This window comes from Lampetra fluviatilis, chromosome 17 (assembly GCF_964198595.1).
Source record: "Lampetra fluviatilis chromosome 17, kcLamFluv1.1, whole genome shotgun sequence".
NCBI lineage: Eukaryota > Metazoa > Chordata > Hyperoartia > Petromyzontiformes > Petromyzontidae > Lampetra > Lampetra fluviatilis.
In genome coordinates this window covers 54022-126110 of record NC_136291.1, presented here as the reverse complement: position 1 = coordinate 126110, position 72089 = coordinate 54022, and the positions used below count along the sequence as shown (strand labels likewise).

Sequence of the window (72089 nt, the reverse complement as noted above, 5' to 3'; positions counted from 1 at the left end):
ATTACAGAATTTTTAAAAATGTAATTTATGTTTGTGCAGTAGTTTTTATGTCTTCTGTAATGCGTTTTGTATTTATTATTGCTCTGATTTATATTTGTTTCATTGTGACACTCTATGTTATATTGCTTTTGACATATTGGTACCCCAGGCCACTCTTGCAAATGAGGCTTCCCTTCTCTTGCATTCTCCCCTGGTGAAAAAAAACATTTAAAATGTGAACTAATTGGCTTTGCTATTTGCTTCGTAATAAGCAAAGGTAGTTATGATGATAGTGTGGTGTCCTGGCACCGTAGTGCAGGTGCAGGTGAATGAGTGATTGACACTCACTACCAGTGGTGCAGGTGAATGAGTGATTGCTACTCACTCACCAGTGGTGCAGGTGAATGAGTGATTGACACTCACTCACCAGTGGTGCAGGTGAATGAGTGATTGACACTCACTCACCAGTGGTGCAGGTGAATGAGTGATTGACACTCACTCACCAGTGGTGCAGGTGAATGAGTGATTGACACTCACTCACCAGTGGTGCAGGTGAATGAGTGATTGACACTCACTCACCAGTGGTGCAGGTGAATGAGTGATTGACACTCACTCACCAGTAGTGCAGGTGAATGAGTGATTGCCACTCACCAGTAGTGCAGGTGAATGAGTGATTGACACTCACTCACCAGTGGTGCAGGTGAATGAGTGATTGACACTCACTCACCAGTGGTGCAGGTGAATGAGTGATTGACACTCACTCACCAGTGGTGCAGGTGAATGAGTGATTGACACTCACTACCAGTAGTGCAGGTGAATGAGTGATTGCCACTCACCAGTAGTGCAGGTGAATGAGTGATTGACACTCACTCACCAGTAGTGCAGGTGAATGAGTGATTGCCACTCACCAGTAGTGCAGGTGAATGAGTGATTGCCACTCACCAGTAGTGCAGGTGAATGAGTGATTGACACTCGCTCACCAGTAGTGCAGGTGAATGAGTGATTGACACTCGCTCACCAGTGGTGCAGGTGAATGAGTGATTGCTACTCACTCACCAGTAGTGCAGGTGAATGAGTGATTGACACTCACTCACCAGTGGTGCAGGTGAATGAGTGATTGACACTCGCTCACCAGTAGTGCAGGTGAATGAGTGATTGACACTCACTCACCAGTGGTGCAGGTGAATGAGTGATTGACACTCACTCACCAGTGGTGCAGGTGAATGAGTGATTGACACTCACTCACCAGTGGTGCAGGTGAATGAGTGATTGACACTCACTCACCAGTGGTGCAGGTGAATGAGTGATTGACACTCACTCACCAGTGGTGCAGGTGAATGAGTGATTGACACTCACTCACCAGTAGTGCAGGTGAATGAGTGATTGCTACTCACCAGTAGTGCAGGTGAATGAGTGATTGACACTCACTAACCAGTGGTGCAGGTGAATGAGTGATTGACACTCGCTCACCAGTGGTGCAGGTGAATGAGTGATTGACACTCACTCACCAGTAGTGCAGGTGAATGAGTGATTGCCACTCGCTCACCAGTAGTGCAGGTGAATGAGTGATTGACACTCACTCACCAGTAGTGCAGGTGAATGAGTGATTGACACTCACTACCAGTAGTGCAGGTGAATGAGTGATTGCCACTCACTCACCAGTAGTGCAGGTGAATGAGTGATTGCCACTCACCAGTAGTGCAGGTGAATGAGTGATTGCCACTCACCAGTAGTGCAGGTGAATGAGTGATTGACACTCACTCACCAGTAGTGCAGGTGAATGAGTGATTGACACTCACTCACCAGTAGTGCAGGTGAATGAGTGATTGACACTCACTCACCAGTAGTGCAGGCGCTTGGTGCCGGACGCGTCGAGGTAGCCCGAGTAGTGGCGGAAGGCCGGCTGCTTGGCCAGGCCGGGCAGGTAGGAGATCTCATCCTCCACAGGCGCCGCCAGCACCAGCACGCCCGCACTGGCCCCCAGCAGCAGCAGCAGCATCATCGTCATCGCCTCGCCAGCCGAGTCCCAGTGTCACCCTGCGGGCAGTTTCACAGTTTGGCGAGCACGCTTACAGCACCAGCAGCTATAGCCCTTCTCGCGCAGTTCCTGTACAAATATCGTAGCGCCTTTGATAGACGTTTTAAGGCGTGGGCTGTTCGCGAGCATCTTTAAGGGCCGACACGGCACGGGGGGGGGGGTAGCAAACTCCACATCCAGCCTCCTTTGTCTCCCCAGTGCTGATGTGAACACGCTGCACTAAGTAGTCCTCATTTAAGGCTGAGTCGACCTCGAGGAGGGCTGGGTCTGGTTCAGATATTGATCAGCAATTTTGGCTGTGAGCGGGAATGAAACTCGGACGACCAGGTTTGTAGCACAGTGACCACCGCGCCACCGATCCACATTTGCGTGACTCCACGCACAGAATGGGAACCTTGTCACAGACCCGGCCCGCGTCCACTGCCCGATGCATCTGTCGGGGTTCGCACGGAGCTGCACTCTGTACCAGGCGCACGATGAGGGTGACACGCAGCGCGAGAAGACGACGAGGGTGGGTGGACGAGTGGAGCAGCAAGAGAGGCGAAAGGCGACAGAGCGAGTGGGGAGAGGGGACACGGCGGCGGTGGGACACGCGGCGCAGATGCAGGAAGCTGCGCCGCAAACCGCACGGGACTTTCCGAAGCATCGCGACTTCCTCTTCGTGTGTGCAACATATCAAGGGCGACTTTCACCCCACCATACAACACTGCAACACACACCACCACCATACAACACTGCAACACACCACCACCACCATACAACACTGCAACAACACACACCACCACCATACAACACTGCAACAACACACACCACCACCATACAACACTGCAACAACACACACCACCACCATACAACACTGCAACAACACACACCACCACCATACAACACTGCAACAACACACACCACCACCATACAACACTGCAACAACACACACCACCACCATACAACACTGCAACACACACCACCACCATACAACACGGCAACAACACACACCACCACCATACAACACGGCAACAACACACACCACCACCATACAACACTGCAACAACACACACCACCACCATACAACACTGCAACAACACACACCACCACCATACAACACTGCAACACACCACCACCACCATACAACACTGCAACAACACACACCACCACACAACACTGCAACAACACACACCACCACCATACAACACTGCAACAACACACACCACCACCATACAACACTGCAACAACACACACCACCACCATACAACACTGCAACAACACACACCACCACCATACAACACTGCAACAACACACACAACCACCACCATACAACACTGCAACAACACACCACCACCATACAATACTGCAACAACCACACTACGAGACCCCCCCCCCACACACGTGACACACACCGCGACAAAGCTCCCCCCTATAGCCACAACATGCTGCTGGGCTAAGTGCTGCTAGCCAGCATCTATGAAGGCCGTCCGGCTGCCACCACGCCCGGCGTAGACAGCCGCAGGAGGAGGAGACACCGGCCAGTCTCCCCGAGTCGCCGGTACAACACGAGTCGCGGCCGCCTGCCTCACAGCGGAGCCAACCTCCGAGTGGGGGGCTCCTAGTAGGGGGCTCCTCCTACCCAGCGGCTTGAACCTTCAGCGGCTCCCTGCTGATGGGTCACCACCACGTGCCGCTGCCACCGTCGCTTCCTGTTCTCGTCACGTGCACATCGAGTCACGCGCTCGGCGCGCGCCACGTGATTTCAAGGTCACCACCAGCTGCGACGTGAAACACGTGTCAATAACACAGCTGCAGTCCCTTTCAACGTTTAGAATAGGCGACGTTTCGGGCAATGACCCTTCTCCACAGCACATGGAGGCCAGAGATGTAGAGTAAACTGTTAAGGTTACTGTTATTGACAGTTCTGATATTCAGGTGCAAACGGAGACACGTGGACAACACGTGGGGTTGATGGAAATATCAAAGGCCATGCTCGCCCCAAGCCACGTGCGACTTGCATGGCACTATTACAGTTCGGAATAAGGGGCCGTCCATTTAGTACGGACGCATGGAGGGGGTTAACCCAAATGCGTGGCTTGCGTATGGGGGTCTACTGACAACGTACGCATAGGAAACGGGGGGGAGGGGGGGGTGAAGCTTCGATAACAATTAGTCGACATTGGCCTTCAATTGAGTTAGTCCGGCGGTGAACTATCCGTTTGCTTAAACACGTCAATATTATTCATCCTTGATCGTTTCTGCGTCAATAAAATATCGGCCGTTCTATAGGATTCGGGGGTGGGGGGGTCAAGCGTACGTACGCAGGTGGGGGGGGGGGGGTGTAAAAAATACAGGGAGGGGGGAGGGGTCAAGTTTTGACAGATTTTTGCGTACCTACTAAATGGATGGCCCCTAATAGGCGCTTCCTAACAGCACTCGCCCCAACAGTTTGTATGGGCGCTATGGGGGATCTTTGGTTCTATAAATGCTCGCTTGTTAGTCATCATTACACGCGCCTTTGTCCAGCTTACGGTTCAGCAATCGTGAAAGCCATCAAAGGGGTGACAGGCGTGCGGTAATAATGAATGCCTTTAACCCGCCATTCAAGTGGCCGGCAAAGGCCGACAGTAAAATCATCTGGTTTCTTTTTTTCTCAAAGGCAGACGGAGACGCAATCGCGTGAGCTTGGAGGTGCCGAGAGAATGGGTTGACAGACCACGTTTTAGATGACAAACCACGCATACATAACAGAAACAAATAATTAGCTTCGTTGTGGAGAATATAAATATCAACATAAATAAGCTGACAATATGCCTACTTCGCAAAGGTCATTCTACATTAAAAAATAACTCGTCCCATCGGCCGCAAGGTCCTCTGTTAATGCATCATTTCCGCAGTATGGGTTCAACACCAACCTACGGGCCGCTTTTGACATGTAGGGTCTCATCAGCAGGGCCAGGCTTGCGTGAACCAATGCAGGTGAACTGCCAGAGGACCGGGAACTAAACAGACATGGTCCTTTGCCCATGGTCCACTGATTGGAGAGAACGTACGCTGGTTAAAGACATCTGTAACTGTCAAGAAACGCAAGTGAACTTGATCAGTACACGTCCCTGGAAGGGATGACGACTGACGGTCAACAATAATGACAGTGGCAGCCAAGGGATGGAACGCATCCTAGAGAGAGAGGGATAATGCCCACGAAGAAGATGGAGCAATTCAATTGTGTGCAAGGGGCTCTGTGGATTGGTGCATCGCAGGATCGTGAGGGATGGTGACATTTTGGGGAGGCCTTTTGTCCAGCAGTGGATTAAACATCACTGACGACAACGACGATGATGATGACAAATGTGAAGATTTATTTAAAATAATGTACGTTGAAAATGGAGCCATATTAGCAGCAGTTGCGTTGATGTGAAGACAGAAACAGCCATTGCTTGCAGATCAGCAATCAACCAGGCCTGCAAGCATAGCACAGTACAACATTTTCCAAGCGTAGTATGCGTTAATATTAGTGTGGAGTAGAGATGTACGCAGTGCGCGCAGTTGAGGACGAGCAGGTGTGCACGCTGGGGCAGGAGGTTGGCGCCAGAGATGGGGGCGATGATTCGGGATTCATGAGTGCGAGAGGCGCCGTGGAGGCGACAGCTGGAGTGGGGAGCACGGGAGCACTCGGAATGAGGAGGAGGGGTATCGAAGCGGCAGTGTGCGCGAGCTAAGGGAGTTGTCCGGGGACCAAGGGAGAAGACTTCTCGCCACTGCCGCTCGAGCCGTCAAGGGGACCTCGCCCCTCACGCCGTCGCCGGGCGGATGTTGGCTGAACCCCCCGCCCGGGACAGCCGGGCGAGTGGGTACGGGGCAGCGTAGGAGAGGGCAGCGGCGAGCTGGGAGAGAGTCGGTGAGGTGCAGAGTGGGTGAGGTGTGGAGTAGGTGAGGTGTGGAGTAGGTGAGAGCGGGTAGCAGAGTGTGTGGTGGCAGTGGAAGGCAGTCATAGGAGTGCCTACAACGGGTGCGAGAGTAGGATAATAAAGTGTACCCATCCTCTCGGTTGAAGCATGGTCTGCTGCTGTGTCTCTCTGGGCAATCATTGGAAGGACGTTATTAACCAGGTAGTCTTAACTGACTGTGATGTTTCCATCCTACCTGCCTATGTCAGCTGTTATTTCCGTCTCTCTCTCTCTATGCCTCTCTCTTAGATCTCTCATGCTCACATGTTCTTGGCATTGCACTCTCATGCCTTTTTGGATTGCACTCTCATGCTCACATGTCCTTTGGATTGCACTCTCATACTTACAGGCCCTTTGGATTGCACCCGTTGGGTTGAACTCCCTTGTCGAGGAGGCCACTCTCCTCCTATCTTACGGTTACATGCTAATTTCTCACATTAACATCATGCTAATCTCTCGCATTAACATGGCCACTTCCGTGCCCTAGTCGAGGAGACCGCTCTATCTTACAGTTACATGCTAATTTCTCACATTAACATCACTAGCCCCGGCCACTTCTTTATGACCCTTGGGCTACACCCATTTCAAACCTTTTACAACAGTCTGCCTCAGCAGCAGACCATGCTTTCCCACCTGACGGACGCTTGTGTTGCGCCCAAAACGTCGTGATTTATTTTATTTTGTACCTACGTGACTTTACCGAAAGAACCAAAGAGTATGGATTCCTGCAGTCACGAAAGCTTCAAATCATAAATATATATTCTGCTGTTTTCCACTTGTGTCCTGTCAACAAAGAAGTTAGTCAACCGATGTATGAAATGTTAATACGGAAAACAAATACATCTATCAGTAAATGAGGCTTCAATCGTTATTATATTCCAAAAGGGAGACATGCTTTTAAGAATTATAGACACATTAGCCTCATATCACAAGTGTATAATTGTCAAGGTTATATTTAAAGTACACTTCGATATGAATGTAGTTTGTAGACAACATAAGCTGGCAGGTCCTCACAAAAACAACACAGGATTATAATTGGTGCACGTGGACCTAGAAGTAAGATGTACACGGTGGGATGGTAATCCACAACTTGTCCAAAGTTGAAATTTTATTGACCATTGCTCAACACACAAGTGCACGTGAAAAATACCATCTGACAGAAAACACCTGCAGTACGTACAGACTTAAACAAAAATAGTGCTGCAGTAGTGACTCAGATCTGTTTGAACATAATTACAGGAGCCTAGTAAAATATAAGAAATGACTCTGACATTTAAAAAAATGCATTATGGTTATTATGCATAAGGCTCGGTTAAAGTTGAAACTTATTATGACAGATTCAAGATTGATCAAGATTAAGGAAGTAATTGGACAAGCTTTCGAACATCAAGGCCCAAATGCAGCAACATGTTCCAGCTTGGAAAATCTAGCAGCATGCGGCCGGTGCTGGCCTTTGACTGGAATCAGAAGGGCTGCTTCTGAATGAAGTGTGAGAACATCGTGTAGGCTGCACGGGGGTTGTCCGTGGGCACCATGTGGCCTGCACCCTGGGGTAGAGACATTCGCACACGCGCCGAGCGTTAATCTGCACAGTGACATGGATGTACGGTACTCCAATGCAGGGTAGCTCAGTGAGTGTGCACCGTCAGTGACGCAATGGTACGAGACAACCACGCACTCGAGATACGCAAGCTGCACCTATTGTCACAACATTAACTTTCCTTGTACAAGTGTAAATACTCCCTCACATATAAAGTAGATGGGTTTCAGATGAGGCCATATGTCATCATATTTCACCATAACGGTTTCCAATTATATTGACATAAGACAGGTCACAGTCTGACAAAGTACGGTGTTTTGCACATCCCTTCAGTTTTTTAACATTCACTTTACAAGACACCTTGCACCAAGGCCGCCGCTAGCATCTACGAGTTCATGACTGGAACCCTGAGGCTCCAAATGATGCTTACATTGTCATCACAATGCACGCCGAGGGTAAATCACGGTAACCAATTAAAAAATGCACCCATGTCCTGTGCTTTGAGGGTTCTTTGTTATTTTATGCTCGTCTTTCAGAGCCAGGTGACAGCGACTTAATGAGCAGTGTGGAGGGCCCTGAGAGCACCAATGAGTTTTGTCAGGGGGCACTTGTCAACAATATGCTACTTGGTCTATCGCCAACTACATCCACAGAGTGGGTTGTCGTCATGTTGGCCCCAGATGTGGAGATTGGCTGCACATGCCCAGTATGGAACCTCTTGAGCAGGGCCCATGCCTGGAGTGGCAGGTCAAATCCAGGAAGATGAACGTTGGGGTCAGCGACGAGGCAGTGGTTCTTAATGTCTTGCATGGACCAATCCTCAAGCCACCTTGGTACCACTGACAAGACCCGGTACGGCACGTTGGTCCACACGTGGTGCCTCAATGACAAGCGGGCTCGTCGATGGTTGAAAATGTTCAGGTGTAGCTGGAGACTTGTATCTGCACGAATCTTCTCCAACATTGGCCACTGCCACTTCATGACAAATGCGAGGGGAAGCCGATGTTGCTCAGCACCGGCAGCCAAGGCAGTGGGGTGGGCTGTAGTGTCCTTGTGGTTAAATGCGGTTGGATGTCAACCATCTTTGTGAGTGACGACTAACACCAGACTGGTGCACAAGACTCGGCGGTAGCAGAGCAAAGGGCGACAGCAGTTGTGTGAAGCGTCTGTGTGCCTGCACCCCAGGTTAAGCTGGCCAGTTTGCCGAAGGGGTTCTTACTTATTGTCACATTGGCTTCCGTCTTCTTCAGGTGGTCTTGGAATGTGAGAGACCTGTCTAATGTCATGCCGAGGTATACTGGAAGAGTCTCATGTTTCAGGCACTGCCTATTTAGGAGAATATTTAATTCACAGCTTCGCTAGCATTGTGAAAATGAAACACGCTTGACACCGTTTTGCATCACCCTCGGTTAAGGGTGCAATCTGCTTCAGCATTTGGCCAGTTTGACCATGTCGGTCTTCAAGACATTCTCAAGTTCTGAGCATGTGTATGCCCGTGTGCCATGGCAGATGTCGTTGCCATAGATCAACTTTCATGATTACGTGGGTGGAAAGTCATTGGTGGAGAGGTTCAACAGAGACTAAGCATGTAGCCCTGTGGTAGGCTGTTGACTTGCCATTTCCACGTTATTACTCTGTTCCCCATATGTATCCTGAACCGCTTGTCTTGAAGTAGCAGATCAATGGTGTCCACTGCCCACCATGGCAAGACTCTGCATATTTTAACCAGGCCAGTGTGCCAGACCATGGAGGTAGCTGTCGGGTCGATAAATACAGCTCCTGTTTTCAGGTTTTTTTTCTGGAAGCCGTGATCGATGACTGTTGTCAGTGTCTGGGACTAGGTCGCAAGGACTACGTCCTCCTTGAAATCAGCCTGCTCCACATGGAAAATATTTTCCACTTCTGGGGATATGCACTGAAGTACAAAATGCCCCAGAATCTTGAGGCACACAGCCAGCAATGACATTTGGCGATATATTGCCCAATTGTGTAGGGCTTTTCCTAGTTTTTGACATCCGCTAGATCCTTTGTAGCCTCCTTTCGTTGGGCACCCATGTGATCCAATTGACCAACGACTTCCATTGAAATGTTATCATAGCCTGTGGTTGTGCCAGATTTTAGAATGCACAGTACCTTGTCTAGTTCCGTGATTGTGAAAGGTTCCAGATGGATCTGATTGGGGCTTCTCCAGTTGTAGTGTTGTTATTTATTGTGAGGCTGCTGTTTAACAAGCTTCTCCATTGAGGCCCTTGCGACACCTAGCAAGTAGTAGGCAACTTTGTTTCGAATTACCAAGCTAATGGCTTGGAGCTGGTGGTTGCTGAGCTGCGCCAATACACCAACTCAGGTTCCAGTACCCAGAATGAGTGCTTTGAGGGTAATGTTTTTAAACTCTTCTATGGGATGTGGCACACACTACACATAGCCACTTACGACTGTGACATTTATGAGGGATGCCTCTGCATTACACATTGTTTAGAGGTGACACTTTGCACCCTGTAACTTCCTAGTACAACATCTCTGTACATGTGCAAACAATGCAAAAACACCACACTGCATAGACCGCAAGTTTCCCACATGAAAGGGCTTTTGATAGGGCAGTCACACGATGGGGTGGCTGGGAGAGTACCTTGACGGTGAGGAAGGCAAGGTTGGAGAACTCCTTGACAAAACCGGCGATTTGGCTGCTGCCATCCTCAAAGAGCCACGGCCGCCTCTCCACTGTCACCTGCACACACCGACGCAGCCCGGGGTTCAGTGGAGCCGCACACCGCTCCGGAGACACAGCTCCACACCTCACACAAACGGTTCTTGCACCATCATCCACATTGCAAGGATTCGCTTGAATGAATGAGCACTTCAGAATACTTCTTTACGAGAATGTACTCTAGCCGTAACAGTTGCAGGTGTTGTAAAAATTACTCTTAATTAAAGATTTTAGAAGGTTGAGACTGGGGGCATATTTTAGCGTCTGAAAAAACCATTCCATGTTACAGCAGCTCTGTGTCTTCAGGTTTTTCTTGAAGGGACAGTTAGAGTGCTATAATTTTTGGACTGAAGAGCATACTTCACATGAATCACTGTATTTGTTTGCACTGGAATCTAATAGGTGCCTCCCATTTGATACAAACTCAAAGCAAGAGGTACTTTACTTTTACCCACGTTCTTAGTTTCGCGAGCTATGCCACACCCAGATGCCAGCTGAAGGTATCCGAGATTTGCTTCCCACCCCTGACCACAAACAAGATGGCATCACCGCCTCTGTATAGCCCTTTCCTTGCTCTTTTGTCATGGAAGACGGTTTTTAGTGGCTTTTCATGCAAACTAGTCGTCTGGCATCATGGCCCCCGAATACCCCTCAAAGTACATTACTTTCATATAGCCACCGTATCGGCAGTGATGAGCATTGCCTTGGCATGCGGCAACACAGGGCCACGTGTTTATGGCCTACGGCACTGGGCCTCCTGCTTTATGTGACATAATCAGAGACCAAACGAGGGAATTACAACCACAAACATACGAATGTCAAATACGCAGTCACAATGTGAACAAAGCTGTCAACACCCACAGGAATGTTACAATAACACAGTATCGTGTTAAAAAAAAGTCGTGCGTATGTATACAATGTACAGCATTACAATGTGTACTTCAACACATATCATCATCATCCCACTATACATTCCACATGCCAAACTTGAAGAAGTAATCTGCCCTTCACAGTATGAAAGAGAGGAAGCTTCTAGACCAAATGGAATACCTGTGGAAATCATGAAAAGAGTGAGACCAGCTTTAGATCAAAATTATTGGACATATTTACTCAATGTTTAAACAGAGACGAAATTACATTAACTGTGGAATGATGCTTTTATCAATATTTTGTCAAAAATAAAAAAATACCGATTTTAAGAATGACCTTTTGGCCTCATTCCACATACGTAAATTGTTTTGACAATTTAGAGGTCAACCAATCACATCCAGAAAAGCTGCATTACCACTGATTACAACCATATTCTAGAAAACACAAATTAATATCAAACGCTATAATACCTGGCTTCTGCAGACAATGAAACAGCAACTGATTCAATGGTAACTGATGCAGTCATCCCGGGCCTCACAAACCAAGGCCTGAATACACAAACATAGAAAATATCAAACTATTTGTAAAGATGGAACAGCTACACTGCACTTGTCTGCAGAAAGAAAATGAGTAAAGAGTGAGACAAAGCCATATGCTCTCAAGACAACTTTTCTCGGTGCCATTTGAAGAAACTATGAAAATTATATTAAAGAAATCAAGTCTTAGGCAATGGAGAAAAGTTTGAAACATCTCAGATTTGCTGATGACATAGTCACTGTTACAACAACAATACCAAATGAAAATAAACTAGAGGAAATTAATGAATAACTTCACAAAAGGCTGCAAAGTTAAATCTAAACGTGAGAAAAACAAAAGTAACGCAAAACAAGTTCTGTCAAATGAGAATCATTTGTGGAGGTACACAACTATTTTATAAACATTGCGATTATTGAAGGCAGACCCGGATCAACATGAAGAAGTAACGAGGACAGGAAAAGTCGGTTGGAGTGCTTCTGGAAAACGTAAGTGAATAATGCAAAGCAATATACCAATGTGCCGAAATAAGTATAGCGTTAAACAGTGCATGTTGCCTGGCACGATTTGTGGATTGAAACATGGACACTGAGAAAGACGGTGGAACAAAAACTGAATGTGCACAAAGGGTGGAGAGATGCACGTTGGGATTGCACTTGAAGACAGAAAGAGGAACATGAATCGGAGACGACGTGAAACATCATGTTGCCTTTAGAGAAAGGTAATCTGGTTTGACTAGAAGACAGCGCTACGAGGCATGAGGGCTGATGGACACGGCTGGTGGCAGCATGGAAACTAGAAGGAGGAAACAAGCCCCACAGTATGGCCACCATGGAGATGTAGCGATAAGACCTAGATGGGGTGTGGCATTGAAAGGCCATTAGGGATGGTGCTGATGTGGGGATGCCTTCATCCAGCCGTGGATTGACCATGGCCATTGATGATACATTTTAGTGTAGTAAAGTTAGCCACTTGTTATTAAATTGTACTTAAAAAACCCCACTCCTGCACTTTCACTCACTCATGTATTGAAATGACAACGTGCAGTCAGAAGACATGGTGGAAGAGTGCACAGCAGAGAGCGATAGGCAGCATTACACGGTGCATGCTGGGATTAAGCATTGCTGCAAGAGCCTCTTACGACTGTCCATCATGAGCTGTGATGTCCTGCAGAAGCAGATCATTAGTGCGTCTGTCCCCGTGAAATCCACACACTCGTGAGCTCGCTTACAGACACTAATCCCACTGCGCACGGCTTCGCTCACTCCACAGCGCCAGCCCTGACTGACAGCCAGCGTCTCTTGTTACGGGTTCACAAGCGACACGACGCGGCGCAGAGACCACGGACTGGGAGCGTGCGGCGGAGCGACCGCCCTGGTGCTGCACGTCTCCCAACTCCTGACTGCCCCCCCCGAAATCCATTTCAACAAACACAGCTGTGTAAAGCCCTGTCATCGGTGTGAGTATTGAAAGTAAAAGGTCATCACGAGGTCAAATCACCATCTCTTGAACCACTAAAGTGGCTCTGACCACTCTGACCCTCTGGCCGCTGAGGCCGTAACGACACAGTCTAGACGGTGGATTAAGCCAAGAGGCTGCCGCCATTATGCGCTTTAGGTACAAGGGCATCTGAAAGCGGGGCTGCGATCGAACAGGTGGGAGGGTGTGTGGGTGGCCACAAGGCAGCCAGCGGCCAGGAGCAAACTCATTAGTGAATGGCTTTGACTTGGTGACCTGACCTCAACAGGCTGGGTGTTTTGGAAATGAAGGCAATGTAATTTATGACAGATAAATCTGTTTCACACAAGGCATGAGAACAACCCCTTCCCCCTGCACAATTTATTTAGAGGATGAAGAACTTCAGTCCTGAGTGGTGCACAAAAGGGAACCATTATTACAAACACCACGACATAGTCACGTGTGTATGTGACTCTTAGTATATATATGTGCATATGTGTGCGTGTGTATTTTACGTGAGTGGTGGAGTAGTCAGCGCATGATGCTTGTCACGGAAACCTTTGGTCGATTTCCCTGCCAGTCACAACATCGGTGGCAAGTGAAATCCGAACTTGTTCCTGGACCTTCCCTAGGTTGACTTAGCCATAAATTGAGCAGAGTGTAACCATCAGATCTGCTGTTCAAACCACTATCTTGCGTGCTGTACCTAGTTTAATAGGTGCTCGCTAACAGTTTTTGCCCAAAAACTAAGAGGCTATATTGAATATTTATCATTAAAATAGTCAATTAATTAATAAAAATGCGTGAGGTATGGTTGAGAATTGAGATCCTGGTTGGAAGTTAATAAAACCCATCATCCCTCCCGGGATGATAACATGAGGAATGTTGCTGGCCGGCTTTGAGTAGGATTTACAAGATTCGGCACAACAGGTGTCCCTCGATTCATGAAAGGGATGTATTCGTCAAAAACCACGCGTAAAACGAAATTTCGTGAATCGGAACGGCTTTTCCCATAAATTTAATACAAAAAATTAGGGATATATTTCAGACACCCATTGCTATATCACTTTTCACAAAAAAAATAAAGAACAGAAATATTAAAACGATTGAATAATAATGAATAAACCTTACATAATTAACCTTCTCAGGGAACTCACCAAAAGATCAGCATGTTTGAATAAGTAGAAAGGTGATGTGGAGGTGTCACTGTTGCACTGTAGGGACACCGTGACGCCGTCGCGGATGGATGACGCAGCCTCCTAGGTGCTTCTGGTTTGATCTCGTGGCGCTTGCCGCGGGACATTTTGTAAACTGAACATTTGTGAAATGAAGGATGCCTGTACCACGAAGGTACACGGTACGCCTATACCAGCGGTGGCCAAATGGCATCTCCCAAGCCGCATGTGGCTCTAATCCACCATATGCGGCTCTATCAAAGGGACATAATCTAGAATGTACCATCACAAGAGCAAATAATAATTAATTAAAGTTGTACGAGTGGTATCATATTATCGACACACTTGCCTCTGCAGAACTCATGGTTTTTAGGGCTCTTGGTCTGTTACAGGTTGGCTACCCCTGGCCTATACTGTACACGATAACCACCTTAACGTGGGTACAGATACAATGATATGGCTATGCTTCCAAGAATGGGACACGGTGGGTACACCAGCATTACTATGGGTGAACGAACATGACTGGCTGTACCGATATGACGACTGCAACTGAACTAAATGTTCAGCTGCGAGGCCTAATGCTACACAAACATCGCGACGCGACACAGCATGCCGTGCAGTGTGCGTCGCGTGCTATGTTCCAAGGAGGTCGTCCCACATGATGCTGTGTGGTGTGTCACCACCTTCTGCTGCAGCGACTCCACGAACCACTCCTCCCCCAGGAAGTTGCAGGCCATGTCCACGTCCCCGTTGTAGAAGAGGATCCGGTATTTCTGTCAGACATTACCACCCCAGTCATGTGGAAATGATCGAGACTCATAAACGTTGCGGGTATTAAGAATTACCTTCTAATTATTATGTCTATGGCCATTATTATCACCAAAATAAATTAACAAATAACACACTTTCAGCCCATGTATCTCTCTTCAAATTAAAACTCAAAGTATCTTCTCAATACATCTCATTGGCCACATGGCCAATGGATCAGTTTCAACACTTGGCATCTCATCAGCAGTCAGGCTTGCCTGAACCAATGTTGGTAAGTTGGCAGATGTTTTTGGCAAGGATGCTCTCTAGGTTTAGTTTTATAAAAAAAAACTACAACACAAAATCATCAGAAGTGTTGTGGAGAATATAACTAGACAAGAAGACAACTTTCTTCCTTCCCATATCTGTCCCTGCACATATAAAAATAAAAGCATTTGTACACACTTGTCGTCATAAACAATTATAAAAAGTGAGAATAGGTTTTCCACTTTTTTCTGGCAACAAAACAGTTGTTAAGATGTTAAAACACCAAACTGAAACCTTTTACAAGGAATCATGACTGCATTAACCACAACACTTGTGGTCATAATGCAAATAAAAAAACATACTCTGATAAGATATGCATTGTCTTTGAAACTGATTGGTCCACACCAGAGACAGCTTTCTTTGGAGCCTCGTCTCAAAACGGTGTTAGACCAGAGGACACCAAAAGGCGAAAGGGTGAATAGTCTTGTTCGGCCTCATTGAGCCCCAGATTCACAAGTGAATGAAGATACGGTCTTAGGCCCTCACGATTTCCACATCCCATGGCTCGAGGGCCCCCACCCATTTCCTCCCTCCCCTCCACAAGAGGCTGCTGCTGCCGTACCAGGGCTCCGAGCAGCTTGAGGTAGTGGTCCTTCATGCTCGTGTAGGTGGACTGATAGCGCGAGCCAACTTCTGCACTGTAAGAACAAAGAACATTAACACATTCTTGAGCTCTTCACTCCTGTTGAACACTGCTTACAAATAGCATTTGTGCACAATGACACAGAAAACCACATATTCAAAGAAAGCGTGTTTATGGGTTTGGGCCAGGCAGAAGTTTGATGCCAAATTTCTTGTCAATAACCTGACAAGGTTGTGACATTTACAAATATTCATATGTGCCAATGTATTTGCAAAGAAAAAATATATATTTTAAGTTAAAAGCACAAATTATGGTAAATTTGGAAAATATAACAAGTTACATTTATTTTATTTCAGTAGATTACACATATAAAGTCTAAATGTTAATATTGGATACAAACGCACTTAAAACTGAACGTGGTTTCCTATTCAAATGAGCAGAGGTGGTGCTCATCTCCCAATTACAGCCCTGAGCCAAGGGTGGAAATTCCACATTTATATGACGGGGGCAAGGCTATCCACAGGAAAATCACTGTTGGTTTCCCCACAAGTGGTACTCATTTGATAGACCCCAGAGGGATGGCAGCCAGTGTCATCCTTCAAGATTTTAACTCACAACCTTTAAATTACAAACCACACACACACACGGGTATGTGTATACACAGACAGCGCTCTGAGAGTGAACGTGATGGCAGGCGGTGTCGCCGGCACGCTGGCGACAGACGGCTTTACCGCCGTTATCTCCGCAGCCATCAGTGCTGCGAGCGCCGCTTTGGTGTCTGGTTCCATTTACGTGCACGGCACCGGGAGGGTGTCTAGCAAGGGCGTCTGTGCGGTGGTGGGAGGAACGCTTCACACACGAGGCCTCCCATCACAATTGGACCTGTGAACCCAAGTGGAAACGATGGGAATAAAAGGCTCAGGTGAGGCGAAATGGGGCCGTTTGGGGAGTCGCCGTGACAAAGGCACCTGGCCTCGAGACCTCTCCAGAGCCGCACAAGCTACGTCACGGTCTTCCAACGTCCACATGTGGGATAGAGTGGACAGCGTGTCAACAAACACCTGCGCGTGAACTACTCAGACAATGAACCGCAATTTAAAACATGTACATCTGTGTTTCCTCGCATGAACGATTACTGGGATTTCAGAACAAACGGGGTGGGCGACTCCCACCGCGACTCACTGCGCCCAACTCGCAGAACTCGTCCGGCCAGATGTGGGGAACATAATTTTGTCATTTTGGCAGAGCGAGGGGCATGCATCTTCCTGCACAGCGCGGGCAGGGCAAGATGATAGTCTAGATGTTAATAGGCTGGCTCAGTCCATCATTGCCCTGATAGATAATGAGTACCACTCTGGGGATATGTCAACAGTGATTGTCCTATGCATAAACTTCATAATATTTTATTTCCGGAATATTTTTTTATAATGGAGGAATCCGATGAGCTATAAAGCTCTTTTTCACAGATGTCAAGTAGAGGCGGGTCAACAAGCAATACAAAAAACACGATATGAGTGCAAATCACTTAAAAAAATATGTACAAATAAAAGTACCAATTTTTTCTTTACCAGGTAAAGCCCACTCAGCTATTAGCGTCTTTTTCAGAAGCGACCTGGCCACAAATGATAGCTCAACAAAGTGGCTTATCATGTAGAAATGTATAGCCACAAAGTAATACTGCTATATAAATGTAGAATTTTGTCTGCTGACTCAAGGCCGTAAAAAGGAGATGAACATTGCCTCAGTGCTCATTTGTGCAGGAAATCGGTTTTGTTAATTGTGTAATAAAGGACTCTTTCTCAGTGTCGATCTCCGTTGTCCTTTATTTGGGTTCGTAGAATCTCGCTCACACGGCGTCCTCGCACAGGCCCGCGTCTCCTCCGACGATCACTCCACAGCCACTCTGCTGCTCCGCTCTGCAGCCTCACTGCTGCTCCGCTCTGCAGCCACACTGCTGCTCCGCTCTGCAGCTAGCCTTCCACAGCCCGCTAGCCCTCTGCGTCCTGACACCGATGGCTGACGGTGCCGACGTCTCCCAACGCGTGGTGACCGCGCCACTCTCTCCGTACTGCCCAGCGTGGCCTCCTCCCGTTTCACTCCGTCTCAACTCCTCGATCCCCTTCCGGTTCTCTCCCTAAATCCTCTCCCCCACGTGACCCTAACTCCTCCCTCTCCTCACATGACCCAGACTCCGCCCCCCCTCAATCCTTGCTCGCATTACAATTGGTAGAAATTATTTTGTTTAAACGTTTCTATAACGGGAGATAATCTCAGAGGTTTAGCCTGCAGTGGGCCTGCATGGTGTCACATTGCGGGCTGCTCGGATGCTGTTGAGGTACATGCTGGGCAGCACACACAGCTGCGAATCACGCAGGGCAGTGCAATACACACGGCAGAGGTGTGGACTCGAGTCATGTGACTTGGACTCGAGTCAGACTCGAGTCATGAATTTGATGACTTGCGACTCGACTTGGACTTGCATAACAATGACTTTGTCCCACCTATGAGATGTGGACTCGAGTCATGTGACTTGGACTCGAGTCAGACTCGAGTCATGAATTTGATGACTTGCGACTCGACTTGGACTTGCATAACAATGACTTTGTCCCACCTCTGACACACGGCATGGCATACAGGGCGAAGCATACATTGTGCACAGTACCTGCATATCTCCCAGCTTGGAACGCCCGAGGGGATGTGCAGCGCACGCCGCACGTAGTCGTCGTTGAGGTAGGCGGCCATGTTGCTGGAGTTGACGCAGGGTGGGTCGAGACGCACCGGGCCGCGCTGGCTGTGAAACTTCCACAGCGCCGCCTGTGGGAGAGCGCACGCATTACCTCCCCACTCGGCCGTGAGCCCAGAGCAGATGTTCCCCTTGTCGGTACCACTTGAGACGCCATATAATCACTAATTCCAATTTGTTTACGTGGTCAATAACAGTGGATCACAGGATAACCACTCTTATATAAGCGCACAACTTTATCTATCTGTGATGAACGCTGCACTTTCTGTCGTTTTTATGCAGGGTGCGCTGCAAACCTACGCGCCCCCTGCATGAACGACGAAGAAACAGGGACTGACGTTCGATTATGTTGGAATTGATCTGCAGATGGCGGTCATCTCACACGGCCAGCTCTATGTCGCCTTATCTCAATCCCGCAATCCCAAACAGGTGAAAGTCCGCATCGAATCGAACCCCCAGCAAGGCCATCGACTTAACGACGAGAGAAAATTCACATGAAATGTCGTTTTCAATGAAGTCTTCGAGATGTAAAATCATATAAGCTTTAGTGAAGAAATAAAAGTATCTTATTCAAAACATAACACAATTCAAGGATGTTTCATTTTAAAACTTCAAAACAGAGCATCGGGTTCTTGCGTGAATGCGTCGTTCGTGTGCAATTTTATTTGTGCCTTTTCTGGCCAAAGGCCGTAAATGGTTGTGAGGGGGCGCCATAGGTGACCCCGAACAACTCCTAGTTTGAAAAGAGTGGGAAATCAAATAATTTATTCTTGTTAGCCTCCTATACATATTGGTACAACCATAACGTTTTGCTACCTAAGGGGGTGCCAGTTTCTGCTCTGGCCCCTAAACATTGAAAAGAAGTAAATAATATTTTTCTGTGCGGATTCGCACACAAACACAATACCATTTACAAAGCATCCGAATGCAACCAGAGCATTCAGACACTGACACATTCAGCATTCTACAACCCAGACTAGAACTAGCACGACGAATACACGTTTGAGGATAATAGGTGGAATTCATAATAATGCGTTTCCACTGCAAGAGGATTGGTAGTGGTGTATTCAAGTGCCATGGAAATGAGGTGCACAACAGACCTCACACTTCTGCCAACATCCGTTGATTTGTAATGCGTTCATATACAGAAAATCCAGAACCCATCAGCCTCATCCCTCAAGCGTGAGGGGCACTGCCCGTGTGAACACAATTGGATAGAATCACATCTCACTTCCATTTTAAACTTTCTGCTGTGAACATCAGTGATACGCAAACCTAGAGCAGCCAGAACATGGGGCAGTATTTTCTCCACACCTGATTTTTCCATAGCATGAACACAGTTCACAAAACAATGATCCTGAACACACATTATAGAGTTACGTGGTGAACTAGAACCCATTCATAACAGGGAGTGTCCTTGCCGATACATATCTGGCAGTTAGGCAGCATTGGTGTAATTAAGCAAATCTGACTGGTGATGACCCACTGAATGTCACAACCCATCCATAGTTTTCTTCTGTTGAAGCAATACTGCCAAGTAAAGGCACTCCCAGAAGGCCGTGTGGTCAATGGGTTGTGTAATAAAAATTTTTATATGGAGGGACAGATATGGAAGGTGTATTATCCGTTAATTCTAGAACACAGCAGTTTGCAGTTCTTCCGGTTGCAATGCTTTCCCTTTGGTTCCCACGAAAGTACAGCATGACCGCGACAGGCATACCTCGACATGCAAGTGCTGGAATTTGTGTTGACTGAAGAGAAAACGATGGTACCATGGCAAAGCCCACTCTGTCGTCCGCCTGTTGCAGACAGGTGTGAGACAATATGCAGGGAGATCAAGACGAGCACACAACAGGATTAGGGTTTATTCAAGCATTGTGGTCCCACATTTCCCTACACAAAATGCAACCGTCCGCTATTGCGATGGAAAGTGTGCGTGTGCCTGCAGCGTTCAATGGGATCAAGATGGCTGGTCACACGGTGCACCGCAAGGCCGTGACAAATGCTCAGTGGAACCGTTGTACATCCGATGATTTCACACCCCGCCAAAAGCACCACATTTTTTACTTCCCGTTGCACAAATATGTAGATTTAGAATTTAAGACGGCCCTACAAATTATTCACTTTCTCATAAAACATTTGCAGTACCTTTAGCGGTTTTAATGTTATTGGTGCGCGGCGTCCACACATTTGTTTTGAGCAGTGACAGCGACAGTGCGCAGTCCGGAGGGGTTAGGAACTACTGCACTAATCGATCAAATAACAATGCTGCAATAATAATAATGCCTTTGGGAGCCTTCTTGGCACTTCTACCTAAAACCATAAACGAGAAACGGCACTTACGCGGCAGGAGGGGGCACGCCCCCGGCACAGGGCGCGTACAGGTTGTAGATGTTCAGTCCGATGCCCCCAACCACCACAGACACTTTCTCTACCTGCAGCAGCAGCAGCAGCAGCATCAGAAGCAGATGCATCACTTGCCTGGGCAGCACACCTCGCCCAGCCACGCGCACGCACGCAAGCAAAGCCCTGAGAATTCACGGCAGTTGCAACAGCACAGCTATGGAGGGGGATTAAACCAAGGTGATCTTGTGTGCGATGGATTACAATATCTCTTCCTGAATTTGTGCCCAATACTGTGGGTAGGTGTCTCACCAGCTTGGAGCACTGCGGGTCACCAGGGCTAAAGAAGTTGCACTTTCCTTCCGAGCAGCAGTGCTGCTGCAGATTCACCCACAGGCTAGGGAGTAGGAAGGAGGAAACATTCACCTTGGACTTTAGATTCATCACTCAAGTCTATACAGCAAATACATGGGAATGAACGAGGTGTCTCCATGTCGAGTTCAATAAAGAAGCATGTGGCCATTACAGACTGTAGGGGCTACTCAGGCTGTGTAGCTGCGAAACCTTTCCATCTGCCGAGAAACACAACCCCCCCCCCGCCCTCACGCTGGACTGGAGGGTCGCAGGGAGTCGAGACAAAGCAGGCCCCCTCTGCTGCGATCACTCCATCAGCCCCAGTGCCAAGAATTTAATTTTCCCAGAGTTTGTGTCAAACGTCACTACGACATTAAGCAAAGCTATTACACTCGAAAATAAATAAATAAATGCCTTCAAATGTTTCTTTGATGTCAGTACTTACAGAAACTAAAAAAATCAATTGAAACATGCCTGGGCAGCTAATTAGGATATCTCTTAATCCAAGGCATTCCCATGGACTGTGGACTGATGGTGATTTCTGAGCTTAGGGCCGGCTCGTGTGGCTAGCGCTCCCAGGAATGCCCTTACCTTAACCCCTAATTCTAACCTTAATCTCTAACCCACTATACCTAGCCCCTAATGACTGACCCCTAACACTAGTCCAAAATGCCTTACCTTAAACCAACGAATCATCGTGACACAACAAGTACAATGTGCTGGGTGACGGTATACATTTTGGCACTGTGACACGTTCAGAATCAGAATATGTACCGTTCAAATTGCTATAACCTTTTTTTCGGAGATGTTACATTGGTTCAACAAATGTCGTAACTGTTGTTCACTATTCATGGGCATCCAAGCCGGCGTCGCAGCAGAAGAGCGAGAGGCGCGCAATCGGAAGGTTGCAATCGGAAGGTTGCAATCGGAAGGTTGCGAGTTTGAATCCTAGTTGGGGATTTGGCTCAGGCCATCATTCATTTTGGATCAATAAAATACGAACCGCTTTGTGGATATACTCGATCCCAAAAGAGAAATAAAGAGTTTACACCACTGGCACAGGGTTCTAAACAGGAGATGAGCATCAACTAAATGCTCATTTGGGCAGTAAATCCCTTAAGACTTTTTTTGGATTATTTATGAAAGTTTTCATTTCAAAAATAAAATAAACACCTTCAAAATATAGTTGATTGCGAGAGCTGCTTCAAGATGATTACTGCGGAATATAAAGAGATGTATTTACTTCATTCACTGGAGGTGATGTCATCCACAATTTGCGTGAGTAACCACGGAACCCCTACAGAAACCACACGTTACCCTCAGGGACCATATTGCCCGTGAATGCTATTTGTTAAAAACTAAAATCGCTAACATCTGAAAATCTTAACAAGCCAATGATTTGAGTGCATTGAAAGTGTTGGTTTATTGATGGGATTCCATCAGGCACGGGTGGTCGGTTTCCTTGACCCAGCAACCTCCCGCACCCCTCTCACTTCACATGCAGGGGCGTGAGCAGCAGGGGGTGTAAGTGGAGGAATGTGGTGCGGCTCCGTAATCGCTGCAATGGAGGCGAGGGTATCATCAGTGCCGCGAGGGCATCATCAGTGCCAGGAGCGCGGACGGGCAACGTAGGTGACTTCTACCGTGAAGCAGTGGGGGAAGGGGGTGGGAGCGATGAGTGTGGGGGAGTGAGGGGTGGATAGGAACGAAGGGAGGAGGGAATGTTGGGAGCTTGGAAGCAACCGATTCTAAGAGGCACTTACTCCTCCCCGATCAGTCCGTGGTAGTAGGCAAAATAAACGATGGAGTTGTCGTTGATCTCAAAGCTGGAAAGGCCATTTCCCACCGCCATTCCCTGCCAGACACACAAAGCACACACAGTACACACCATGCCATGTACACACAGCAAACACCTCACACACCATGCGACAAACATACCACCACAGCGCCTTCCTAATCAGAAACATCTCAAAACTCTCATTATCGACCTAAATCAGCCACGCCAGGTGCCATTCACTACACCAAACATCCCTCCGCAATCTAGAGAAGACAGAGGTCGACTATGCATCATGAGAAGACAGATCTATGACGATTGTAATTATTCACGTGCCAATTGCATGCGAGTTGGTCTCTTGTGAAGTGAGCAACTTGGTCAGGTGGTGCCACTGTTATAATTTATTTTGAGATAGACTCAAACAGAGGCCCACAGATTCGTGATTGTGGAGTGAGCGCGAGTGAATGTGGAGTGAATGAGTGAATGTGTAGTGAGTGTGAATGATTGAGTAGGTAGTGTGGGTGTGTAGTGAGTGATTGTGTAGTGAGCGATTATGCAGCGGGTATAAATATTGTGTAGTAATTGTGAGTGATTGTGTAGAGAGTGTGAGTGATGGTGTAGTGAACGATTACGCAGCGAGTGTAAATAATTGTGCAGTGAGTGCGAGTGTAGCGAGTGTGTAGCGAGCGAGTGGCTGTGTTGTAAGCAGTCACGTTGAAGACAGAGTCATAGACAACGCCCCTGTGGAGATGGCGGCCTTTCAAGCAATGGCCACTGCCATTATCACAGCCGCGGGGCTCCGGGAAAATGTCGTGCGTAAGCGGCGCAGTGGAAGCGGGACAAAGCGAGGTAGAGGACGGTGAGCATTGCGCTACTAAACGATCCAAGTCAGGGATGCCGGCGGCAGGAATGGCAGCCAAGTCTGGCAGCCGGGACAGGCGTAGGCGCAGGATGGCAGAAGCCAGGGCAGAAGGTTGGGTGGGGGAGAGATTACGCTTCTAAATAGACTGGTAACAAATGCCAGCACTGTATACGCACTCGGTGCTGTGAATTCCAGATCTCGGCCATCTCTCTCGTCTATATTTGAAAACGTTTTTTTTGGGGTCTCTCACAATGATAGTAAAGTGCTGCGGAGTGTCACACGCTAAAAGGCGGTGTGCCGGGCTCCACGGGGAGGGCGGCTGGGAGCCTGGCTCCAGCGTTATCCACCCGGCGCCGAAACTTGGGCCGAGACCGCGGGGGTGGTACGCAGCACCACTCTGCCCGGCCGCCCGTGCTATCGCGCTCGTGAGAGCTGGACGGCGATACGGAGCCAGAGCCTAGGTAATCTTTCTTCTCTGCTTGCACCGTAGCATGGAGCCATGGGCTGCATTGACATGAACACGCAAACGCGATAATAGAAACTGCACACTAAATGAGGCTGTTTTGTGCACTGAACACAAATGGAGTGCGTATTGAACCGATGGTGCTGAGGCCAATTAGAGCAATGGGCTATTGTAAAGAACATTTTTTAAGTCCTGGGGTCAATGCATACAACAAAGTGGGTACAATATTCCCTGAGCTTGAGTTTAAATCAGGGCCACTCAAGGGAGATGTTCACTTGAGGTGTTGAATGCCTGATATGCATGGCTTCAAAGTAGATGTATATAAAAGGGAAATTTGTGATTATGTGTGTCTGTTCAAAATGTTTAGCGTACTTCCCGACATGCAACAAACTTGAAACTTGCCATGTGGATACTTTCCAGACTGTACACCATGCAAACATTATAAAAATAGACTTTAGTATTTTTTTTGGGGGGGGGCTCAATAATGCATATATTTTGCACGGCAAGCGAGCTGTGACATCACATCTCTGTCATGTGACCCGCGCGTGCGGAAGCGTAACGGAGTGTGCCTGCTGAAGTAACGAAGCCCCCCCCCAACCCTCCGCGAGTTAAGTGCCATACAAATGTGTTGCAGGTCTAAGGCGTTCGTCGCGAAGCATTGCTTTATTATTTCAGTCGTTTACTCCCGTACGCACCCTGAAAGTTGTGTGCGTCTGCAGCAAGCGCGTGTATGTGTGCCTATGGGATCCGAGGTGGTAGTGTAGCGGTTAGCGCGCTGCGCTACGAACCCGGCGACCCGAGTTCGATTCCCGCTCACGGCCACCACCGGTGACGATTATTTTAACCGGTCCTGGGCCTCCCTTAGGTCGACTTAGCCTCAAACGACTAACTGGTGTGTTGTGTGTGAACATCGCCACTGGGGAGACAAAGGCGGCCGGGCATGGTAATCCAAGTCCCGGGCGAAGCCGGGTAGTATAGTTAAAGCATAAAAGAAAAGTGTATAGTGTGATTTGAGTGTATTCTTCTTTCAACAAATAGAGTTCAAAGAATACTGCTCACGTATTTTCAAACAATGCCTTAAAAGGAAAATATGCATGATCATCAATATTTTCCCAGCCCGTTGCCTATTATATATACCGTCTTCTAGTGCTATTGATGAACGTGTTGACTTTTTGGTTATTTGAGCTCATGCACCACTGCCACTGGAGCATCACAAACGGAACGTGCACACACACACATTGGATAATTCATCGTCACAGCCACTGGACAGGCACCTCGGATGTCACCATCTATCGCGTATGCAGCACCAATGTCACACAGCACAGCACTGATTGATGGGCCCACAGCAACACCATGCAATGTGAATGATTTATAACTGCAAGCATCTCTTTCAAAATGACATTTACAACATTTAAAATGGAGAAAACACGCATTCTTATACAAACAACACTGTAGACATGTGTGGCAAGTGAAGCAAGTGAAGCAAGTGAAGCAAGGGAGCATAGAGATGACGCAGGGAGAGGAAAGCAGAAGTGTTGTGTGAAAATAATTGAAGGCTCCGTTTCGGTTAATCAACTCTAGAATGTAGCTGGAATCTGACGTGATGAGATTTGTATCGACGAGGCCCTTGTTTAAATGCCTCGGCAACTCAAAGCGCCTAACATTTAATCTCAACCATTTTGATGTCCCGCTGTCGTCTAGCCACGGGAACTCCAGCAGCAGCTGTCCCCTTTCGATACAGGCCCTAACTAGCAACTAAGAAGAAAGGCCTCGAATGTCCCAGACTCCTTGCATCATGTGCCCTTCCTCTGTGCCCTCTGACCCCAGCATGTGCACACCCTCACCTTGAGGTTGATGCTGGGATCCTCCATGACGCGCACGGCGAGGGTGGGCAGGTAGAAGCCCGCGTAGCTCTCCCCCGTCAGGTACAAGTCGTGTTTGCTCCACTCCGGGAACTTTGCAAAGAAGCTCTTCAGCGCCAGGTAGTTGTCCATGGACACCTGTGAGCAGGCAGCAGAGGAGGACGACGCCGACAAGAGCTGTGGGATGAGTCGGAAAAGCCTTCGAGTGTGCTGGCCGACACTGCGCTATTGTTACTGGATTTAATTGGACATGCTATGCCTTGTTTTGTATTTTATTTGTTCACGCAGGTAAGAAATAATCAGCCTTAAGTTGTTTTACAAGAATGGACCTTGGAGAAAAAAAGAAAACTACAGAATCGTAGACAATGAGTAGCAAACACGTTTGGAGGAAAACAATATTCAAGTCATGAGCCGCTCAGGTAACACTGGCAGCAGGTAACACAGAAATATAATACAGCAACTGGAAAAGGGTTCCCTCAGCACACGTGTGAGAAAAGTAAAAGGCAAAAGTGTTGAGCAAATATGATGAAGTGGTGATGTTAGTATGATAGTGTTGAAAATAGAGATTTTGAGTGACATATAACACAATATAGATGTGGATTGTTGATATTGAGTGATGTGTGATGCTGTTTCGCTGTTAAATGTTAAACCCATTGATTGTAAATACTGAGGCAGAGTGAGATAAGCATAATTGGTAGATCGATCGTGGGTGGTGTCGGGAGACCTGGTCATCGCCGGTCGTGTAGTTCTTGTCGGCCGAGTAGGAGAAGCCCACTCCGGCTGGGGCCTCAAGGTAGAGCACGCTGGAGATCTGGGCAAAGGAGAGCACGGGTACAAAGGGCGAGTTCCTTCCCAACATTGGGTGTGTTTGCTGGTGGACTACGTGTGTGAGCGTGTGTGAGCGTGTGTGAGCGTGTGCGCGCGTGTGCAAGCGTGTGTGCGCGCGTGTGCGAGCGTGTGTGAGCATGTGTGCGAGCGTGTGTGAGCGTGTGCGAGCGCGTGTGCGAGCGTGTGTGAGCGTGTGTGAGCGTGAGCGTGTGTGAGCGTGTGTGCGAGCGTGTGTGCGAACGCGTGTGTGAACGCGTGTGCGAGCGCGTGTGCGTGTGCGAGCGCGTGAGCGTGTGTGCGCGCGAGCGTGTGTGCGTGGGTCGCTGCGGTGCCGACGTTAGAAGCGGACGGCGTCGTGGTGCCGAGCTCGGCGTTGGGCTCCGCTCACCTTGTTCCAGGCATACGGATTGTAGAGCAAAGACACCCCATCAGGTTGTACCTGCCAATCACATGCACAACTGTGAATGGGGTGGTATCTTATCATAGATTTAGTCTTATAAATTACAATGTTTCACCTGGATAATACCTTGCAATGGAACATTTTGTTTGCAGGGGTGTAAATTGACGAGTACATAGCAAACATGGAATGACACGTACACAACCAATTCATCTGTAACTTGTTCAGTTTGCATACATTTACAAGCGAATTCAGATGTGCAAACTGCCGTTACATGTACACTATTCTTCAGCTGTAATGATTGTAAACGTTGCGGGATGATGTTCCATAAGTTGAGACTGGCGGCATATTGAAATGTGTCTGGGAGATCGTTCTGTGTTGAAGCAGCTCTCTATCTCAGAGAGCTGCTGATTTGCCTCTTAATGCAGAACATAGTTGAATTGTTATGATTTGGGATCCGAGGGCATAGTTATTGTTGGAGTAAAATGATAGTTGTTTTGCGTTTTATTAAGGAGGGGCATTTAAATGTATACATGTGTACTTAATTATTTCCCATTTTCTAGCACCAGACCACTCAGGAAAGTCTGACTCGGAGCAGCGGCTGCCTGTGGGGTCATACCAGGTAGGGTCCGTGTTCTGCCAACAGCCCCTCCATGGAGCTACAGCCGGGGCCTCCGTTCAGCCACAGAACCAGGGGGTCCTTGGAGGGGTTACTCTGAGACTCCACAAACCTCGGACACACATGCACACACGTAACTATACATACCTGCACGCACATGGGCACGGAAGCACTCGTGTACCACAAGAAGTCGCTATTTGCCATCAAGTGATTGTGACATCACGCCAGCGCTTGTTCTAGGCTACATGCACTTTGAGACGGTGTAAAATGTTGAAGGCTCACTGGCAGCAAGTCACAGGGCAAGCCCATGTGTAATAATTTGACTGAGATGGCTGGCACCACGTGTGCTTCCCACTGCGTCAACTGGTTAAACGCCATGCACACACGAGCACACACGAGCACAGACACCGGAAGTGAGACCCGAGCGAGACTGCATCGTGAATGAGGAGCCACTGGTGTGCGGCCACCTCAGCTGTCGCATGTCAATGCTGACATGGTCCTCACATGGTCCTCACACGTGCACAGCGACAACTGAAGCATGACAACTGCACCCTCGGACTCGGCAATGCCGGTTTTCGTTTTCATTGACATGCTCAAAGTATTTTTTACAAATAGAATTTGAACTCACAACCTTCCGATTGCAAGTCTGCGTGAATGAGTGATTGACACTCGCTCACCAGTAGTGCAGGTGAATGAGTGATTGACACTCGCTCACCAGTAGTGCAGGTGAATGAGTGATTGACACTCACTCACCAGTGGTGCAGGTGAATGAGTGATTGCTACTCACTCACCAGTAGTGCAGGTGAATGAGTGATTGACACTCACTCACCAGTGGTGCAGGTGAATGAGTGATTGACACTCGCTCACCAGTAGTGCAGGTGAATGAGTGATTGACACTCACTCACCAGTGGTGCAGGTGAATGAGTGATTGACACTCACTCACCAGTGGTGCAGGTGAATGAGTGATTGACACTCACTCACCAGTGGTGCAGGTGAATGAGTGATTGACACTCACTCACCAGTGGTGCAGGTGAATGAGTGATTGACACTCACTCACCAGTGGTGCAGGTGAATGAGTGATTGACACTCACTCACCAGTAGTGCAGGTGAATGAGTGATTGCTACTCACCAGTAGTGCAGGTGAATGAGTGATTGACACTCGCTCACCAGTGGTGCAGGTGAATGAGTGATTGACACTCACTAACCAGTGGTGCAGGTGAATGAGTGATTGACACTCGCTCACCAGTGGTGCAGGTGAATGAGTGATTGACACTCACTCACCAGTAGTGCAGGTGAATGAGTGATTGCCACTCGCTCACCAGTAGTGCAGGTGAATGAGTGATTGACACTCACTCACCAGTAGTGCAGGTGAATGAGTGATTGACACTCACTACCAGTAGTGCAGGTGAATGAGTGATTGCCACTCACTCACCAGTAGTGCAGGTGAATGAGTGATTGCCACTCACCAGTAGTGCAGGTGAATGAGTGATTGCCACTCACCAGTAGTGCAGGTGAATGAGTGATTGACACTCACTCACCAGTAGTGCAGGTGAATGAGTGATTGACACTCACTCACCAGTAGTGCAGGTGAATGAGTGATTGACACTCGCTCACCAGTGGTGCAGGTGAATGAGTGATTGACACTCACCAGTAGTGCAGGCGCTTGGTGCCGGACGCGTCGAGGTAGCCCGAGTAGTGGCGGAAGGCCGGCTGCTTGGCCAGGCCGGGCAGGTAGGAGATCTCATCCTCCACAGGCGCCGCCAGCACCAGCACGCCCGCACTGGCCCCCAGCAGCAGCAGCAGCAGCATCATCGTCATCGTCGTCCTATTGACAAGGGCGCGGGCTCCGTGTTATTCCGTGGCGACTCACGGCCATGGCACACGCACTGCCTGCTGGTTCACTCCTCTGGGGCATTCTCCTACAAAACTTCACAAGACTCCGCTGGCGATATCGTCTTCCGCCAGTGATCTGGCGACAGACGTGGTTAGGGGCCATCCATTTAGTCCGTACGCATGAAGGGGGGATGGGGGTAACCCAAACGCGTAGCTTGCGTATGGGGGGGGGTCTACTGATAATGTGCGCATAGCAAATGGGGGGGGGGTGAAGCCTCGACAATAATTTGTCTCCAGTGGCCTTCAAATGAGTTGGATAGTCTGGCAGTGGACTATCGGTTTGCTTAAACACGTCAATATTATTATTAATCCTTGATCGTTTCTGCGTCGATTAAATATCGGCCGTTCTATAGGAAACGGGGGGGAGGGGGGGTGTGCGTCAGACGAACCTTCGCAGGTGGGGGGGGGGGTCCGTGTGCCTCCAGGGAGGGGGTGAGGGGTCAAGTTGACAGGTTTTTGCGTCCCCACTGCATATGGATGATGGCCCCTGAGTACAGGAAAGTACTGCCGAGTGTCCGTGGCTGCCTGGTGTTGTTTACCTCTCAGGGTGCCGTCTCCGCACGGACCCAGAGAGCCACGCAGCTCGTAGCCCTCACCCCAAATTCCCGAACCCAACCCCGAAGCCCACAGCTCGAACCCGAACCCCACACAACACTAGGCCGCTCGTGCCGCCCCCCGCAGCAGCAGCAGCCCCACGCCGCGTGTCGCAGCCCCCAGTGGAGCCCAGCACGGCACACGGCGAGCGGCGCACAGCGACAGGCGACGTCGCGTCAGGCGCCGCGGCGTCTACGAGCAACAGGCGGTGGTGCCCTCGCACCTCAAGCAGCAGCAGCAGCAGCAGAAGCACCTCAAACAGCAGCTCCTGAAGCAGAAGAAGCAGAAGAAGCGCCTGAAGCAGCAGCAGCAGCAGCCAGAGTCGCCGGGTCCAAAGCGGAAGCCGGGGCAGCAGCGGCCCCAGTCAGCTGATCTGCGGTCACGTGATATGAGCCACACGCGAGTCAGCTGATTTACCGAGCGATCGTCGCTCGTGGTGATTGACGCGTCACCTCAACTGAAATTTGAAGATCACATCGATTATATTGGTAGAAAGACAAAAAATTTAATTGGTTTTCTGTATCGACACAAGCACTGCTTCCCCCCCTATGTTCCGTTTGGAATTGATAAAAGCAACCGTACTGCCTCTACTTGATTACTGTGACATCGTGAATAAATCAGCCCCAAGTACTGTACTGAAGAAGCTTGACTCAATGTATCACTCCGCCTTAAGATTTGCATTGAACTGCCCACGTAGGACTCGCCACTGTGATCTCTACATTGGGTCAAACTTAACATCTCACAATGTTCTACGGCTTGTGCATCAGATCTTATTTATTCATGATGTACTTACAAAAAAATCCGCAGATTACCTGCTGGATCTCCTCTCTGTTTAAAAAAACAAATTTGACCTAAGGTCTTCGCTCATTTACCAGCTTCACATTCCCTATTGCCGCACAAATACTGGAGGACGGGCCTTTGCTATTGATGCCCCCAGGGTCTGGAATGCTATTGCCAATAAACTGCAACTTGAATCACTACATATGAGATCTTCACTCAAAACTGCTCTAGAGGAGTTGTACACCACTAGTTGCCACTGCAATTTAGTGGCCTAAAATACAATGTTTCGCTCCGGAAGATCGCTGCAAAGTATGATTTGTGTTTTGATTTAGTGCGCTGATCTTAAGGGTGCATTGAAAAATGTTGACACTCCGACTGATGCTCCTGCTGTTGTGGAGTGACTTATGCAGCCAGCTATGGCTGCAGGGTTTGGTGGTACATGTTGTTTATGTTGTTTATTGTGAAAATTCGGTCACAGTTCCTATGACCACTGTTTCATTGCTTTTATGGCTTTATTTTGGTGATTTTCGAAAAGTTTTTTGGTTTGGCCATGTTTGTTTGTTGTAGTACAGAGTTAGACTGATGGCCTTAATCTAAGTTGTCTTGTGGTTGTTGTTGTTGGACTTGCATCCCACTGGGATTTTTGCACACAGTGTTGGTGTACGGTGCTTTTTCTGCAATATTTTGCTGTCTTTTCTTGGATTTTCTGTTTGCACTCAGTCACATATTCACTTTAAGATAATTTTTTGTTCATGTTTTTTTGTTGCGGTTGCACCCGATTCAAGAGCCGAATGGCTCACAGGGCTATACCTAATAAATGAACTTGAACTTGAGCAGTGGACGGCTGTGTGAGGGTCACTGTGTGTGTGTGGGTCACTGTGTGTGTGTGCATTAGCCAGTCATCTCGGTCATCTCGGTCAGTCGACCCGTGGCACCTGGGTCTGCCCCGTGACCTGCCAGCGGGCGTTCGACACTTCACGTGGCCTCAAGGTGCACTTGTCCTGGCACAAGCGTCGTAGTGACATCACCGCCACTTAGTGGCGAATGGCGGTTGTTGTTGTTGTGTGTGTGGGTCACTGTGTGTGTGTGTGGGTCACTGTGTGTGTGTGGGACCCCCACACACACACAGTGACACACACACACACAGTGACCCACTGTGTGTGTGTGTGTCACTGTGTGTGAGTGTGAGGGTCACTGTGTGTGTGTGTGTGAGGGTCACTGTGTGTGTGTGTGGGGGTCACTGTGTGTGTGTGAGGGTCACTGTGTATGTGTGAGGGTCACTGTGTGTGTGTGAGGGTCACTGTGTGTGGGGGTCACTGTGTGTGTGTGAGGGTCACTGTGTGTGGGGGTCACTGTGTGTGGGTGTCACTGTGTGTGTTGATTGTTACTGTGTGAGGGTCACTGTGTGTGAGTGTGAGGGTCACTGTGTGTGAGTGAGGGTCACTGTGTGTGTGTGGGGGTCACTGTGTGTGTGTGTGGGGGTCACTGTGTGTGGGGGTCACTGTGTGTGGGGGTCACTGTGTGTGTTGATTGTTACTGTGTGAGAGTCACTGTCAGTATATAACAATACTCATTTTGATTTAAAGCTTTCGCAACTGCAGGGATTCATATTCTTGGTTCTTTCGGTAAAGTCACGTAGAAGGGAAATAATAAAATAATATTAATATAAAACCTGATGAAGATTGCTTGTGTTGCAGTCGAAACGTCGTGAGAAAATATTTTTTTTTTCTCTTCTACGTGACTTTACCGAAAGAACCAAGAATATGAATCCCCATTTTCTTCTATGACATGAGACCGGTGTGCGACCAAATGCATCTCACGCAACGCTGAAAAGAAAGCCAGTTCATATTTAACATCACTGAATATAAATACGTGGACAAGGAGAAGATTGCTTCAGTCGTAACGTTTATCACAAGATTCACAATGCAAAGCGTAAATATAAATGCGTCGTAAGGTGTGTCACGTAAATAGAACGCGGCATGTTCTTGTTGACGTGACACACCTTACTCGTTGACTGTCGGGTGGTGGCGGGTTTAACGACACATTTATATTTACGCGATCTAACCCAAAAACCGATAACATTGTAGTTGTTTTGTGAAAGTGCTCTAAAACGAGTGTCGAGGCGTGTGTTTGAGTGAGGGTGAGTGGCGAGGGGGTGTGTCGGTGGAGAGAAGTGGCGCTTCTCTTGGCCTGGGTTGCACGCACGCCCTGCCCACTTCTTTAAAAGATACATCATCGAAACACAAATGAAGCACGGGCATTTAAGTACAACTGCTTTGAGTCATCAAAGCGATGTATTTATGTATTTATGTATTAACATTATCATGTTTTAAGGATAGAGAACCAGAGTGGACTGCAGTTAAGGTTAAGAACCACAGATGTAGAGGAATGGTGACGAGATGTGGCTACTCATTTGGGTGCAGCGAGCGAGCGATACGCGTGGTGTTTGTGTGAGTGACCTCAATTAAATATCGAAAGGGCCTTGCCGTTGCAACAACTAGACAGCAATTAGGGTGGAGGTGACAGGGCGGGTAGCGAGAGCAAGTAGCGGCAGGGATAGAACGACTGCGCCCGTCTCCAGGGGCCGGGTGGGAGGCGCAGCGCGACTCCGAGTCGAGCGCCGTGCCCCCCCCCGTGGATCACGGCAGCGGCAGCTGGAGCAGCTAGAGCAGCTGCTGCTGCTGCTGGAGCAGCTGCAGCTGCTGCTGAAGCAGTTGCTGCTGCTGCTGGAGCAGCTGCTTCTGCTGCTGGAGCAGCTGCAGCTGCTGCTGAAGCAGTTGCTGCTGCTGCTGGAGCAGCTGCTTCTGCTGCTGGAGCAGCTGCTGCTGCTGGAGCAGTTGCTGCTGCTGCTGGAGCAGCTGCTGCTGCTGCTGCTGGAGCAGCTGCTTCTGCTGCTGGAGCAGCTGCTGCTGCTGCTGGAGCAGCTGCTGCTGCTGCTGGAGCAGCTGCTTCTGCTGCTGGAGCAGCTGCTTCTGCTGCTGGAGCAGCTGCTTCTGCTGGAGCAGCTGCTGCTGCTGGAGCAGCTGCTGCTGCTGCTGGAGCAGCTGCTTCTGCTGGAGCAGCTGCTGCTGCTGCTGGAGCAGCTGCTTCTGCTGCTGGAGCAGCTGCTTCTGCTGCTGGAGCAGCTGCTTCTGCTGGAGCAGCTGCTGCTGCTGGAGCAGCTGCTGCTGCTGCTGGAGCAGCTGCTTCTGCTGGAGCAGCTGCTGCTGCTGCTGGAGTGATTGATGCCGATGACGAGTTGTGTTTCCTCTTTGTTCTTTGTCACCGCAACTTAAATGTCTTAAGATAACATTTTGGCGCTTGCAACGCCATCACCCCAAGAAGAAGAACAGAAACGGAGCCAAGGCAGGGAGCGCGTGCACGAGGACGCCCCCCGCGTGTGGACGGGGCGATGGTCGCGCCGTGTGCGCGTCCCACACTCACACTCCTGTGGCATTGCGAGACCCTGGGGGGAGGGGGGCCTTCATCCAGTCGTTGATTGATCATGGCTGGTGATGATGATGTCATTTTGTCAGTTGCAAAAGTATGGGCTGGATTATTAGATTACTCGGTGTCGCTTGCGTCGGGGACGTGTTTCACGGAGACTTTGGTAACTGTCCATGAAACAAACGCGATATGAGGCAAGTGCGTCAAAAAATGGTGGCAAAACGTCATCATTTATAAAACATGATCTGCATATATTTGAAAAAACGGGAAAGATGTTTCGAGAACTCAAAACGGTTTAGGAAATTAAATTAAAAACAGAAAGACAGATTAATTGTTTGATAATTTTACACAGGACACATTCGTGTCTGTTTTATCCGAAACATCATAAGACACGGGACTGTAACTTGCCATCTCTGACAATACACGTGAAATGGATCCTGGGTTTGACCTTTTGCGTCTCATCAGCAGTCAGTTTTGTAAATTACGGACCAATCTATTTGCCCTCTCCCCGCTCTCTAGAACAATTACCTGCGATGCGTGCCTGCTTATGATAACCCTCTCTACGCGTTATAAGGCACCATGCGACTCGCAATCCCGACATGGCCAAGTCTCTTGACTCACCCCGCCTCTCTTGACGACTCAGCGATATGAATGGTTACATCGCCGTTAATCGATGGACAGGTAGTGTAAGGCGAGGTAAAGTGTGGGTACGCCTACCTCACGTTTGGCCAGTGTGTAGTAGAAGCAATACCCGCGAGAATTCCTCCAGCAGTGGCGTGAGCGGCAGTTGCAGGACCTTTTCCTTTTTTAGTTGCAAAACGCATCGCATACACAGACGGAAGACGTATTCTAGGAGATCCATGTTTTAGAACGAGTTCCTGTGTCTGAATGTAGCCGACCAGGCAAGCTAGAGCGAGTGGTCCGCAATCGGAAGGTTGCGAGTTAAAATCCCGGTTGGGGGTTGCCTCAGTCATTCAAAATGAGTACCACTTCGTGAGGCGTCGACAGTGGATGTCCCAGGGATAGACTCTCCTCCATGTGAAGGTGGAATTTCGAGCACTGGCTCAGGGCTGCAAACAGGAGGCGAGCACCAATGGTCACTTGAGCAGGACATCACCCGCATTTCCTTCAACGTTCCACGGCACAAGGTTGTGCACCACCATGTCCCCTGTCTCTGCCGGGTGGCACGCACTCGCGTATCCGCTGTTCTGGCGCCGCGCTGTCGTGCACAGCACAGACGCCGGGTGCACATCGCCTTGAGTGCAGGCGAGGCCTCGTGTTCCCCGCGGTGTCGCGCGTGGTGTTCTTGTGTCATGTGCATCAGGTGGGTGCGGGCTGAGTAGATTTGCATTGATTGGAATGTCAGTGGCATAATGGCCCCGCGTCGCTGTTCTGACACATCCCCTTGTGTAAGTGCGAGGCGAGGGTCAAGGCGTGTGGTATCAGGGGGTCACGCGGGTGGCACGCGGCGAGGAGCGCGTAGCGAGAGCGCGCACGCACATCTTTGGCATTACCTCTCTGGGCAGTTGCCTTCTCGCTCAGAAGTCATCATCCCCCTCTCCATGCACCTCCCAGGTCCATCTCCGCCCTCCCCCTGCATGCTCCCTGCACGCGACAGTAATCTGATCACGGTCCGCGATGCCATTTAATCAGTACGCCTCCTAATCGGATCCGAGCCCCACCGACCCTCGCTTCAGCTCCGAAATCGAGTTATGGCGCAGACGCGCCCCACGTCGCGATACTTCATCTGCTAATGTGCACGCGGCGGCGTGACCCGGGCCACTGTGCCCCGTCGCGCGCTCTGCTCCCCCAGGTCCCCGTTTGACATCGGAGCCGCTCTCCGCTCCGAGTGGCTGCGCTACTCAGCGGCGCTTCATGTCGTCACCGCTCCGGCCGGAGGCCGAGGCCTGGTCACAGGAGCACACAGGTCCCCTCCCAGGGAGGCCGATCCCTCCCCCCCCCGTCTCAGTCGTCGCTGACGAGCCGCAAGGAATGCAGCTCCACGCCGTGGCAGCGCGGGTCTCCCACCGACTGTTACCAAACATCTGAGACGTGGCTTAACGTGTCACTTGTGTAACATGTATGTGGGGATATTCGGTTGTATACAGGTGTGTATTGTTATGCATACAGGTGTGTTGTGTTATGCATATAGGTGTATATTGTGTTATGCATACAGGTGTGTTGTGTTATGCTTTCAATGCCTCTACCAGAGGAATTTCCATCTGGTACAGATACAATGGGAGGGTGATTGATGCCTCATTGGTCAATCATGTTACGTATGCGTATAATCTGGTAACTGCTGCTCACTCTGAGGAGTTGGTGACTGCTGCTGAACCTGGAATGTGACGAAGAGGTGGGACCTTACAATCAGCCCCACAAAAACAAAGCACATATTTGGATATGTTATGCTATCAAACACTGGACCACGTCAACCTTCCATGAGTGATGGGACAGTTGTGGAGAGAGAGTGGAGAAGTTGCCATACCTTGGAAGTGTGCTTATAGCAAGTTTCGGTTTGGCAGGCGAGCGGCATTATACGGTATTTTCATCAGCTGGGTAATGCTGTGTGGAAGCTACCTGGCCTGTCGCTCCATACTAAGTTCCAGGTCTTCTTGTCCAAAGTTATGCCCACCCTTCTCAATGCGTGAGAAACCTGGACCCTTATGATGGAACATCTGCACCGGTTTGAAACATTAAGGTTGGCCTGCCCACGATCCATCCTGGGTTTAACCAGACTGGATTGTGTGATGAGCTCACAGATGATTTAAATATCTGGACACCATCCTATTGGTGAGCTCCTCCGGCAGGCGAGGCTGTGTTGGCTGGGTCATGGAGCCCACATGCCCATCCACCGTATTTTAAAGCAGCATTTGTTTCCCGCATAGAGTGGGGGCTAAACGGGCGTGTCACGGGCTAGAGAAGAGATGGAGTGATGTGGTACAGCGGTGTCAAGATCGACCTATATTGAGGTTTATGAAGGACGCTACTGGGCAGTTGGAGGCAGTCGCCCTCCAACAACAACGGAGGGCGGAGGAGCGACGCTCACAAAGAGCGGAGTGCCTGGCGGGTAAAACGCAGCAAGTTGGCACAGTAGGGGGCACAGGTGGTGCATCTGCCAGTCATGTCAGTCAGGTAACCAATATCACCCGAGTTTCTCCCGTGAACTCGTGTCAGCGAACCTTCGACACTTCACTGTGGCCTCAAGGTGCACCTAGCCTTGTACAAGCACTGGAACTGACGTCAATGCAACTTCGTGGCGAACAACGGCTCTTGTTTTTATTGTGCTATGGGTAGACGTGTGTCTTGTGTTACGTGTACTGTACAGTTGTGTATTGTGTTATGTGTCTAGCTGAGTATAAAGCCTCATGCGAAATCACCCTCAATGCGTCCGATATCGCCATGATCTGGATCTAAGCAGGTTGAGGATGGAATCTCCGCCATAGTTCCACTCGCGCGTGTTCACCACGCAGCCTGCGAGCGCTGCTCTGCTGGGACACTGAGGCGAGGGGGTCTCGGCTCCCAGTCCCCGCCGTGGTAAAGGCCGGGCGGCTCTCCACGCAGAACTCCCGGTAGGTTGTGACTGCAGCGAGTGGGCTTCGTCCGCTTTCTATCGGCTCTGATGCACTTCTGAAAAGCACACCCGATAAATTATACAATGGGAAATATGATGATATTTGATTCAGCTCCCTTGAAAATCTCGCGATGCCGACTTGAGCTTGGCTATGTTTAAAAATGAGAAAGGTAAAACACTCAGGCACCAATGTTGGGTCCCACAATAAGAATTGTAGGTTATTAGGGACCCTTCGAAAGCCCGAGATGTAAACTTTGGGGCGACGGTCCAAAAATATCTGATGCCATTTTGCTTTTGCAGCCTTAACAACCTCCGATTGCAAACTCTAACAGACAGAGCTTGCAAAAGCAAGACACGCACACACTCGGGCCATATGTGTGCTGTACAGAACAGACATCGTCAACAGAGCCAATGGCTTGCCGAGGCGGCAATGCTTTGGAAATCGGCATAGCAGTGCTGGATAAGGGGCAGCCATCTGAGTCGGGCACTCAGCGAGAGGTAATGCGACATTTGTGTTCCCTTCGCCGATCCGCACTGGCTAGCTTGGTAAAGTATGGGCAACCCCCTGCCTTGGGGAGGACTTCATCCAGCAGTGGAATGATCATGGCTTATCGTGGTTGACGCACACACTGAGCCCATACTGGTGTGGAGCTCCCCTGCTCGCTATGGTGCCCATATCTGCAAAAACGAATGGCCACTCGCCGCATCACCAACACCGTCAGCCGTGCCAGTGGCAGCGGTCCATCTCGGCCACCTGAGAGACCGCAGCGCAGCGGAGAGCGCCATCCCAGTGCGCGTCCGGCGCAGCAACAGGGAGACACGCGTCCTGCAGCGGCGCTGCTTGCTACGAGAGGGGCGCACTGATTCCGCACAAGTTCGTGGTTGAAAGCCTGGACGAGAGGCGCGAACTCGGCTCCAGCCACACTGTGGTGGGGTTCGCTTCATGGCCAAGGACGTAAACGTCACGGCCGTGACCCCACAGAGCGAGTCGAGTCTTAGCGATGCAACACCCCTCTCATGTGCAGCGTGAGCGTCAGTGTTGCACGAGCGAGCAGCGGAATGTGAACACCATTGCGTACGGTGACGCGTACGGTCCTCGTGTGTGTAAGGGACACGCGGTATCCTCGATAGTACCTTGTATGTACTGCCGAATCTGTACAACACCAGTTCCAAGAACATGTGAGCATTCGGGACTTCACCAGATAAAGCGAAGCGACTCCTGCTGTGTAAAGCGTTCTCACCAGGTGCTGTGCTCACCAGGTGCTGTACTAACCAGGTGGTGTGTACACCAGGTGATGTGTTCACCAGGTGATGTGTACACCAGGTGCTGTGTTCACCAGGTGCTGTGTACACCAGGTGATGTGTACACCAGCTGCAGTGCTCTCCAGGTGATGTGCTCACCAGGTGATGTGTACACCAGGTGATGTGTTCACCAGGTGATGTGTACACCAGGTGCTGTGTTCACCAGGTGATGTGTACACCAGGTGATGTGTTCACCAGGTGATGTGTACACCAGGTGATGTGTTCACCAGGTGATGTGTACACCAGGTGCTGTGTTCACCAGGTGATGTGTACACCAGGTGATGTGCTCACCAGGTGATGTACTCACCAGGTGATGTGTACACCAGGTGGTGTGTTCACCAGGTGATGTGTACACCAGCTGCAGTGCTCACCAGGTGATGTGCTCACCAGGTGATGTACTCACCAGGTGATGTGCTCACCAGGTGATGTACTCACCAGGTGATGTGTACACCAGGTGGTGTGTTCACCAGGTGATGTGCTCACCAGGTGATGTGCACACCAGGTGATGTGTACACCAGGTGATGTGTTCACCAGGTGATGTGCTCACCAGGTGATGTACTCACCAGGTGATGTACTCACCAGGTGATGTGCTCACCAGGTGATGTGCTCACCAGGTGATGTGTACACCAGGTGATGTGCACACCAGGTGATGTGCTCACCAGCTGCAGTGCTCACCAGGTTCTGTGTACACCAGGTGATGTGTTCACCAGATGGTGTGTACACCAAGTGATGTGTACACCAGGTGATGTGTTCACCAGGTGATGTGTTCACCAGGTGATGTGTACACCAGGTGATGTGCTCACCAGGTGATGTACTCACCAGGTGATGAACTCACCAGGTGATGTGCTCACCAGGTTGTGTGCTCACCAGGTGATGTGCTCACCAGGTTGTGTGCTCACCAGGGGCTGTTCTCACCACACCCTGCGCTGCCGTTGTTCGTGTCCTGACCCGGAGCCTCACCCCGCCTCCCCTGCACCCCCCGTACCCTGCTCCCCGCCCCCTCGAACGTTCTCCCCTTCATTTAAACAGCGGACATCTCTCCCCTGTCACGGGCATTAGCAGCAGTAGCAGAAGTATCATCATCACAAGTAGCACAAGTATCATCGTCGTCATCAGAAGCGGCAGAAACAGAAGGAAAACATCACTATTAATAGCAGTCACGGTATCATCACAATGTCATAAGTAGCAAAAGTGTCATCGTCCTCCTCACCAGTAGCAGGGCATCAAGGTGGTGATCGACACCGCTGATAGGTGCCGCCGCTCCCAGTCTGCGAGTTCCTCTTATTGCCACTGCCGGGAGGACGGTGGCGTCCCATGAGTCGCGGCGACCCGAGCGCGGCGCTATGGACGTGACCCTCCCGCGCGCCGCCGATGGCTGCAGCAAGGCGCAGCTTTCGTCCCGCGCCACCGCCTTCTCCATCGCCGCACTCATGTCGCGCAGCATCATCGGCGGCGGCGGCGGCAGCAAAGAGCAGCGCGAGGCGCCCCGTGAGTGCGCCGCGCGGGCACAGGGAGGAGAGAGGCTCCCAGCAGAAGTCTCAGCGAGGCCCCGCCCGGCTGCAGGGAAATCGCTCCCGCATTTCACGCGCCCGTGGTGATCTCAGTCCGTACAGGTTCTTTTGCGTCTCCTCCGCATGTCGTTGCATTGTGACGATATGCGATTCGAATATTGTAAGAGACGGAGGCGGATCGTCAGCGTTCATCTTGCGTTGTGTTTGGCACTGGGGACGCGTCTCTGTCTGCGCTGCAGAGTCTCGGGGCCACGACCACGCGTGGTGGTGGCATCGCGGACGCGAGTTCTGGAGCTCGCGTTCGCGTCGCCAGAGCGATCAAATCTGTGCATGTCACGCAGGGGCCTCTCACACGTTCGTTGTTGCAGATGGCAGAACTTGTGTAACCTCAAGGTGTGTGCGCGTAACACAGGTGAGTATGTGTGTGTGATACAGGTGTGTGTGTGTGTGTAACATACTGGAGTGTGTGTCTGTGACATACTGGAGTGTGTGTGTGTAACATACTGAAGTGTGTGTGTAACATACTGGAGTGTGTGTAACACAGGAGTGTGTGTGTGTGACATGCAGGAGTGTGTGTGACACAGGAGTGTGTGTGTGTGTAACATGCTAGAGTGTGTGTGTGTGACATGCTGGAGTGTGTGTAACATAGAGCAGTGTGTGTGTAACATAGGGGTTTACGTGAACAGTGACAGGAATATTTTTAGATTATTGAAAGGTGCGTCTGTTACTCAATAGCTACTGTTATGTAACTATTCATATGCCTATTTAAAAAACTGTCCATCAAAAAACATTTATCATTTAATTGTCATCAGCGCGCGAATGGGATAAAGTGCAGTCTCCAACTTGTATTCACTTTGGCCTCTCTAAGCGCGATGAGCAAGGACCATTGTCCGAAACGTCGCCAATAATGTGTACACTCGATAGGGTCCACTGGTAAGGCATGTGCGGTCTGCAAAATAGCGCGATAGCATGATCATCGTGCATGATCATCGTGCATGATCATAGTGCATGATCATCGTGCATCATCATAGTGCATGATCATCGTGCATGATCATAGTTCATGATCATAGTGCATGATCATAGTGCATGATCATAGTGCATGATCATCGTGCATGATCATAGTGCATGATCATAGTGCATGATCATAGTGCATGATCATCGTGCATGATCATCGTGCATGATCATAGTGCATGATCATAGTGCATGATCATAGTGCATGATCATCGTGCATGATCATCGTGCATGATCATCGTGCATGATCATAGTGCATGATCATAGTGCATGATCATAGTGCATGATCATCGTGCATGATCATAGTGCATGATCATAGTGCATGATCATCGTGCATGATCATAGTGCATGATCATAGTGCATGATCATCGTGCATGATCATCGTGCATGATCATAGTGCATGATCATAGTGCATGATCATAGTGCATGATCATAGTGCATGATCATCGTGCATGATCATAGTGCATGATCATAGTGCATGATCATCGTGCATGATCATCGTGCATGATCACAGTGCATGATCATAGTGCATCATTTGTGGCGTGAGCTGCAGGTAAGGCTGGAAGTACAATAACAGCACGACAATAATTATTCAATAAAATAATACAATAACATCGTGAAATAGGATTTGAGAAACCAATGGTCACAGCATAACAACGACGTTGCGTCCCCTCTCTTGGGGGGAACTCGTGGCGAGACGAGCCGCGGGGTGTGCGGCGCGAGCGGCGCTCGGGAGACGAGGCCCCCGCGACCTGCGTCTCGAGACGGTGCCCCCCCCCCCCCCCCCCCCCACTGCGGGGCGCCTGGCGATGCCATCGTCGGCGTCGCTCCCGCAGCGTCTGTCCCTACCGCTGACCGGTGTCTCGCAAATGCCCGTTTGTTGATGCTGAGGTTCAAGTGTTCAACCTTGTGAAAACTCAAGTAACCAGGATTGTCTCTTTTGCAAGAGTGACTTGGGCCTCCAAAATTACAAAAGCAATCCATTAAATTGATACAATTAAGCAAATACAAAATTTGTGTAAAAAATCACGAATAAATGAAAACATTCTGCGTGTTGCTACAGTGTGGTTGATAATTTGAGTAGGGAGCAGTAGTGTAGCGGTTCCCGCTCACGGCCAACACCAGTGACCATTATCTTAACCGGTCTTGGGCCTCCCCTAGGTCGACTCAGCCTCAAATGAGTACTTGGTGTGGTGTGTAAACATCGCTCTCACTGGGGAGACAAAGGCGATCGGGGCGTGGTGCTGGCCACCTAACCCTTCGCGTGATGTTCCGGCCTTCATCGGTGATCGCTAACAGCACTTTCCCCAATAGTCTGGTAAATGCTATCGGGCGATATTTTAAGTAAACGTAGTCTTTTAGAGTTTACAGAGTTCTGATTTTATGCATTATTGTATTCAGTATACACGTGCGGTCTATATTACCTGCGCATTTAAATTCATTTAGAATATGAATCATTGATTTATTTCAAAACGCAAGTGTAGACAACGATACAATTGTATTTGAGTTGGGAAGGTGTTGGGGTCACTATAGCGGGCGCCGAGATGGCGAAATGTTCACTACCTCGCCTGGTATACAGGAGGTCGCGGGTTCGATCCCAGCCCTGATGCCTGCTGCTGTATATTTGGAGCTTGCATGTCTCTCCTCGTGGTCGCGTAAATTTCCGCCGGGTCCTCCGGTTTCCCCATCCACGTTTAGATACATGCGCTCAGAGCATTTGGCCGCTAAACATTTCCAAACAAGCCACTTCGTTAAGCTATAATTTGTGTTAGCCAGGTCGCTTCTAAAAAATAGCTATAGAGCTTAGTGGTCCTAACCTGGTAAAATAGAATTGTTTAGTAGTTACGGCATTTACGGACAGTCACGTTACGCTCCGCAGATAGCTCATACCGAGCAAGGGCTTCAGTGTGTGTTGGGTGTAATATCCGATGTCAATAACTTCGGATATTACAGTCAACATTACGAAACCTGCGACTCTGCAGTCGAATCGCATCACGGACGGTCTCCCAGAGAGCACATGCCAATGTGATTTACGCAAACGTTACACATCTATGGGACCTTTTAAACATTCTATAATCACAAACATTAAGATGCCTGGGAAATGGCAGAAGAAAAGTGGCCGGGATTTCCATCTTGAATAAACGGCTGATAATATCGTATTGGCAACACTCCTGTGGACTGTCTGCAACGTCGCGTCTGCGTGAGCTTGGCGCGAAAATCAAAAAGTGATAAAACAGCAAACTGACTGGACTTGGACCCGTGTACTTATCACCAGAGGTGGGACAAAGTCATTGTTATGCAAGTCCAAGTCGAGTCGCAAGTCATCAAATTCATGACTCGAGTCTGACTCGAGTCCAAGTCACATGACTCGAGTCCACATCTCAGAGGTGGGACAAAGTCATTGTTATGCAAGTCCAAGTCGAGTCGCAAGTCATCAAATTCATGACTCGAGTCTGACTCGAGTCCAAGTCACATGACTCGAGTCCACACCTCTGCTTATCACGTAGTCGATGAGATGCCCAGGGTAGTACGTGAGTTACTCACTGTCTTGCGTGTATGGTTTCTGATTGTTTTATGGACAGACTCGCCCCCACCATATGAATGTGGAATTTCAACCACTATGTCAAGGCTGTTACCAGGAGATGAACACCGCCTCAATGCTCGTTTGAGTAGAACATCACTTCGACTTGGCACATGATCTGTTCTGAAACATATTGACGTTCAGCAATGCTTTCAGTTCCGTGATTTCGTGTTGTCTTATATTGGTGCAGTGTACAGTTGGTATATTATATATTCGGAGATATTTATTTCGATTATAGTTGACATACGAAGGAACATTAAATGTTATTCATGTGTATTTGTACATTGGTATCGTTTTAATAGTATCTGTATATATAGTTTGCGTAAATAACTCAAACCTCTGCTGAATGAAGAACCTCCCCACACCGTGTCGGTCGAACTGTAGCAGTCTGACCATACTTCACCATGCTCGCCAGTGCTCGCCTCCTGTGTTAGCCGTGGCTGGGAATCTAACTCAGGACACGGGGTTCATAAATCACTGTCTACGTCGCTACATTATGCAAATACTTTTAACCACGTAATCGTTGAAGGAAAGTAGGCTTGGGCAGGACACGTCCCTAGATTGGATGGCAATGGTCAGCAATGATAACGGAGCGGACGCAAAGGAATAGAACGCATCCGAGAGGACGCACACCGAGGAGACAGAGGAATGAGGTCAGTTCATGTTGGATAGAGAGTGGCATCGCAGGATCGTAAGATGTGCCAGAGGTTGGGAAGGCCTTCATCCAGCAGTGGGTTCGCCATGGCCAATAATGGCGATTGTCTCCTGTTTAGTTTCAGGGAGCTTCCAGAGATGAAGAGGAAATGCAATAGCCATTCAAGCACAACGATCCGATTTGGCAGGCCACGATTGGCGATATACACGCAGGGTATGACACCTTCGGGCGCAGAGTCGTAGTTGTTCATGCAGCGTACGGAGCAGCTGGCCAACAGGATGGTTATGCTGGACTCATGAGTCTTAACAACAATCAAACCACCAAACAGTTGCTCTGTTGCGTTAATTAAAGATGCTACAATATCGGCAACGTGGAGACTGCGTGGAGGTTGTGTCGCGTGGCGACTGCTGAATACGACGCCGCCGCCGTCGACATCATCGTCCTGATGTAAGTTCTATACGTCTCGTCTGGATATATTATTGTTCTGTTGTATATGTCTTGTTTGTAAGTGGTAGTATTTGTGTTTATATTTGTATCATTTGTATGTATTGCACATGTATGGCATTTTTATAAAGTATTTTATTACCATTGTATGATATATGCATAATTTGTATATATTAATGATTTAAAAGTGTATTGTTTTATCTGGCTAGAATGTGGCATTGATTTAATGTTGTTGTACCTGGCGATGCCGGTCGCTTAGAGCCTCGGAGCTGGAGGCGACTCGCGCGCTCTCTGCTGAGAATCAGTCGAGTAGCTGCCATTCAAGTCCACACCGTATTGGGTTGCTTGTATCAAAAGCGTGTCGAAAAGAAAGTATTTAATGGGTGTGTATTACTTGCTATGTATTATGCATGGTTCATGAACACGGTCATTACCGAAACATAGACCACTGAAGACGAGTGTGTAAAGAAGTATAGATAGATGGCCCGCTTGTAATGAACACAGAGATAGAAAGACGAACATGGATTTGAGAATATACACAGGCCAATCATATCATCCAAACTATTAAGAAAAGCGGGCTTGGGTAGGACACTTCGCTTGAAGGGATGATGGACGATGGTCAGGAATAGTAGCGGAGCGGCAGCCGAGCAGCGGTACGCATCCGAAAGGAGGTCGCGTGGAGGTAGAGCGATGAGTTCAAGTGCAGGGTCGGGGCCAATTGTTTCATCGGCTCGCCATGAGGAAATGGGACCGCCTTGGTGGGAGGCCTTTATCCAGCAGCGGGTTGATCGGCGTTCGCGGGAACGCGGAACGGCACTCGGCAGTGCGAGCACGATAGCTGCGGCTACTGTTGAGACCACGATGTTTTAATTTTAGAACTTTCGTGACTGCAGGAATTATCATTTGTTTCTTTCGGTTAAGTCACGTCTAAAGATAAAATAATAAATTAAATTAAATAATAGAATACGACGTTTCGATTGCAACACAAGCAATCATCATCAGGTATAATGAAATAGCGACATAAAATCTAACCAGAAAACTATAGACAGACATATTAGCAGACAGATATCACCAAGATACATAGCGAGAGCAACACAGGTAACAGAGAGGGGTGATCGTCTCTGTGTGGTGGCCTTAAATAGACAGAGGGGGGGGCGGAGGCAGAGAGAGGGAGGAGGGTTAGAGAAAAAATTAGCATATCAATGGGTGGTCAACAGACGTGGTGCTGCGAATGCGATGGCACGGCAAGCAAGCCTGAAAATCAGGAGAAGGACACACTAAAATTAAATAACCTAGTAAAATATCGAAATGTAATGTAATACAACACAGAGGGTCGGTCAACACACAATTATTTAATTTAATTTATTATTTTATCTTTAGACGTGACTTAACCGAAAGAAACAAATAATAATTCCTGCAGTCACGAAAGTTCTAAAATTAAGATTGAACCACTTCTACGGGGAAGTTTTAAGCTTATCTTTTTTCTCTCTCTCTGGCGACTTGTTTTCTCTGCCTGTGTCCTCTCTTTAGATTGTTCACACTTAAATTCTAACTTAGCAATCTTTGAAATACGTAATCAACCAGGCTATGCGTTAATTGTGTGTTGACCGACCCTCTGTGTTGTATTACATTACATTTCGATATTTTACTAGGTTATTTAATTTTAGTGTGTCCTTCTCCTGATTTTCAGGCTTGCTTGCCGTGCCATCGCATTCGCAGCACCACGTCTGTTGACCACCCATTGATATGCTAATTTTTTCTCTAACCCTCCTCCCTCTCTCTGCCTCCGCCCCCCCCTCTGTCTATTTAAGGCCACCACACAGAGACGATCACCCCTCTCTGTTACCTGTGTTGCTCTCGCTATGTATCTTGGTGATATCTGTCTGCTAATATGTCTGTCTATAGTTTTCTGGTTAGATTTTATGTCGCTATTTCATTATACCTGATGATGATTGCTTGTGTTGCAATCGAAACGTCGTATTCTATTATTTAATTTAATTTATTATTTTATCTTTAGACGTGACTTAACCGAAAGAAACAAATAACCACGATGTTTGCTTTTGTTTGCTAACGTCATTTTCCAACGATACTGCTGTTGTAATGTCCTAGCTTTAAACTCTTCAAACTGTTGTTGACGTAGAGCTTTGTTGATACTGTAGTATCGTCTTCTTGGTTCTTTCGGTAAAGTCACGTAGAAGGGAAGTAATAAATAATAAAAATAAAACATAATAAAATAAAATAATTCTCACGACGTTTCGGCTACAACGCAAGCAGCCGTCTTCAGATGAAGAATGAGACACTGCCAAGCTAGGAGCTTATATATAAGCTGGGTTGGAGGTGGAAGAAGAGCGCCTTAACAAAAAGAGTCGCTCTTCTTCCACCTCCAACCCAGCTTATATATAAGCTCCTAGCTTGGCAGTGTCTCATTCTTCACCTGAAGACGGCTGCTTGCGTTGTAGCCGAAACGTCGTGAGAATTATTTTATTTTATTATGTTTTATTTTAATTATTTTATAACTTCCCTTCTACGTGACTTTACCGAAAGAACCAAGAAGATGAATCCCTGCAGTCACGAAAGCTTTAAATCGAAAATAAACTGTAGTATCGCTTGTGTAGTGAGATAGAACGGTCACTACTGTGTTGGCCCGTACGAGGGCTGGGGGCCCCAAGGGGGTGCCTGGGGGGTCACGTGCTGGAGGGATCCGGACCTTCCCAGAGGTGGGGGAAGTGAGGCGTGTCCTGGGAAGGGAGGCGTGGCCTGAAGAGAGCCAGCCACACCGGGGCGGAGCCAGCCACGCCAAACCAGATATAAGCGTGGTGTGAACGCAGAGCGAGGCTGTTGTACTGTACTCCAAAGTGAAGACATCATCGGTCGTCAAGTCCCGAGTCGTCGTCCTGGGCCAGGCAGGCCGTTGCCTGCCTGGTCCAGTCTGTGTCGTGTTCCAGAGTGTTAGTGAGTTGAGGAAGGTGGTCACCACCTTATGTACAGTGTTATATTACTTACCGTTTAATAAATAGTGTTGCCTCCAAGCTGCGTGTGTGTGCACCTAATTCGAACCCACTACATTTGTATGAATGCACATTCTCTATACGTTACATTTGCACATCAGCTCAGGTAAATTCTGTAAGAACGGGCGGTGTGCACCGTCCAACTTCTAATGCATGTATGACAGGGTGCGATATATTCATAGAATACATGCGTATTGTACGAATGCATACTTTATAAGTACCCAGGTCATTCTTGCAAATAAGGCTCAGCCTACATGGTTAAACAAACTAAACGTGAAACTTGAAACTCTATACTTAAAATGATTGTATACATGTCATTACGCATTCGTTGTGTATGTGTGAATCGACACCCTGGACACCTTTGCAGACAAGATATTCCATCTCATGAACATTTCCATGTGAAATACTGGAATTTAAAGAATTATGATGATCGACTCGTGCATTCATCGTTACGTAGAGTGCAGCTCCCCGCGTCCGCGTAATGCAACGCCGAGCTCGTCGCGAGTCTGAGTCTAACATTTGATCACAGCTTAATGTTAGCGCATCTTTTACATATGGCATCGTTTTCATTTTGTACGACATTAATGGCGTGTATAGTTTTTGTACAGTGTCATTAACTGTTCTACGAATAATAGATAATATACAGGACAACCATTTGCCAATCCACTGCTTGACGAAACCCTTCGCGCCCCGTGTCAGCGAAGGGGATTTAAGCAAACATCACGCGGGCCACGGGGTGCATTGGCAGGGATCAGCTGCGTAAAACAACTTGAATACAGCATTCCCTTCGCTCCTATTTAATTCACTTCGATATGTAATGAAGATATATATTACCTGAGCTGCTGTTTTTTGCAACTGGCCACAGGAACGATTCAGATGATCGCTCATCGCTGATGTTATCCGTGGCTGGGAATTGAACGCATGTAGCCCGGTTAATTGTGCAGTGACAAAACCACTGCGCCACCGCTCGCCCAGTCATTTGGCCAGAGGGTAGAGTTCAGATGCGGTATCGTTTTTGTATCGTATTGGACTTGTACATCATAGTGGTTTAGATGTTTACATTGTACAGTATAGTTTTTTTTATTGTATTTTAATGTACGTATTTCTGTATATGGTACATATAAGTTAAGTAATCAATTACAATGTTCATTATTTCATACTTATTCGTTTAACCGATAAACTGTAATAAGCAAAAAAATTATTATTTGATTTATTTCACAATTTACGTTTTAATAAAATAAAATTAAAATAAAATATAAAAAAGTGAAAACAACTAAATTAAAGCAGGTGATTTAATTTAGTTTTCACTTTTTATTTTCACCTACGTGACTTTACCGAAAGAACCAAAGAGTATGGATCCTTGCAGTCACGAAAACTTCTAATCTAGAATTTAAGTTTTCATTACTTTTTAAAGAAAATCGAATATTACGTTTTCTGAAATTCAATAAAACTTCATCTTTATTTTAAGAAATGTTTAACTCATGTATTTGAATAGTTTTTAATTGGAATATTCATTTAATGAAGACCATTTTTTTTTTTACAAATTGAATAGAATCATCTTTATTCTATTATTTTAATAATTTTATATTAACAGTACAGGTTGTGCAGTACAGTACTACACAGGAGATCCTTGAATATCGCAAGGGGTAAATAAATAAAAATGCTGCGAAAGTCAAAACCATGATATTCAATACTTAAGCCTTAGCTAAATAATGGGGTTAGGTCCACGGCAACAAAAATAGACACCACAATTGAAATACGTATTGTATGCCAAATAAACTAAACACTGAATTTAAATAAACGTGTAACACCCCTATCAAAGAAATATCCCCACATAATAAATAACGACGATGATGATCCTAAGCGGTTGTGTGTGTGTTTGCCGGGAGTGGGCAGCGGCATTGCAACGGTTAGGGGGCCTTCCAATCCTATAGAACGGCCGATATTTAATCCACGCAGAAACGATCAAGGATTCATCATATTCACGTGTTTAAGCAAACAAATAGTCCACCGCCGGCTGCATTAAATAATTAAGTTGCGTACCTTGGCCACTTTTTTTGCCGAGCTGCGTGATAGCTGCAGTCACGGGTACGGTGGCATACAAGTGACACCTCTCCCACAATCCTATTTCTCCGGGTCGTACTTGTCTGACAGCTAAATAATCTGAACTGTGGCTCCTTTGAAGGCCAATGTAGACAAATTATTATCAAAGCTTCACCCCCCCCCCTGTTTCCTATGCGTACGTGCATTGTCAGTAGACCCCCCCATACGCAAGCGAACGCATTTGGGTTAACCCACCCCTCCCCCATCCATGCGTACGTACTAAATTGATGGCCCCTAGCGCCCTGCGCTACGAAATCGGCGACCCGAGTTCGATTTCCACTCATGCCCAACACCAGTGACTATCTGAATCGGTCCTGGGCCTCCCTAGGTAGATTCAGCCTCAAATTAGTACCTGGTGCGATATGTAAACATCGCCACAGGGGAGACAAAGGCGGGCGGGCGTGGTGCTGTCCCTCCACCCGTCCGTGTGACGTGCCGGCCTTCATAGGTGCTCGCCAATAGCACTTGCCCCAACAGTCTGTTAAGGCTATACGGGGGTTATTTTCCTTTGTCCGCGAAAGGCTTGCACAGCACAGTTTGAGGTGCCACTGGCTGCCTCGCGTCCCTCGCCAACGGTATCAGCCAATGGCACGGAACTTCCAACTAAAGTTTACCCGCAAAAGGCCAAAACGAACCCCCGTAGAAGATACACTGGTATACGACGTATCCCGCGACAGGTCGAACCCACGAACGAAAAATCCGCGATTTTCAAGGGTTTCCTGCACTGTACTACTTATCTATGAAGCTCTAACTTACCACATTGAAGGCGTTTATAAGGAGGGCCCTGCGTTGGCGTTTTGGTTAATTGTTGGTACAAAGTAAAGAGGGAACTGACGTCTCTACGCGAAGCCACTGCGTACGCGGCAAGCCTCGCGCTCAAAGGGCCGCCGTGCAGATGGCTTGACGAGCCCACTCGACTTGCTACGACTTGTCGTCTCCTAGCTATCCTGACAGCCCAGAAGACTGAAGTTCCTTCGTGGTCTAGAAAAGCTTCGGGGGGTCGTCATGCAGCAGTAGTTTGGTCATGGCTGACGGCGACCATGCTGTTACATATAACACGCGGAGCGTTTCCAGTGAATGAAAGCGAAAATGTATTTTTAAAAAATAATCCACTTTAAAAAGTATCGTTTGTGAATACTATACGTCCTCCTTGATCATTCCAAGTTAATAACGAAACGCCCCGACTTCCCCTGCACTCCCATAGCAGCGCAGTTGACCTTGCGTTCCACCAAAGTTAAAGATCGGTTGTGTTATGAGATGATGACATCATCTTCTTCTTCTTTAGTGCTGCCTAACGGCGTGTGCGACTTCACGATGATATTGGTCCCGGTCTCGCACGGCGTGTAGAGTTTGTGCTGCTGTTGTTAATCGTAGCCATGTTTTGATGTTACTGAGCCATGTCGTTTTTGGCCGTCCTGGTCGTTTTTTCCCTTCGATTTTTCCTTCCAGGATTAGCTTTAATAGCTGGTATTTGTGGTCGTTTCGGGCAATGTGGCCTAGGTAGTAACACTTCCTGCTAATGATGGTCTTCAGCAGTTGCCTGTCAGTGCCCATATCTTGCAGAACTTGTGTATTGGTGGTTTTGGCTGTCCATGGGATTTTCAGCATTCTTCGATACAGCCACATCTCGAAAGCTTCAAGCCTTTTTGTTGCTGTTGTTGTCAATGTCCACGTCTCTACTCCGTACAGCAAAATTGACCAGATGTAGCATTTCAGTGTGCGCAGTTTCAGTGATGTACTCAAGTTGCGGTCTGCAAGGAGTGTTTTCCATTTAATAAATGCTTGCCTTGCTTGTTCAATTCTGCTCTTGATTTCGACTTCATGGTTCAACTGATCGTCAATGATTACACCAAGGTATTTAAATCGGTGTACTTGTTCCAATTTTTCGCTGCCAAGCTTGATTGTCATTTCGCTTGTAGTTCGGCTGACCTTCATAACCTTTGTTTTCTTTTTATTAATTCGTAAGCCCCATATTTGACTCTCTGTGGCAACCTCGTCCAAGATTTGTTGTAGGTCTTGTTCCGAATTGGCCAGCAGTGCAGTGTCGTCGGCATACCTGATGTTGTTGATGTATTGTCCATTGACTTTAATACCAATGTTTTTATCTGCTAGTGTTCGATCAAAAATCTGCTCCGAGTAGATGTTGAAAAGACTGGGTGAAAGTGGGCAGCCTTGTCGTACACCTTTTTGTATTGGTGTTGGATCTGTCAATTCGTTGTCATATCGGAGTTGGGCTGTTTGCTTCCAATAAAGAGCAATGATGAAGTTGATGTCGTTTTTATCTAGTCCCAGTTGTTTTAATAGAGCAGCTAGTCGGTCGTGGTCGACTGAGTCAAAGGCTTTCTCGTAATCTATGAAGCAGATGCACACTTCTTTCTGATGTTCGTAGCATCGCTGTAGTAGTATCTGTAGACAGAAGATTGCTTCTCTTGTGCCTAGTCCTTTGCAGAAGCCAAACTGTGTGTTCTTCAATGCATTTTCGCATGTGGAGCGTATGCGCTGTTGGATCACCTTCAGGAAGACTTTCAGCACGTGGCTCATCAAGCTTATCAGTCTGTAGTCCTCGCATTTCCGGCTTGTTGCTTTCTTTGGTATGGCCACAAAGATAGATTGTAGCCAGTCGGATGGAATTTTATTGCCATTGTATATTTGATTGTACCAATTAGTCAGTTGTCGTTTGTTGTTACTGTCTAATAGTTTGAGCAATTCTACATGGATTGTGTCGGGCCCGCACGCTTTGCCTGACTTAGCTGTTTTGATTGCATGTTCTACTTCTGATGTTAAAATGTGTAGAGCGTCTTTCGACATCTGTTGGTCTTTTTCTGCAGATGTTCTCGCGGCGCCATAGAGCTTGTGTATATAGTTTGTCCAGGTGTCCATTTTTCCTGTTTATTTAGGATTGGTTGGTTGTTGTCCGCATACAATGTAGCTGTTGAGGCTGGTCTGTAGATGTTACCAGCTTCTTTGAGCTTCTTGTGCAGAGTAAAATTGTCATGTTTTTTAATTAGTTCTTCAATCTCGGCGCATTGTTCTTCCATCCACTTTTCTTTTGCCTGTCGGATTGCTTCTCTGATCTTCTGTTGCATTTGTTTGTACTTCTCCAAGTTGTTATTTTTGTACATTCTTCGTTTGCTCATTAGATCGAGAATACAATGTGTCATCCATCGTTGTTTCTTTTTCGGTGGCTGATGTCCCAGCATGACTTCTGTTGTTTCTGTGATGCATTGTTTGAACGAGCGCCAGTACTCCTGAACATCTGCTGTTTCTGTTGTTATTGAGCGGATGCTATCGTTGAGATGTTGCTGTACTTGTCTTTTATCGGCGCTGTTCTTCAGTTTCTCCAGGTCTGCTCGTCTCGTCTTTGTACATTGTATTGATCGCAATTTGAGTCTTATTGTAGCTGTTACTGGGTTATGATCTGACGATATATCAGCTCCAGGGTAGGGTTTTGCTGTAATCACACTGGACTTAAACCTGATGTTAATTAGGATATAATCGATTTGGTTCCTGACGATGTTGTTGTCGGAGTCTTGCGGCGAGGTCCACGTGTACAGTCGTCGAGGTGGTAATTGGAACCACGTGTTAGCAATACTGAAACGTTCTTCTTGGCAGAATTGAACCAGTCTGTCGCCTCGTTCATTCCGTGTTCCGAGTCCGTGTTCTCCGACAATGTTCTGCATTCGACCGTGGCCAACCTTGGCGTTGAAGTCGCCGAGGATTATAGTGATGTCTTGCTTCTTCAGCGGCTTCAGCGTGTTGGTTAGTTGCTCATAGAACGATTCGATTTCATGATCTTGTTTATCTGCTGTTGGAGCATAAACCTGTAGAATGTTCACGTTGACTTTGTTGCCTGCTAATTGTAGTAGTGCTATTCGTTCTGATACTGGGGTAAAGTTGTTGACTTTATTCGCTAATTTCTTGTGTACTATAAAGGCGACACCGTATGTTTGTTTGGTGTTTTCTTCTCCTCCGGAGCAGAAGATGTGGTGTTCACTCGATATAAACTTTTTTGTTCCAGGCCATTTAGTTTCGCTTAGACCGATTATGTTGATTTTAAGTCGACCCATTTCTTGTATGACATTGGCTAGTTTTCCTGCTTTAAGTAAACTTCTAACGTTCCAAGTTGCTACTTTGAAAGGGTTCTTTGACACAAGCTCGGAGATTCTTAGCACCCCTGTCCTATTTAAAGGACGCCGATACTCAGGGCCTTTGTTGATTTTGCTTGTCATCATTGAAGTTTTCAAGGGAGAAATAATCCAAGTAGTTTCCTTTGCTTTCTTGGATCACAATTTATTTGAAAAGGTCATGTGGGGACCTTTCGAAACGGGTTTTGTCTGACATCATACACCACCATAATTATGGACCAGTTCGTGGCTCACTTTGCTCTCAACGAACACATTACTTAAACTTTTGCCTTTACGATGATGAAAACACGGCTCCGCTGGGTGGGTTGTGTCGTGCGACCAAGGGGAAGGAAGACCTAAGAGGAGATGATGCGAGACTGTCAGAGCAGATCTTGGAGGTCGCTGCATGTGCAACGGTGGCGGGATCCGGCAGAGGGGAGAAGCATGGCGAGTGAGTTGTGGTGGTGGCTTCAACGGCTATGGCCATGATTCCATCTTGATCTATCATTCAAAACCACCCTTTTAATGTGTTTCTGTAACTCTGACCGAATCAATGGGACTGTGTTGGAACGTTGCGTTTTCATAGTCCCACTGAGAGGGCGTCCACCACCCTTGTGTTTTCAAGTCAACCAGAACCCAGATACATCCTTCTCAAAACTACTGCACCTGCCAACCATTCACTCAATTGCGAGACTCCCGAAACACTCTGACACCGCCATAACTGAGCATACGTGAGGATGTGTTTGTGACTCAGCCTCAAAAGAGTACTTTGTGTGGTGTGTAAACGTTGCCACGGGGGAGACAAAGGCGGTTGGGCGTGGTGTTGGCCACCTACCCCCTCGTGTGCCGTTGCCGGTCTTCATAGGTGATCGCTAACAGCACTTTTCCCAAAAGGCTGTTAAGGCTATACGGGGGTCTTTGTCTTCTGATTCTGCATGGAAGTGTGGCATGGGCTAGAGTCGGTACCATGCGTGTGCCCGTCTGTAGTCGTGCAGGTTATACCATAGGCACTAAGCGCTCAGTGCCATCACCTGGCAGTCATGCACATTGGCCCAGGTTTCAGCAACATCTTCAGATCAGCATTAACGCAAGAGCGAGGATTTGATTCTGTTCTCTTTCTGGTGGTGATGACTATTACATATTGCAATCTGAAACTCGTGTCCCAGATAATGGCTAGGTCACGAGGTCCCAATCTCCCTTGTACAATGTCCATTGACTCATCACCTTCAACATCAGCCATCGTCAACCCAATGCTGGATTAGGGCCTCCCCAAGCCACTTGCAGTTCGCACGAGCTTCAACAATCCATCCAGAATCCGAATCTTTAAGCTGGAGGGATCCGACGAGCGATGGGGCTCTTTTTGACGAGGATTGATTTTGTCAATCCATTTCCCTGGTGGACGTGTTCAGATGCATCTCATTGCTGTTATTATTCTTGACCATGGTCCGTATATCATCCCTTTTAGCCATGACGTGTAATGCCCAAGCTCACTTTTCTTAACTGTGTGTATGTTGTCATGCTGTGTGATTTGTGATGCACATGGACACACACTCTCACCACACCTTCAGCTTACGGGTCTGCAGAGGCTGGAGAGGTAGGAGCTCACAAAGAGGACACAATTCTGGCTCCTAAGGACTTGTACCAGCGCAGAAACTCCGCCGCCCCCTGCAGTGACCAGGAGCTGACGCGCATCGCGTGCGCCTTGGAGACCAAGGAGCTGTGGGACAAGTTCCATGAGCTGGGCACCGAGATGATCATCACCAAGTCTGGCAGGTGAAACACGAATGTTTGCCATTTTGCAAAAAACAGGCAGATAAGTAGTTTATATTCTGTATGTTAAGTGCATACAAACTTAATTATTTATGAACATAGAGAAATATCGTCAGTCATGATCTATCCACTGCTGGGTGAAGGCCTTGCCACGCTGTTGCCTTCCTTCGCGATCACCTTCTAGACACAACCTCATGGGGCCTCTAACCTTGATCATAATTTTACCCAGTAGGGCTTACTAACCATCGTCTTTTAAGATATTTAACTGGAATTGTCACACTATTCTATGCATAACCCAAAACTGCTTCCTAGCCAAGGACTCAAGATAAATCACCGATTGTTCACTATTGCATCCGCCAGTCCCTGTAGTGAGTGACAGATTGTCTCTAGGGCCCACGCGCTTGTTCTGTGATGTCATGGCAGGCGCATGTTCCCGACGATCCGCGTGTCACTGAGCGGGGTGGAGCCGGACGCGCGCTACATCGTGCTCATGGACATCATACCGGTGGACCACAAGCGCTACCGCTATGCCTACCACCGCTCTTGCTGGCTCGTCGCAGGAAAAGCAGACCCGCCTCTGCCTTCTAGGTGCATAAAGATAGCTCAGTGCCTCTCCCTAGAGTGAACGTGATGCTGAAGTCAGCAGCTGGGGAATCGCGTGAGACATGAAACGTTAACAACTCAACACTGCACAGTTACATTTAGGAGAAGGAATTCCAATCAATGAATCAGTTTTAGGTCAAAGTCGAAGTCTTTTCTGGCTCAAATGAGTATTGAGGCGGTGCTCAACTCCTGTCGACAGTCCTAAGCCAGTGGAAGGAATTCCACCTTCCTATGGTATCCATAGGACAACCACTGTTGAAATCCCTACAAACCAACCAGGATGTAAACTTGGAACCTTGTGACTGTGAGCAGCTCCGCTTGGCCAGTTAGTAACAAGACAAACTACCAATTAAATGGTGTTGAATCTTTAATGTGTGAAGTCCCTTGACCTCACTGCTGCAGTACCAGCTGATAACCCTCGATTTAAACTATGTTATAATGCATATCCTTGCCGTGCGTAGGTATGTTCCACACATCTACGCCAGTATCTTTAAAGTGTTATACGAATATTACCGTCATGGTCGTTTAATCGTAAATAAAAAAAAATGCTGAAAATTCATAGTGATCGATGGCTATATTCTGTAAAATATATGACTACAAACATATGTTTGAAAAATATTTTACTAGAATACACTCCAAACAATCAAAAGTAACTGAGTCATCTGGTCACATTTTTTCACTAAATGCTGCTTTTCAAAAGACCGAATGCTGCCTTGAGCTGCTGAAAAGTTTTAAAATGATCGATGTTAACTTAAAGAAAGCCACTTGGTTCAATATGAGCATTTTGCACAATGTTTAGCAAGAATAATTATACTTGAAAAGCATCTCGATGCATATATGTGCACAACGTAGCTGTTTTCACTAATGCGCACAGAGCGAGGACACTACGAACTGAGCCCCCGTGTGTTGCAGGCTTTACGTGCACCCCGACTCGCCCTTCACTGGGGAGCAGCTCCTCAAGCAGAGTGTCTCCTTTGAGAAGCTCAAGCTCACGAACAACGAGCTGGATCAGCACGGACACGTGAACTTCTCAACCAGCACAGCACCCTCCTCATGTCACACTCACTCAGACCCCCTTCACACCACACTCCCTGTGTCACACTCACTCACACCCCCTTCACACCACACTCCCTGTGTCACACTCACTCACACCCCCTTCACACCACACTCCCTGTGTCACACTCACTCAGACCCCCTCCACACCACACTCCCTGTGTCACACTCACTCACACCCCCTTCACACCACACTCCCTGTGTCACACTCACTCAGACCCCCTCCACACCACACTCCCTGTGTCACACTCACTCAGACCCCCTTCACACCACACTGCCTGTGTCACACTCACTCACACCCCCTCCACACCACACTCCCTGTGTCACACTCACTCAGACCCCCTCCACACCACACTCCCTGTGTCACACTCACTCACACCCCCTTCACACCACACTCCCTGTGTCACACTCACTCAGACCCCCTCCACACCACACTCCCTGTGTCACACTCACTCACACCCCCTCCACACCACACTCCCTGTGTCACACTCACTCACACCTCCTTCACACCACACTCCCTGTGTCACACTCACTCACACCCCCTCCACACCACACTCCCTGTGTCACACTCACTCACACCCCCTCCACACCACACTCCCTGTGTCACACTCACTCACACCCCCTTCACACCACACTCCCTGTGTCACACTCACTCACACCCCCTCCACACCACACTCCCTGTGTCACACTCACTCACACCCCCTCCACACCACACTCCCTGTGTCACACTCACTCACACCCCCTTCACACCACACTCCCTGTGTCACACTCACTCACACCCCCTCCACACCACACTCCCTGTGTCACACTCACTCACACCCCCTTCACACCACACTCCCTGTGTCACACTCACTCACACCCCCTTCACACCACACTCCCTGTGTCACACTCACTCACACCCCCTCCACACCACACTCCCTGTGTCAACACTCACTCACACCCCCCTCACACCACACTCCCTGTGTCACACTCACTCACACCCCCTCCACACCACACTCCCTGTGTCACACTCACTCACACCTCCTTCACACCACACTCCCTGTGTCACACTCACTCACACCCCCTTCACACCACACTCCCTGTGTCAACACTCACTCACACCCCCCTCACACCACACTCCCTGTGTCACACTCACTCACACCCCCTCCACACCACACTCCCTGTGTCACACTCACTCACATCCCCTCCACACCACACTCCCTGTGTCACACTCACTCACACCCCCTTCACACCACACTCCCTGTGTCACACTCACTCACACCCCCTCCACACCACACTCCCTGTGTCACACTCACTCACACCCCCTTCACACCACACTCCCTGTGTCAACACTCACTCACACCCCCCTCACACCACACTCCCTGTGTCAACACTCACTCACACCCCCCTCACACCACACTCCCTGTGTCAACACTCACTCACACTCCCTTCACACCACACTCCCTGTGTCACACTCACTCACATCCCCTCCACACCACACTCCCTGTGTCACACTCACTCACACCTCCTTCACACCACACTCCCTGTGTCACACTCACTCACACCCCCTTCACACCACACTCCCTGTGTCAACACTCACTCACACCCCCCTCACACCACACTCCCTGTGTCAACACTCACTCACACCCCCCTCACACCACACTCCCTGTGTCAACACTCACTCACACTCCCTTCACACCACACTCCCTGTGTCACACTCACTCACATCCCCTCCACACCACACTCCCTGTGTCACACTCACTCACACCCCCTTCACACCACACTCCCTGTGTCACACTCACTCACACCCCCTCCACACCACACTCCCTGTGTCACACTCACTCACACCCCCTTCACACCACACTCCCTGTGTCAACACTCACTCACACCCCCCTCACACCACACTCCCTGTGTCAACACTCACTCACACCCCCCTCACACCACACTCCCTGTGTCAACACTCACTCACACTCCCTTCACACCACACTCCCTGTGTCACACTCACTCACATCCCCTCCACACCACACTCCCTGTGTCACACTCACTCACACCTCCTTCACACCACACTCCCTGTGTCACACTCACTCACACCCCCTTCACACCACACTCCCTGTGTCAACACTCACTCACACCCCCCTCACACCACACTCCCTGTGTCAACACTCACTCACACCCCCCTCACACCACACTCCCTGTGTCAACACTCACTCACACTCCCTTCACACCACACTCCCTGTGTCACACTCACTCACATCCCCTCCACACCACACTCCTCATGTCACACTCACTCACACCCCCTTCACACCACACTCCTCATGTCACACTCACTCACACTCCCTTCACACCACACTCCCTGTGTCAACACTCACTCACACCCCCTTCACACCACACTCCCTGTGTCACACTCACTTACATCCCCTCCACACCACACTCCTTGTGTCACACTCACTCACATCCCCTCTACAGACCCGCATGTCACACAGACTCACGTCCCCTTGTTTCGTGTGTTTAGTTTGTTGTCCTTCCCCACACCTCCGGTTAGCACGGTTGTCTACGTAAGGTGCAAAGGAAGTTCAACATACACACACTACGCTCCAATTAACGCCTACTAATGAGTGTACTCGTTTGTTTGTTGCAGATCATCTTGAACTCGATGCACAAGTATCAGCCACGTGTCCACATCATCAAGAAGAAGGAGCACACGGCGTCCATGCTGAACCTCAAGTCTGAAGAGTTCCGCACATTCGTCTTCCTGGAGAGTGTCTTCACAGCTGTGACAGCGTACCAGAACCAGCTGGTGAGTGACGCTACCTGATGTTATTAGCATACAGTACATCGCTTCAAGTCACGCACTCACACAAGGCGTGATTCACTCTGACTGCACAACTCGTTATGAAGGTGGAATCATCCAAAGTTTTGTTAAAATTTGTGCTAAGTTCGTACGGAACCGCACCTGGTGCATTTCCATTGGAACAGGAGCGAGACAGTTCTGTAACTCTGTTATATCTGAGAAATAGACGTGATTAAAGTCAACCAGAGATCAGTTATAACATGGCACGGTCTTCTAAAATGTGACATCTATGAGAGCTAAGTTGTCTCCTTTACATATACAATTATAGCCCTAATATATTATACAAGTGACTGTGAAACAATTAGCTAAATATTCGCTCATATAATGGAATTTGAGTGTATGTTATCTGTTATACAGATGGTCCCGTTTATCCAGTCCCCTGGCTGTTTTACAAGGGAGATATGTGGTGCTTGAGTACAGCAGCAACAAATCAAATACAGAAACGCCAAAATTGCAGAGAACTAGTACACAGAGTCCTTCAGGGATATTGCACAACTCACGAAAAAGGTAAATAACGGTCGTAAATGAAACACACGAAAATAAAAAGTGCAAATATTATGAGAGCACGAGGCGAAGGCGAGGTACATGTGCAAACAAGCGCTATATTCTCGTGTGAAAAAGATCCCCTATGTAGCCGACACAGGCTGTTGGCGCAAATGCTGTTAGCGAGCACCTATATAGGCCGACACAGTACACAAAGTGCTGGGTGGCCAGCACCATGCCCGGCCGCCTTTATCTCCCCAGTGGGGATGTGTCTGTGACATCAACGTACGTAAATAAAAAGGGTGCAAACATATGGGAGCAAGAGGCGACATAAAAGGTGCAGGCGCAGGTGCAAGCATACTTTGTGTTGCGGCCTGATATGGAAATAAAGAGGGGACTGAGGGGATGAATAAACGTGGAGCAGCAAAGCGGAACGACTTTACAATTGTCCCCAAGGTGGGTGTGTTACACCTCGCTGCCAGCTACAGAGGGTGGGCTGCGAGGCAAGCTCGAGGGAGACGAAGTGAGTAGCCAATGGCGATGTTGAGCTCACCAGGAATGTTCTGCCAACATTGAAATGGTCCACTGGCGTTCCGAGAGCTTGAAATCCTATTGACCAGCGCCATGGAACCCTGGTCACCAGCGCCATGGAACCCTGGTCACCAGTGCCATGGAACCCTGGTCACCAGCGCCATGGAACCCTGGTGACCAGCGCCATGGAACCCTGGTCACCAGTGCCATGGAACCCTGGTCACCAACGCCATGGAACCCTGGTCACCAGCGCCATGGAAACCTGGTCACCAACGCCATGGAACCCTGGTGACCAGCGCCATGGAACCCTGGTGACCAGCGCCATGGAACCCTGGTCACCAACGCCATGGAACCCTGGTCACCAGCGCCATGGAAACCTGGTCACCAGCGCCATGGAACCCTGGTGACCAGCGCCATGGAACCCTGGTCACCAGTGCCATGGAACCCTGGTCACCAACGCCATGGAACCCTGGTCACCAGCGCCATGGAACCCTGGTGACCAGCGCCATAGAACCCTGGTCACCAGTGCCATGGAACCCTGATCACCAACGCCATGGAAACCTGGTCACCAACGCCATGGAACCCTGGTCACCAGCGCCATGGAACCCTGGTCACCAGCGCCATGGAACCCTGGTGACCAGCGCCATGGAACCCTGGTCACCAGTGCCATGGAACCCTGGTCACCAGCGCCATGGAACCCTGGTGACCAGCGCCATGGAACCCTGGTCACCAGCGCCATGGAACCCTGATCACCAGCGCCATGGAACCCTGGTGACCAGCGCCATGGAACCCTGGTGACCAGCGCCATGGAACCCTGGTGACCAGCGCCATGGAACCCTGGTCACCAGCGCCATGGAACCCTGGTCACCAACGCCATGGAACCCTGATCACCAGCGCCATGGAACCCTGATCACCAACGCCATGGAACCCTGGTCACCAACGCCATGGAACCCTGGTCACCAGCGCCATGGAACCCTGATCACCAACGCCATGGAACCCTGGTCACCAACGCCATGGAACCCTGGTCACCAACGCCATGGAACCCTGGTCACCAACGCCATGGAACCCTGGTCACCAGCACCATGGAACCCTGATCACCAACGCCATGGAACCCTGGTCACCAACGCCATGGAACCCTGATCACCAGCGCCATGGAACCCTGATCACCAACGCCATGGAACCCTGATCACCAACGCCATGGAACCCTGGTCACCAACGCCATGGAACCCTGATCACCAGCGCCATGGAACCCTGATCACCAACGCCATGGAACCCTGGTCACCAACGCCATGGAACCCTGGTCACCAGCGCCATGGAACCCTGGTCACCAACGCCATGGAACCCTGGTCACCAACGCCATGGGACCCTGGTCACCAGCGCCATGGAACCCTGGTCACCAACGCCATGGAACCCTGGTCACCAACGCCATGGAACCCTGGTCACCAGCACCATGGAACCCTGATCACCAACGCCATGGAACCCTGGTCACCAGCGCCATGGAACCCTGGTCACCAACGCCATGGAACCCTGATCACCAACGCCATGGAACCCTGGTCACCAGCGCCATGGAACCCTGGTCACCAACGCCATGGAACCCTGGTCACCAACGCCGTGGAACCCTGGTCACCAACGCTATGGAACCCTGGTCACCAGCACCATGGAACCCTGGTCACCAACGCCATGGAACCCTGGTCACCAACGCCATGGAACCCTGGTCACCAGCGCCATGGAACCCTGATCACCAACGCCATGGAACCCTGGTCACCAACGCCATGGAACCCTGGTCACCAGCACCATGGAACCCTGATCACCAACGCCATGGAACCCTGATCACCAACGCCATGGAACCCTGGTCACCAGCGCCATGGAACCCTGGTCACCAACGCCATGGAACCCTGATCACCAACGCCATGGAACCCTGGTCACCAACGCCATGGAACCCTGATCACCAACGCCATGGAACCCTGGTCACCAACGCCATGGAACCCTGGTCACCAACGCCATGGAACCCTGATCACCAACGCCATGGAACCCTGGTCACCAGCGCCATGGAACCCTGGTCACCAGCGCCATGGAACCCTGATCACCAACGCCATGGAACCCTGGTCACCAACGCCATGGAACCCTGGTCACCAACGCCATGGAACCCTGATCACCAACGCCATGGAACCCTGATCACCAGCGCCATGGAACCCTGGTCACCAGCGCCATGGAACCCTGGTCACCAGCGCCATGGAACCCTGGTCACCAACGCCATGGAACCCTGGTCACCAACGCCATGGAACCCTGGTCACCAGCGCCATGGAACCCTGGTCACCAGCGCCATGGAACCCTGATCACCAACGCCATGGAACCCTGATCACCAACGCCATGGAACCCTGGTCACCAGCGCCATGGAACCCTGGTCACCAACGCCATGGAACCCTGGTCACCAACGCCATGGGACCCTGGTCACCAGCGCCATGGAACCCTGGTCACCAACGCCATGGAACCCTGGTCACCAACGCCATGGAACCCTGGTCACCAGCACCATGGAACCCTGATCACCAACGCCATGGAACCCTGGTCACCAGCGCCATGGAACCCTGGTCACCAACGCCATGGAACCCTGATCACCAACGCCATGGAACCCTGGTCACCAGCGCCATGGAACCCTGGTCACCAACGCCATGGAACCCTGGTCACCAACGCCATGGAACCCTGGTCACCAACGCTATGGAACCCTGGTCACCAGCACCATGGAACCCTGGTCACCAACGCCATGGAACCCTGGTCACCAACGCCATGGAACCCTGGTCACCAGCGCCATGGAACCCTGATCACCAACGCCATGGAACCCTGGTCACCAACGCCATGGAACCCTGGTCACCAGCACCATGGAACCCTGATCACCAACGCCATGGAACCCTGATCACCAACGCCATGGAACCCTGGTCACCAGCGCCATGGAACCCTGGTCACCAACGCCATGGAACCCTGATCACCAACGCCATGGAACCCTGGTCACCAACGCCATGGAACCCTGATCACCAACGCCATGGAACCCTGATCACCAACGCCATGGAACCCTGATCACCAACGCCATGGAACCCTGGTCACCAGCGCCATGGAACCCTGGTCACCAACGCCATGGAACCCTGGTCACCAACGCCATGGAACCCTGATCACCAACGCCATGGAACCCTGGTCACCAGCGCCATGGAACCCTGGTCACCAGCGCCATGGAACCCTGATCACCAACGCCATGGAACCCTGGTCACCAACGCCATGGAACCCTGGTCACCAACGCCATGGAACCCTGATCACCAACGCCATGGAACCCTGATCACCAGCGCCATGGAACCCTGGTCACCAGCGCCATGGAACCCTGATCACCAACGCCATGGAACCCTGGTGACCAGCGCCATGGGACCCTGGTCACCAGCGCCATGGAACCCTGGTCACCAACGCCATGGAACCCTGGTCACCAGCGCCATGGAATCCTGGTGACCAGCGCCATGGAACCCTGGTCACCAACGCCATGGAACCCTGGTCACCAGCGCCATGGAACCCTGGTCACCAGCGCCATGGGACCCTGATCACCAACGCCATGGAACCCTGGTCACCAACGCCATGGAACCCTGGTCACCAACGCCATGGAACCCTGGTCACCAGCGCCATGGAACCCTGGTGACCAGCGCCATGGAACCCTGGTCACCAACGCCATGGAACCCTGGTCACCAGCGCCATGGAATCCTGGTCACCAGCGCCATGGAACCCTGATCACCAACGCCATGGAACCCTGGTCACCAACGCCATGGAACCCTGATCACCAACGCCATGGAACCCTGGTCACCAACGCCATGGAACCCTGGTCACCAGCGCCATGGAACCCTGGTGACCAGCGCCATGGAACCCTGGTCACCAACGCCATGGAACCCTGGTCACCAGCGCCATGGAATCCTGGTCACCAGCGCCATGGAACCCTGATCACCAACGCCATGGAACCCTGGTCACCAACGCCATGGAACCCTGGTCACCAGCGCCATGGAACCCTGGTCACCAGCGCCATGGAATCCTGGTCACCAGCGCCATGGAACCCTGATCACCAACGCCATGGAACCCTGATCACCAACGCCATGGAACCCTGGTCACCAACGCCATGGAACCCTGGTCACCAGCGCCATGGAACCCTGGTCACCAGCGCCATGGAACCCTGGTCACCAGCGCCATGGAACCCTGATCACCAACGCCATGGAACCCTGGTCACCAACGCCATGGAACCCTGATCACCAACGCCATGGAACCCTGGTCACCAGCGCCATGGAACCCTGATCACCAACGCCATGGAACCCTGGTCACCAACGCCATGGAACCCTGGTCACCAGCGCCATGGAACCCTGGTCACCAGCGCCATGGAATCCTGGTCACCAGCGCCATGGAATCCTGGTGACCAGCGCCATGGAACCCTGGTCACCAGCGCCATGGAACCCTGGTCACTAGCGCCATGGAACCCTGGTCACCAGCGCCATGGAACCCTGATCACCAACGCCATGGAACCCTGGTCACCAGCGCCATGGAACCCTGATCACCAACGCCATGGAACCCTGGTCACCAGCGCCATGGAACCCTGGTGACCAGCGCCATGGAACCCTGGTGACCAGCGCCATGGAACCCTGGTGACCAGCGCCATGGAACCCTGGTGACCAGCGCCATGGAACCCTGGTGACCAGCGCCATGGAACCCTGGTGACCAGCGCCATGGAACCCTGGTGACCAGCGCCATGGAACCCTGGTGACCAGCGCCATGGAATCCTGGTGACCAGCGCCATGGAACCCTGGTGACCAGCGCCATGGAGACAGCAGGAGGCTCACTGTGGTCTGGGAGTCCTCTTCCTGTCCTCCTCACGTACCTTAGCTGCTTCCTCCACTGCAGTATGGGATTTTATATCATTGCAATGAATTTATTTTACAAATCTATAGCTTGTCCGTAGATATTTAAATAAGATAATGTTATTGTTAGTTTTATTCCATTCAGAGCCATAGCCATTGTTAGGATATTTTTTTTAATATTTAGGCAATATATCATGTTTTATGTTAAATATCAATTATTTGATTAAGATCGCAAGTTTCTTTGATTTAATATTAATGGCATCGTTCCTGCATTTTCCTCAGAGCTCCCTCACAACAGGGATGATTGATTCAGTTTGGTCTCACCGGATGTAAAGAAAGAGAATATATACATTATAAAAAACATTCAAGTGTATTAAATATAATGAAAAAAAATTACTCATTTATTATACAGCTAAGCATTCCATTGTGAATGGAGGAGTTTTAAATGATATAAATTATAATACGACATACATTTTGATATTCAAGATATCTATCGATTTGGCCCTTGACAGAAATAATACATTTAAATCAGCTGCTGCATGTTATACCATTCAACTGTCTCAGTAGCATATTACTTAAGTGAAAATGTTTGAGATATTGATGAAATCAGAGCAAGCCTGTGTAATGGACCTGACCCATGCTTTGTGTGTCACTGTGCGTACAGATTACCAAACTAAAGATCGATAGCAACCCATTCGCAAAAGGGTTCAGAGACTCTTCAAGACTCAGTGACCTGGAAAGGTATGAATTGCACTCGTGTTTCAAATAGTGGCATTTTCTGTCAGAATGTTTATAATCTGAGAAAGAGAAGAACACGGCATTTTGTTCGCTGGAGCAGAACTTGTGTGTTAACATTGATCATTAAAGGAGGGGTATATTGGCGCAGAGTTATCTAAACAAAACAAGGCAGTCAGGTAGTTTCAAGTTCAAGTTGATTTTGTTTTACCAGGTGAGAACTCAAGAGACCTGGATTAGTCTCATTTGTAAGAGTGAGTGACCTGGGTCACCAAAGTGATAAAAGCAACATTAGAGGGCAATAATGAAGCGAATATAAATGAAATTACAGCGAAAACAATCATCACATTATAAAATACCTCAAAAATAGTTTTACAAATAAAAAATGTAAATATTCTAGATTTGAAGCTCTCTGTACCTGTGTTACTCTCTATGTATCTTGGTGATATATGTCTGCTTATATGTCTATCTATAGTTTTTCTGGTTAGAATTTTTGTTGCTATTGCATTTATACCAGATGATGATTGCTTGTGTTGCAATCGAAACGTCGTGATTTTTATTTTTATTTTATTTTACTTTTATTAATTTTAATTTTTACCTACGTGACTTTACCGAAAAAACATAAGAATAAAAATGTAAATATATTTTGCACAAAAACTCGTCTTAGAATTACTGATCATACAATAAAGTTAAAGATATATCAACATGGAATGAGGGTGATTATTGAATGTGTACATACGATACATGTCAAAGGCAATTGCAAGTGAAGTTAAGTGTTCTACATTGATGTGCAGCAAACAGTGATAGATGGTAAATGCATGTTGATAAGCATTGACCCAGAGCCCCAAGAAGACGCGACCTCATGGCTGTGCGGATCTTGTGTCCATGGGGCCAGGGACAGCGTGGAGAGCTTGATACAGAAACACACTTATGCCAGGTCGCCCATCCGGGCCCTGTCTGGGGAAGGTGACGTCTACCCTTGTGATGACGATCAGGGCTCTCAGTCCAAAGGTGAGTGTGGGTGATGAGCAACTTGGGTGTGTGAATGGTCTGCAGAGAATAACTTCATGTGTCCCGGATGCCAATACAGTTTCACATGAGGTGTGAATGGGTGAAGTTGACAATATCCTCAAGTTTTGTTACAACTAAGCAATTTCCAAATGAAATGCGGGAAAACTGTTGCCCCCTGTTGCCACTAAGTGTGGTGGTTGTGGTGGCAGAGTGGTTAGCACAGTGTGCTATAGACCCAACGACCTCAGTCAGGTTCCTGACCACAACGGTGGTGAGTGAGATCTTAACTGGTTCCACCTCCATTCTTCATCCTCATGGTGGAGTATCGTGAGGGGAGGATTGCATCCTCCTATGGATTTACAAAGCGCCCTAAAGTTTGATGTATAATTGTCTACTATCGTGTGCTCTGTGGCTTAGAGGTGGGGTGAGCGGTTTATAATCGAAAGATTGCAAGTTTAAATCCTGCTTGGGAGTTTACTCGGCCCATCATCCCTCTCGGGTTAATAAAATGAGTGTCACTTTGTACGGAAGTCAACAGTTGTCCTATGGGTAGATATTACCTCGCCATAAGGATGTGTAATTTCCACCATTAACTCAGGGCCGTAAACAGGAGATGATCACCGCCTCAATGCTCATTTGAACATAAAATGGCTTGAAATTTAAGCAAATAATTACGCCATCAAATACATTGAATCTTACAGTTATTTCTCTCTTGCATGCAGTGCCAGTCTTCTCGCATACCAGTGGCGTGACGCTAAGTGCCTGGGTAAGTCATGCAGGGCTCCCTGTCTTCCAGCCTTCAGTGGCATCCCATCCGGGGCCAGCACCCCACCCTCCTCCCTACAGTCAACTGGGGGTCCACCTCGCAGCTGCTGCCGCAGCCGCTACAGCCGCTGCCGGAAACGCGGCTGGTGCCCCAGCCCCGGCACACGCTGCAGGAGCCCTACAGGCCACGAGTCGGATGAACCTGGCTGGGCCACCGCAGGGTGCTCCTCCTCTATTTCCCACTTGCCCCGTGCCTCGCTATCACCACCTTTTCCAGCAAGGCCCTTACGAATCAACGCAGAGACTCAGGAACCACAATGCCATCATGACACCGTTCGTGTAAACTCCTTAAGTGTTCCAGTCATTACAATACCTGGTATATTGACATTGCAGAGCACTCTTTTTCAAAATCAGTAGGTAAGAAGTGTATGTACAAGCTATAATCAACATTTGCTAATAGTAATGAAAATAGGCATTGCATTTTGCTGATAACCAGTCAAAAAACATACAGTACTGTAATGCCATATTTTCGCACTAAAAAACAAATACTAACCCCACCAATCTGTCAAGCAGGGGGGTTTGAACAACACCACATTCACTATTGATGTGAACATTGTTCTTGAGAATGTTTTCCACAAGCACGTGTTCCAGATGTGTGTGTGCGGATCATAGTTGAGTAATGTCTTTAAATTTACATTCATTTAAAATGATTATTTAAAAAAGAATGTAATTCCATTGTGACCGACACTAAGCATACTGACTTCTGGTCATATGTAACCAACATTTACACAACATTTATCAATTTAGCATTTGTGCATCGACAATAAATGTCGTTTGCTTAAGTACAAGTGGAGTATATTTACATATATTAAAATGATATTTAAAAAAATTTGACCTTTGCCAATTAGCAGCATGCTAAAGTATGATAAAAGCCTTCACAACTGACACCTGGGAAGGCCTTCATCCAATAGCGGATTGATAAGGGTCGTGAATTACTATGATTTCCTGTATTCTATGTTAATGAAAGTTGTTTTACCTTTTAAAAATCTCTTAAACTATTGTTATTTTACCAGGTAATGCTGACTGAGCTATTTAGCTCTTTTTCAGAAGCGACAACTACAAGCACCAGACACATCTCTATGGAGAAAAATATAAATTGCACCTTTGTGTAAAATTTGGTGACGGAGCTCAAAAGCCAAACTTTGTAGCTACAGAGGTGGTAACCCAGGTTTCAGTTCCAACAACTCCAGAGATGACAAGAGACACTGTAGTGTAGGCCAAAGTCACTATTATTTCTGTTGTTTATATTCCTATTGTGTTTGACTTGATTGATGGTTCTCTGATTTGAAGATTCAGGTCTCATCTTAACCATATTCCCATTACACTCGTCACACTGTGAGTGTTATATTCATTGGCTACTGTAGTGATGTGAGCTGCAATACATTTTGCAGGGAATTCCCAATATTATTTCAGAAACTGCCAATCACCCATTCTTCCCTACGGTGTGTGTGGTCTCACAGAGTAAGAAAACGAGTTTGAACACTTTCATACAGTTACACATAGACTATGATCAAATTTTAGTATTTATCTTCGGCTAAATTGTCTTGAGATTCAATCATATTCAGAGACTTTGTAAATCCAAAATATGCTGTATTTTCGAAAATGTTAAACGTGTATTTTTATTTGCAACACAAAAGTTGTTACATTTTTTTCTGTAATGTGATCATTATTTCTGAATGGTATTGTAGCTTTCACTTCACTTGGTACTGCTGGTTGCTCTGTACAATTAACACAAATAACAATGCTGATTCTATGACAACTATTGCGTGCAAATTGCAGGAGTATACAGAACGGTCTATGACTAATTTATTATCCATTGATTCGTATCGTCAAAGCGGATCCTCATCACACAGTCGAAGCACTACATAGTAGTCTCCAGATGATACATTTAGGTGTACTGCAAGTGCAAGTTGTTATCGTAAATGTTCTCAAATTGCACCATGCACGATATGTCTACACCTTCAATTATTACCACGATCACTACCGCATGGCAATGGGAAAGGTTCCCTGTTTGCACTTGAGGAGGCGTTCAATGCCTGCACAACACTGCATCCCAACAGAACAACTGTGGCAAAATGTTAACTCCCTCCCCTAGTTTGTAGGAGGCCATAGGTTCGATCCCGATCCCGACCCTGACAACTGTATATTTTGAGTTTGCATGTTCTCTCCGTGGTTGTGTGGATTTTTCTCCCTCCATATTGAGAAGCATGCATTAAGAGTATGTGGTGTTTATCCATGTACA

At 48.7% G+C, this 72089-nt stretch overlaps 3 protein-coding genes across 10 annotated transcripts in view; 1 reads left to right on the top strand and 2 right to left on the bottom strand.

The window, feature by feature from the left end:
• Positions 1-3728, bottom strand: part of LOC144936768 (lysosomal protective protein-like) — a 14337-nt gene extending 10609 nt beyond the window's left edge. For 2 of the 5 annotated variants that reach the window (XM_078863892.1, XM_078863888.1), the window contains exons 1-2: positions 3639-3728; positions 1821-2016 (exon numbers count right to left, since the gene is read on the bottom strand). In XM_078863892.1, coding sequence (XP_078720018.1) covers positions 1821-1987 — 167 coding nt within the window. In that variant the 5' untranslated portion in view covers positions 1988-2016; positions 3639-3728. Of the gene's footprint in view, positions 1-1820; positions 2017-2411; positions 2788-3600 lie in introns of those variants that run through there. The other 3 variants (XM_078863889.1, XM_078863890.1, XM_078863891.1) reach the window with 3 other exon arrangements.
• A 3332-nt stretch (positions 3729-7060) lies between these two features.
• LOC144936766 (lysosomal protective protein-like) lies at positions 7061-30976 on the bottom strand. 4 transcript variants are annotated; one of them, XM_078863887.1, is made up of 15 exons: positions 30843-30975; positions 29781-29957; positions 28133-28244; positions 27505-27555; positions 27013-27099; positions 26271-26426; positions 23091-23182; positions 21286-21370; positions 20974-21065; positions 20351-20429; positions 18550-18701; positions 15867-15942; positions 14914-15003; positions 10116-10214; positions 7061-7493 (listed from the first exon to the last, which is right to left on the bottom strand). In XM_078863887.1, the coding sequence occupies exons 2-15, from the start codon at positions 29948-29950 to the stop codon at positions 7410-7412; spliced, it is 1425 nt and encodes a 474-aa protein (XP_078720013.1). In that variant the 5' UTR covers positions 29951-29957; positions 30843-30975; the 3' UTR covers positions 7061-7409. The 4 variants fall into 4 exon arrangements, with proteins under 4 accessions (XP_078720013.1, XP_078720011.1, XP_078720012.1 ...); XM_078863885.1 differs by lacking the exon at positions 30843-30975 and adding an exon at positions 30415-30829; XM_078863886.1 differs by lacking the exon at positions 30843-30975 and adding an exon at positions 30565-30829.
• A 10356-nt stretch (positions 30977-41332) lies between these two features.
• Positions 41333-70130, top strand: LOC144936710 (T-box transcription factor TBX20-like). The gene is given in 10 exon segments (XM_078863845.1): positions 41333-41356; positions 41358-41432; positions 41435-41621; positions 56704-56908; positions 57329-57493; positions 58421-58529; positions 61179-61337; positions 67941-68017; positions 68907-69022; positions 69745-70130. Coding segments are annotated over 10 exon segments (1503 nt in total).
• The last annotated feature ends 1959 nt before the right edge of the window (positions 70131-72089 follow it).

What these genes read in the sequence shown, in the direction of transcription:
- LOC144936766 (XM_078863884.1), bottom strand. Translation starts at nt 29,950, where the DNA reads ATGACGATGATGCTGCTGCTGCTGCTGCTGGGGGCCAGTGCGGGCGTG. An exon ending in ATCCCAGCATCAACCTCAAG is followed by an intron (nt 23,183 to 26,270) that starts GTGAGGGTGTGC and finishes TGTGTCTGGCAG; the next exon opens with GGAATGGCGGTGGGAAATGG. An exon ending in TTGCCTTCCTCACCGTCAAG is followed by an intron (nt 7,494 to 10,115) that starts GTACTCTCCCAG and finishes TCTCTACCCCAG; the next exon opens with GGTGCAGGCCACATGGTGCC.